At 38.0% G+C, this 63,072-nt stretch overlaps 2 protein-coding genes across 2 annotated transcripts; both read left to right on the top strand.

Annotated features, from left to right (window-relative positions):
• The first annotated feature begins 8,392 nt into the window (after positions 1–8,392).
• On the top strand, positions 8,393–10,326 carry LOC145625410 (uncharacterized). The gene is made up of 2 exons (XM_081678456.1): positions 8,393–9,314; positions 10,259–10,326. Exons 1-2 carry the CDS (start codon positions 8,393–8,395, stop codon positions 10,285–10,287), a joined length of 951 nt encoding a protein of 316 aa, XP_081534582.1. The 3' UTR covers positions 10,288–10,326.
• A 17,987-nt stretch (positions 10,327–28,313) lies between these two features.
• On the top strand, positions 28,314–44,908 carry LOC145625411 (uncharacterized). Its single transcript, XM_081678457.1, has 3 exons — positions 28,314–28,524; positions 28,672–29,152; positions 44,557–44,908. Exons 1-3 carry the CDS (start codon positions 28,314–28,316, stop codon positions 44,906–44,908), a joined length of 1,044 nt encoding a protein of 347 aa, XP_081534583.1.
• The last annotated feature ends 18,164 nt before the right edge of the window (positions 44,909–63,072 follow it).

Below are 63,072 nucleotides of genomic sequence, written 5' to 3' on the forward strand. Positions count from 1 at the left end.
GGGAGGAGATGAGGTCTTTGTGACTTGTTCCATCTGAGCCTTCTAAACCCTATAAATGACCCTCTTTATATAGAGTGTCGTAGAGTAAAAGATAATAATCTATGAGATTATAAAGATAAATATCTTATAATTTTTGATATTATCTCCTTATTTACATATACCTAACACCTAATAATTAATAAAATTTCGGTGTCAACAACACCATTGTATTGAAAAAAATCATCCGAAAGAAGCTCAACAAATGTCTTTTTTGGAGGATTCATAGCAGTTCAAGCAAAGTATTCTCTCGAGGAAAGACAGAAGATACTCAATGTACAATTGTGACTCTCTATTCGTACAGTTAGTTAATGAAAGGATACACAAGGTCCAATTGAATTGTGACTCTCTGTTCGTACAGTTAGTTAATGAAAGTTATATCGTATCATACCTTCCAACTTTAGTCCAATCCCTTAGTATACTGTTTTCATTTAAAAGTCCATCAACCACATTCATAATTTAGTACTAAACAGAAGTAGTCTTGTGTAGTATACATGTGTAGTATATTTCACAAGACAAGACAAGACAGGCTTAGCTAGGAGTTTATTTTACTAGCTACTCCAATATAGTACGAGTAGTAATTTAGTACACAATAAACACACATATACATAGTCATGCTTTTTCTTAGGAGCAAGTACCAGAGATACTACCACTGCATGACAAGCCTGGACAACATTTCCAAGTTAGACCGCACCCATCACCAACTCCTGGACACCATTCGCACCTGGTATAGATAAACTGGCAGCATACATAGTGTGGGCAGCAGTCGCTACTAGTTGAACAGTCTTCACCAGCTGGTATGCAACTCACCGTATTGTCGACAGCAGCTCCAGCTCCCTCTAGCATGATGTTTGAGAGCAAGGGCTGATGATGATGGTTATCGCGATTAGACAAACCATCATTGATTTCACGGCTGGCAGTACAAGTTGTGCTACTGCCTGCCATGACAATCATGCTAATAAGTAGCAAATAACCCCATTTCTTCATCTTTTCCATGGATGATTAAGTAATACTTTAATTTGTGTGTGTAGTTTTATTTTTAGCTTGTCCCTCGGTTTTTATAGGAAACACTACTACTCATCAGCTCTATCATTTGTTGCAACTGTATCCACACTGTGATATGATGAAATAATTAATTATAATTAACGTATGACTAGACCAATAATTTGATTTGATCGTGATTCATGATACTTATATTATGTGAACACAAATTGTCCAATTTTAAAGTTTGAAAAGTCCCAAAAAAATTCATGTTATTTTATGACACTTGGTACCTTCACGACTCGTTTGGTAGATGATAATCAATGACGGTGGACCTGAGTAGATTTAAGTGTAATTTTGTAAATATCATCCTAATTAATGTGCATAATTCATGTATTATTGAACATCACCCCTAAAGTGGTAAAAAAAAATGTTACAAAGTTTTATGAAGAAAAGGGTAATATTTTAGGGTGAATTATCATTAATATGGACAATAGCACAAGACTATCTTTACAAATTATTTCTCATTATCACCTAGCTACGGAACAGATTTCCAAGGTATTTATGAAAAAAAAGGAAAAATATTAAGCTAAAATTATAATTTGGGGAATTTAGATATAATTAGATATGAATTATTCCAAATTGGAACAGCATTATTGACCTTGGCACCATAGTAGAATAACCAAAATATAAGGTATCCAAATTGATAACTTTGGTTAGCATTAGAGCCTTGAGGAATCAGTTAATATACAAGCTTTACACTATATATATATATATATATATATATATATATATATATATATATATATATATATATATATATATATATATATATATATATATATATATATATATATATATAGTGTAAAGCTTGTATATACAATGAATTTTTTCAATTTTGTTATAAATTCATTGAATGGATATTTCTTGAAAGAAATACAATTTGAACATTTTGGGAAATCTTTTGACCTTTGAATATTAATGTTAAGGAATTGAGGAAAGGAAATGATAGATCTTTAAATCAAAGGAAAGGAATACACTTGCTATTCAATTTACTATACTCTGATTTCTAGACTAAAGTTGTTGAAAGAATTTACTTAGCTTGTTTACGAAGTATCACACACACAAAAAAAAATATACCAAAAGAAAAAAAAGGAATGAAGAAAGTATCACAAAAAAAAATGGCATCATCAATGGTTTTAGGCGGGAAAAAATTTCATAAGAAAGCAACACGTATACAACTTTGAAAAGAAATGATGTCAACATGTTTTATTTTATTCCTTTTTTATAGTTCCTTATGGACATTTTTCACAGGAATTAATAAACACAAATAAGAATAGTAAAAGTACATTGAAAAAGTAAATTGACATTGGATATGCAAAAAAGTAGAGAGATAAAGTAATAAAAGTACATGGGAAAACTAAATTTACATAAGGAAAATTAAATTTGCACAAATATTGTTGCAAATTGGAGGAAATTTTGGTAAAAAAATTAATATTAATTGTTGTTGGAAAAAACAAATGGGATGAACATTTTGGGACTAAAATTTGTCCATAAGGGACTATAAAAAGGGGACGGAAGAAGTATGTAGTATAAGTAATTCATGCCACAAAATTTTAGAAGGTAAACAAACAAGGACACAAGGTCCCATAGAGTGGCCAACTGGCCATAGCCCCATTGATAAAAACAAACTAGCCATGGTACGTGCTATGCATTTTGGTGAAGGCTGTAAATTTTGGGGGCCCTAGAAATCTAAAATTGAAAGACATATATATTTGCTGATTTAATACATGTTTCTTAAGCATTGTTAGTTACAGTCTTCTTTTTTCGTTTGTCTATCTTTTTAAACTTGAGCCATTTTCTTAGCTTATAGTAGTATTTAGCACAAGAGCAAGAAGCCTATAGCTCAGTGGAGCTAAGCTTCAGTTCCCGTGGTAGTGACCCAGGTTCGAGGCTCATATCCCCCCTCCCTAAGGGTAATACCCCCTTAATATTCCTGTGATAGGAAATTAAGGTGGGGCCCACCCCTTACCCCTAAAATATATATATTAAAAAAAAAGTAGTATTTAGCACAATTTCATAATCTCTCTTTACTTCATCGAGCTTATAGTGGTATGTTGTAGGAAATATGACTAATAACAATTAATAATAGAACAAACTTATCTAATTTAATGTCGTGGCGTGACATAGCATCACTGCCATAAAGTCGAATTTGTCCCGTACTCGTACACACGGACTCATAGCAAGCGACCTTCAGGGTTACACGACTCTAACTCTCCGGTGTACTTCAAAGAGCTAGATTGAGAACACAATGATCAATGCCCAAAACAAGAAATTATTTTGTGTAACATTTTGGAGTAAAGAAGAGAAGTATATCTTTTAATTGTGTATCTCCCTTGTAAAGTGGAGGATGCTTCAATTTATTGTGGAGTAGTATGTAATCTTTTCCGTGTATCCAAAAAGAAGTGGAGGAGCTTCATTTATATAGAAGTTTCACCAAGCTCAAGTCAAAAGAAGGGAGTTAATATTTCACCATGCATAAGAAATCAATCAAAAACCTTTTAACTATGCATGTTTACTAATTAATTAGTCTTCCATCTATGTATTACACGGCTAGAGAGGAGGAAATATATGATGATCAAAGTCAACTAATTGCCATAATCATGGTATCAATCAAGCAAATTTGAATTTTGATCTTTTGAAGCAAAATCAATGAACCTAGACTTGGAGTTGTACTATGGGAATAAGTGAATAACTCCAACATTCCCCCACATGATTCAAAAGAGCAAAGTAAAGAAATTTGGGCAAAGGATACTCGGTTTTGCAAGTATCAATGTCTTGTGGATTTGAATTGATACCCAGTACTTACAATTGTGTTATACAGTCATGTAGGGTGGACTTGGCCTTGAACCTTTCATGAAGTTATATAAACACAGTTGCGTACTAAACCTTTCTCAAATCAAAGATGTTAACGCGAAATTAAAAAAAAAATGCCCCACATATGCCTGGATTTTTCATGAATGCTCTAGAGGTCCTAGCCTTTGGAACCTCATAGGGGATTGGGCGTAACCCCCACATTCACATAGGTAAGTTCATCAAGTTTGTACTGCCATAAACCACATTTATATATTAAGGCTATGAACTTATTAAGAGTTCTTTAACTCAACCTCATACCATAGCAGTAAGAAGTACCAAATCTCTTTATTAATATGGAATGGTCGTGGTACTATAATTAAGCTCTTTTGTGACTTCGTTTGACCCATTGAACTTAGAAATTTCTAAGATGGGTATCAATCACAATTCACTCCTCATAGGCTTAGACCCATTCCCTTGTGCTGACTCTAGCACCAATTTTTCTATAAAGGCCTTTATTTAGGGAATCTCTAATATTCCTCTCACATCACGTGATCACACAAATCTATGATTAATATTCATGCCACTAGCATGTATATGTTCTTTTCCATTATAAGCTACCTCAATTGTAACTTATAATTCACAACACATGTATTTAATGGAGTTGGCTCCCCCCAGAATTGATATCTACTAATAGGTTTTGCAATAAGATTGCATAACGTTTTGAGCCAAACCTTCATAAAACTCATCATTGTTGGTTACTTTGTAAGCATTTTTAAACTTGCAAATTTAATTCTTATTTCACAGTACCATACAATGATCATTAGAGAGCACTTTCATAGTCTCCACCTGTACTATGATTAAGATCATGACAATATTCTCGTTACATAACAACATTAAGTTAGAAGCATATAATTCACAATCATGGTCAAATTAACAGATCACGAGAATAATCATGTGATGACTTCTCACACCATAGCTTTGGTGCTCAATTTAATATATAATAAACTTATTTACCTTGTATTATTTCTTATAAGGACACATACTTAGAAAAAATTCCTCCGCTTTTAATTTCATAACTAAGTTGTCATATTAGTTTGCAATATAAGCGTTCATTTTTTGAACCACTATCAAAACATTAAAGGATAATAATGCAAACAAGACAAATGAACGCACAAACTTAGTCATGATGAGAAATAACAAAGATAGTCAATCACCAAACCTTCAGTGAAGTTATATCAATTTCTTTACTTTCAACTGACTCATGAAAGTCAACATTACATCCAATGAATATATTATAGTTAGACAAAACTGACTTTCACAAACTTCGATAGATCACAAATAAGGGCTTATATTTAGCTTGTTTCTCTCCAAAATTAGCACACACAAGGACATGGTTTCTTCATATGGTTATGGATATTTATCCATCACTTTTTGAAGACACCCCACAACTTATTCTAATCCTCCATCCTTTCTAATTAAGAAAGACAATTAAACTTAACTAGTTTGGATCATAACTTTACTTCATGCTAGTTGATATATTCATCAACTTCACAAAAGAAAGGTAAAAGAGAAACATGAAGCAAATTAAATTACATGAATCAGATTGCAAATTATCATACCATTGCAATGATGAAATACGTTCTTAATGTGACACATATCATTAATAAATTCGAAGAATAACACAACTCAAGTCATTCTCAAATTAATATTATGTCAAACACAACGCTTTAAAACATAATGACATAATTCTAAAACCAATCAAATTAGCACAATCAACCTTGATCACATATTAGGTCCTTTAAATAGTATATTCAACATATTCAACAATCACAATATCATAGAGCCTCAAAAAATGACTACGAAGCACACCAAGCTAAAGAATATTTCACCTTAAATCGGTACCCTCACACAACAAGCATTTTATGTTATCACATAAATAATATGTTATTCAAGGGATACTTAGACAGACTCTCGTGAGATGGACCTTAGCTTTAGCCAGCATAGTGAGCTGAAAACATTAATAACCCTACATATAGGTTACATTACACAAAGCTAAACTACATGCTATATATTTAAAAGACCTTTTAAAAAAATTAGGCTTAATCCTCTTCCATTATGCGGATTTTTCATAATTCCAACCATTTACCATCCTAACTCCTTTAGAAATGATCAAAACAAAAAAACTTACAAGTAGAATAAAATTACATATAGAATTTTATTCTCCAAGTTTGATAAAGGAACTAAGTCATCATGAATTAACTCATATAGATGTCACATTTGCATAGGATGTGATAAACAATTGCCTTAACACAATTATCATATCTATTACACACGAGATCAAGATTAAAGACACACAATAAATAAAACTCTTATGGTCTCCTTCCTTGATGCACTCCACCAATTTGAGCAAACTAACGTACCCATTACACAAGAATTAATCAACATATACTTTTGCTTTGAAACTTGTATATATAAAAGACACTCGGTATGAATTATGTGTGAGAAAAACATGTACGAGAAGGTTATTGCTACTTGATTATAAAGCATGCACTTCATCAATATAGAATAAATTATTAGGAATTATATACACCATATATATTCCACTCACATTGATAATATCACATACGATTCTAAAACACAATATAAATTCCAAAATCCATGGCTTTAAACAAACAACAAATAATAGTCCTTTGTACCACAAACAAGTGTCACTATTATATTAGCCACAATAGAAATTAAGAATTTTGACTTTAGATTGTAGGAAATATGACTAATAGCAATTAATAATAATAGAACAAACTTATCTAATTTAATGTCGTGGCGTGACATAGCATCACTGCCCTAAAGTCGAATTTGCTCCGTACTCGTACACACGGACTCATAGCAATCGACCTCCGGGTTACACGACTCTAACTCTCCGGTGTACTTCAAAGAGCTAGATTGAGAACACAATGATCAATGCCCAAAACAAGAAATTATTTTGTGTAACATTTTGGAGTAAAGAAGAGAAGTATATATATATATTTTTTTAAGCAAAACGGGCAAGTTGTATTAATTATTCAAAGCAAGCTTATCCATCAATACATATGGTGCAATATCCGGGGGGCTATGATTAACCCAGATTTGCTCATCCCCAAAAGGGAAGAATCTAGCTAAATGATGTGCAACCATGTTGCCATCACGCTTAACATGAACAAAAGAAATGGAATTAAAGCTACAGCTAAGTGCTAGAATGTCTTCAAGAATGGCATCTATCTAGCTCGGTACAGTAGACCATTGATCTTCCCAGCTTGCTCACAATCGCTTCACAATCTGATTCAACCACCACATCTTGCAGCCCGTACCTGATTCCTAGTCTGAGAGCCATAACAATGCCCTTAGCTTCTGCAATCATGGGCTGCCACCATGCTCAATAACATCACCCTTGTGAAGTGGAGGATGCTTCAATTGTGTATCTTTTAATTGTGTATCTCCCTTGTGAAGTGGAGGATGCTTCAATTTATTGTGGAGTAGTATGTAATCTTTTCCGTGTATCCAAAAAGAAGTGGAGGAGCTTCATTTATATAGAAGTTTCACCAAGCTCAAGTCAAAAGAAGGGAGTTAATATTTCACGGCAACCATGCATAAGAAATCAATCAAAAACCCTTTAATTATGCATGTTTACTAATTAGCTTAGTCTTCCATCTATGTATTAAACGGCTAGAGAGGAGGAAATATATGATGATCAAAATCAACTAATTGCCATAATCATGGTATTAATCAAGCAAATTTGAATTTTGATCTTTTGAAGCAGTGGCGGACCCACCCTTGGTCCAGGTAGGTCACGTGACCTAGCAAAAAAAAAAAAAAAAATAAATTTTTTAAAAAACAAAAAAACACGGACATTACTGGAAGGGGAAAAGAAACAAAACAGAGACCAAATTCAAAATACACGCACTCTTATTCTCTCAAATCTCAATCTCTCTCTTCGCTCTTCGTGACTCACTCGCCGCCGTACCGCCTCGCCGGCCGCTCCATCCGCATACACACACACACTCAGCGCTCTTCGACTCTTCTTGCTGCTAGGTAAGTTTGTTTTTAAGTTTTTAAATTTAATTATACCCAAATTGTTGAATTCTAGGGTTGAGTACTTGAATTTGTGATTAATTGAGTTGATTATGTAATTTAATCTAGTCAATTAGTGTGTGTTCTATTGTTTTTTGAAATTGTTGATAATTTATCAATTTAGGGAGTTAGGGTTTTTGAATTTTTTTTTTTTTAGGAATTGAAATTGTTTCATGTAAATTGATAATTTGATATTATAAATTGTTTCCTGTAAATTGATATTATAAATTGACAGTAAAATTGATTAATTAATGATTTCATATTAGAACTTAGGGTTTCTGTTTTTTTTTTTTTTTTTTTTTTTTGGAATTGATTAGTTTGGATAATTGCATATGTGGATTGTAAATTGAAGCATTTGTGGTTTTCTTAATCTAATTGTTAATGCAACTTAATTTTCAGAATGAAAAGGAAAAAAATGTGTGATATCACAAGTTTCTTTGGTCCGAAAAATCCCCCTCCTCCACAAAGTCCTTCTCCTCCACAAAATCCTTCTCCTCCACCTCCTCCTCCTTTACAAGATCCACCTCCTTCACCACAAAATCCTTTTCCTCCACCTCCACCACCACAAAATCCTTTTCCTCCACCTCCTCCACCACAAAATCCTTTTCCTCCACCACAAAATCTTCTTCCTCCACCTCCTCAAAATCTTTCTCCTCATCAAGAAAGTGAACAACATTCTTCTCCATCACATAACTTTACTCTCAATGAAGATGGACAATTTATTCCTGAAGTTACTTCAAGTCCTAGAGCTTGGGTTGATGATGGAAGATTAAGTGAAGATGATATTGCTAATCTTCCACAAGACCCGAGACAAAGGAGAAAAATGAGTGATTTTCATCCTGATGATAGAGATTTAGTGAGGAGGACATACCTTCAAAGAAAGCCTTGCCAACCTCAAGATTTTGAATATCCTCAAACATTTTTCGGAACCAAGAGGCGTCGATTTAATGTCAAATGGTTTGATACTTGGGGCTCTTGGCTGGAATATAGTGTTTCCAAATATGCTGCTTTTTGCTTCATTTGCTATCTATTCAAGGATGATAACACTGTTGGAGGTGATGCTTTTGTTTGTGATGGTTTTCGTGGTTGGAATCGATTAAACACAATTCGAGATCATGCAAGCAAACACATGAGTGCTCACCATAAAGCTGTGACTGCCATGGAGTTATTCAAGCAACAAAAGGGTAGTATTATCACTGCTCTATCAAAGCAAACGACGGAAACTAGAAGTGCTTATCGTAAGCGATTGGAGGCTTCAATCACAACCATTAGGTGGCTTTTACTTCAGGGGCTACCTTTTCGTGGTCATGATGAAAAAGAAAGTTCATTGAATAGAGGTAATTTTATTTCTCTATTGACTCTTCTTTCTAAACATGATCTTGAATACTCCAAAGTTGTTTTTAAAATGGCACCCGGTAATTGTCAAATTACTTCTCCAACTATCCAAAAAGATATCATCCATGCTTGTGCAAAAGAAACAACTAAAGCAATACTTGAGGATCTTAATGGTGGTTTTTTTGCTATCCTTGCTGATGAGTCTGCCGATGTTTCCAATAAGGAACAATTGGCTCTTTGTTTGAGATATGTTGGTAAAAAGGGAGAAGTGTGTGAAAGATTTCTTGGTGTTGTGCATGTTGCTAATACTACTTCCTTGACTCTTAAAGCTGCTATTGAGTCATTACGCATGGAGTATTCTTTCACTTTCTCTCAAGTTCGGGGTCAGGGCTATGATGGGGCAAGTAATATGCAAGGTTCAATCAATGGTCTCAAAACTTTAGTATTGAATGAATGTAAACAAGCATACTTTGTACATTGCTTTGCTCATCAACTTCAATTGACACAAGTTGCCCTTGCTAAAAAAAATTCAGATTGTGCTTGGCTATTTGTTGATGTACTTGCACCTCTCTTGAACTTTGTGGGAGATTCACCTAAGAGGAAAGAATTTCTTCGAGAAAAACAAGTTGATCAAGTTGTTGAGGCATTATCCTTAGGTGAAGTTGAATCAGGAACTGGTTTGAATCAAGAACGTGGCTTAGGTAGACCTTGTGACACTCGTTGGGGGTCTCACTTTAAAACAATTTTGAATGTGCTTGATTTATATCCTACAATCTTGAAGTCGCTTGATTCCATTGCCGAAGTTTCTGATACAGTTGATTCAAATAAAGCACAATCTATCACACACTTGTTGATGTCATTTGATTTTATATTTGTGGCACATTTGATGGTTGCTATATTTGGGATTACAAATGAGTTGAATGTGGCTTTGCAAAAACATGATCAGGATATTGTAAATGCAATGGAAATGGTTGATGTAACCAAGTTTAATCTGCAAAAGTTGAGAGATGAAGGATGAGATTCTCATTTGGAGGAAGTTACTTCTTTTATGGATAAACATGGAATTGAGGTTCCTAATATGGAGGGGAGATATATCATGTTCCCGGGAGAAGAATGTATAGAGGTAATGGCCCACAAGTGACAAATCTTCATCATTTTCGGGTTGAAGTTTTTCTTAGTGTCATTGATCTTCAACTACAAGAATTGGAAAATAGATTCCCGAAGGTAAGTAAGGAACTACTTGTATGTATGTCTTACTTTAATCCACTAATCGTTTTGCTTCATTTGACAAAAGTAAATTGATTCAACTTGCCAAATTCTATCCTAATGAATTTCCAAGTAATGAATTGAAATTTTTTGGTTATTCTCTTGATAATTTCATCGTTGCTATGAGAAATGATGAGAGGTTTTGGAATTTGAAGATTCTTAGTGAGCTTTCCGTGAAACTTGTTGAGACGGGAAAGCATGAAACCCATGAACGAGTGTACTTGCTTTTGAAGTTGGTTCTAACTCTACCCGTTGCAACGGCAAGTGTAGAAAGGGTATTTTCAAGAATGACGCAAGTGAAAGATAAATTGCGTAATAGCATGGGAGATCAAATGTTGAATGATTTCTAGGTTACTTATATAAAGCGAGATATGTTTTTGAATGTTGACATAAATGAATGATATTATAGATCGATATCAAAACATGAAAACTCGTAGAGAGCAATTGTAATTTCCTTTATTTGGTTGTAATATGGATATTTATTACTTTTGAAATGTATTTTTTTTTTTTTAAATATTAGCTTTTTTTTTAATATTCTTGCATTAATTATTGATTAGTAGTCGGTGATGACCTAGCACCTGAAAAATCCTGGATCCGCCACTGTTTTGAAGCAAAATCAATGAACCTAGACTTGGAGTTGTACTATGGGAATAAGTGAATAACTCCAACATATGTACTACAAGAGGATTCGGGTGAACATTTTAGGACTAAAATTTGCCCATAAAGGACTATCATTTGGGGACGGATGGAGTAAGTTAATAGATTGGGGAAAATGTCCAGAATTGTCTACTTGACAATTCAGACATGAGTTTAATCATACGTACAATGTACAACACATTGCCCGGTATATCTCTCATTCTATTCCTAGAATTCTAAGATTGGACTATTTTCAGGTATGAAGGTGACAATAATAATCACAAGTACCAACCCAAATGGAAGAGGGGAAGGGTTACCCAACCAAGCAACAGTCATAAGTTCCTCTTTTGCAGCAGCATAATCAGGGAAGGTGAGTTAAATAAAAATCATCATCTGACAAAATTGCATATAAAGGCATCCATTGAGCAGCCGCACCATCTGACAGCCACCTCATATGAAAAAGTTCATCACATCTTATAATGCTGGCTTCCCATTTACAGATGATCGGCAAACCTGCTAAAATTAGCTTCGCTGGCTGTTCTCGGTGTGCCTGTAGATACATCAAAATCAATAAAATAAACTATACCAAAACATATTCAGATATGAAATGTTAGCATCCTGAGAAAAACCTGAAAGTGCCTCATGTGAAGAATTGGTTCGCATCCAACATCAGCTATTGATCTTCCATTCATGACTACAAAAGTTAAGGTCCTAGATCGGACACGGTTACGTACACTTGGCTAGTAAGAGTTGGCTTTCTTAGCTTACCTATTGATTTATGTCTTAAATGTGCAATTGATTGACCTCCTAATAACTTAACTTGACTCTAACGATAAATTAAAGTTTCATCTTTAATCATTTCCTCCATTAAGAATGAGGATGGGCTAGATTAAGTTAGGGCATGTTATGATTTATTGAACTAAATTAAGTTGAACTGAATTGTTTATAAGAGAAGAAAATTAAACACTGAACTGAACTGAAATTAAGCTGAAGAGAACAGGTCCTTAGTCTTTGATGAATTATATACTTTCACAGCTTGTTTAGTAGGTGGAAATCAACGGTCGTAATAATGTCACTATTTATGCGTACTTTTGGAAGAGAATAAACTTTGATATAAATGATCCCCAAAAATGTAACAACTTGGTTGACCTCAAACACCAAAGTAGAACGTACTACCAAAACATGAGGTACCTAATGTTTTAGAAGATATGTTTGAGTTAGAATTTTAGAGGAATTTGAGAGTCAAGGTTAGACAATCACTTTGTAATAATAGTTTTCCAAGTTCTTTTGGAGGTGAAGGTTTAGTACTTCTTAGTATGTTGTTTGTGCATGTCTTGGAAGGTGAGTTGGGTTTTATTGTCTTTATCCAATGGTAAATGAATCCATTGTTTTGAAAAAAAAAATCATCTTCATTCATCCAAAGGAAGCTTAACAAATGAATTTTTTGAGAGATCCATAGTAGTTTGACCAATAAAGTCTTCTTGAGAGGAAAGACATAAATTACTCACAGTCTAATTGTGACTCTATTAGTACAGTTACTCAGTTAGATAATGAAATTTACATGTTATTATACCTTTCATCTTTAGTCCAACCCCATATATAGTTGAGAACGTTTTCACTTAAAAGTCCATCTAGCACATTTATAGTAGGAAAATTTGTCAAGAATAAGCCAACCTTTGCCCGGTTCGCTTAAAATAAGTCAACCTTTCGATTAACTCAGAATAATCCAAGCTTTATAGGGTGTCCACTTTAAATGAGTCAAAACTTGTTGTAACCGGTTATTAAGGTCAATTGTGACACGTGTCAAAATGTGATTCATCATTTTTCTAATAATAGTTAATTAGGAATTATCATATGATTAATTATAAAAAAAAATCTAACAATTATAAATTTCAAAAAAAAAAAAAGGAAAAAAAAACCCCAACCCCCCTCCCCTGCCAGACCGCCGCCCACGATGCCCCCCACTTCTTCCCGTTCCCCTTTCCCACGTACCCCGACCCCCCTGCCAGAGTCGACCCCTCCCTCCCCTTCCCCACTGTCAATCGACACCCCAAAACACTTAAACCCTGATTCTGATTTTGTTAGGATTTCGTTAGGGTGGGTTTAAGGGTTTGGGGGTGGACTGACGGTGGGGAAGGGGAGGGAGGGGTCGACTTCGGCAGAGAGACGGGGGAGGGGGGTCGTTTCCGGCAGGGGGTGAAGGGGAGTGGTGTCGTGTCGGGGTGGGGAAAGGAATGGGGAAAGGGGAAAGGAATGTGGAAAGGGGAAGGGGTTGGGTGGGAGCGTCGTAGGTGGGGGGAGAGGCCGTCGGTGTCGGCGCCGGGGAATTTTGTGGTCGCCGGCCACCGGCGGCTTGGCAGGGGAGGGGGGTGAGCTGGCAGGGGAGGGTGAGGGGGGGTTGGGTTGGGTTTTTTTATTTTATTTTTATAATTAATAGATTTTTTTAATAATTAATCATATAATAATTCCTAATTAATTATTATTAGAAAAATGACGAACTACATTCTGACACGTGTCACAGTTAACATTAATAACCAGTTAATAACCGGTTGCAGGTCACTTGACTCATTTAAAGTGGATACCCTATAAAGGTTGGATTATTTTGGGTTAATTGAAAGGTTGACTTATTTTGAGCGAACCAGACAAAGGTTGGCTTATTCTTGACAAATTTTCCTTTATAGTATTATCTCCGTCCTGTAACAATTGCATAGCAATCTTAAATTCCTAAGGAAAAGTTAGAAAGTTTGTTTCAAAAGCATGCTCATCAAACGCGAGGTAAAACAAATTCAAAACTACAAAGACACGACATAATTCAGTACATAAAACAGAATTAGTCTTGTGTAGTATACATGTGTAGTATATTCCACAAGACAAGACAATCCAGGCTTATAAGCTAGGAGTTTATTTTACTACTCCAATATAGTACGAGTAGTAACTTAGTTCACAATAAACACATACATAGACACATAGTCATGCATTATTCTTAGGAACAAGTACCAAAAACAGCACCATTGCACGACAGTCCTGGACAACAACTCCAAGTTAGACCGCAAGAATCACCAACTCCTGGACACCATTCGCACTTGTTATAGATAAGGCGGCATGCTTGGTGTTCGCAGCACTCAGTACTACCACTACCAGCTGTACAGGATCCACCAGCCGGTGTGCAACTCAGTGTATTGTAGACAGCAGCTACAGCTACAGCTCCAGCTCCAGCTCCCTCTAGCATGATGTTTGAAACAAGTGAGAGCAAGGGCTGCTGATGGTTAGCATGATTGGACAAACCATCATTGATTTCACGACTGGCTGTTGTGCGACTGCATGCCGTGACAATCATGCTAATAAGTAGCAGATAACTTCATTTCATCTTTTCCATGGATGATTAAGTAATATTTCCTCCGTTCTGTTAATATTGCAACAAAGAGGAAATTACACATCCCAAAACACATTTTATATGCTAAATATCTATAATTGTGTAAGAGTAAAAATTATAAAAAGTTGATATTGTGAAAATATTATATGAGACGAATCCAACAAGATCCCACTTTACTATATATTGTTTAACGTATAACTCATATTATATGGTCAAACAAGAGTGATGAATAGTGCAAAAAGTCCATTGTTGCAATATTAATAGAACGGAGAAAGTAATTGTTTGAGTGTGTAGTTTTTAGCTTGTCCCTCAGTTTTTATAGGGACAGGGAGATAAGGAAACACTACTACTCCGCTCTATGATTTGTTGCAACTGTATCCACAGTGTGACGAGATAATTAATTATAATGAGTGTATGAGTGGTCCAATAATTTGATTTAATTGTGATTTATGATATTTATATTATGTGAACACAAACTGTTCAATTTTTAAGTTTGAAAAGTCCCAAAAAAAAAATCACGTTATTTAATGACATTTAGCACTATCACAACTCGTTTGGTAGATAATAATCAATGACGGTGGACCTGAGTAGATTTAAGTGTAATTTTGTAAATATCATCCTAATTCATGTATTATTGAACATCACCCCTAAAGTGGTAAAAATATGTTACAAAGTTTTATGAAGAAAAGGGTATATTTTAGGGTGAATTATCATTAATATGGACAATGGCACAAGACATCTTTACAAATTATTTCTCATTATCACCTAGTTACAGAACAAATTTGACAAAAGTGACTAAATTTGACAAAAGTGACACTAAATCTGACAAAAATGTACCCGATGTACAGTAAATTACTGAAAACCGGGTGTATACAAAAGTTTTCCTACAATTAAAGGGAGTGACGGTAAAACAATGAGAATTAATAACTCTAACCAAATCTAAAACACTAAGAATGACTTATTTTCTTTGTCAAAAAAAAAATAAAAATAAAAAATAATGACTTATTCCCAGGTATGGATGGAGAGATCCTTGATATACTTCCGTTTTACACCACTCGATGATACGACGGTACATACATTTGGAAGAATGGTTAGAGGGGAAGAAATAGACTAATTCACGAAGTAATGAGCTTATTAGAGTTACTATTTCATACTAGTCTGACAATTATACAAAGTGTATTTGTTATAAAGGAAGATCATTGATTTTTTTTTTTTTTTTTTTTTTTTTTTTTTTTTTTTTTTCTTTTTTTGAGGAAAAGGAAGATCATTGATTAACTTACATTTTCCGAGATCTTTAAGATATTATCACATGATTCTGTGTATTATCTTTATATTTACTAGTAAATAAATTTGACGGTATTAGACTATTAGCAGATTGTTACTCATAAAGTCATAATACATGTTTAAGGTAAAATAATCAGACTTAAGACTTTATTTAACAACATATATCGTACAAGATTACTACTCCCTCTATTCCTGTTTGTTAGTTACATTTAAAATTCATCTTATGAGAGAAATACGTGTTGGTAAAATACCTGTTGATTTCAACGACAAAATAGAGAAGATGAAAAGGAAAATACTTGATTGAAGATCTCAAACTCACAGTCGCGCCGTGGAACATAATCCACTGCCTTAGAAGCGAAATACGCCACCACCGGTACAGGTTTCCTGATGACGCACGCCCCCCAAGTTTAACGCAACTCTCCTTCGTAATTCGTATACCCGAACCCGAAGCGTGGAATTACTCAAGAACTGTTCAGATCTCAAAGGGTAGGTTTGTGTATATGTGTTTTGGGTTCCAGAGATAACAAAACTGTGTATATCTCAATTTGAGGGTTTAGGAGGCTATATATATATGTGTACAAAAGAAAGGATATAAACGAAGCAAACAAGGCCTCCACAATAAGCCCACGAGCGGCCGAGCTCTCGCTCTCATATGAGCGAGCTATCGCTCGGCCCTGCCGTAAGCAATAAACGTAGTGAGCTAGCACGCGAGCTATAGCTCGCATCTACCGCAAGCAACAAGTGCAGCGAGCTAGCATGCGAGCTATAGCTCGCACCTGCCATAAGCAGAGCGACCATACGAGCTACCATCCGAGCTATAGCTCGGACTTGCAGTAGCTCATATGCCATGTGAGCTATAGCTCTAACGCTAGCTCGACCTTGCGTAGTCTACTTGCCATGCCATCTATAGCTCTCTCGCTAGCTCCATTGCTAGCTCGGTCTCGCGCAACTCACTAACTTGCTTGACACACCACTCCATCATCAACTCCTTGCACACTCACTTGGTAAACCTCCGATTTGCATTACTAGAATTGTAAAAACTCCAACAATCCCCCACTAATGCAAAACGGACATGAGATCATGAAATCTGAACAGTAAAATGAAAGGTTAGGTACTTAAGAACTAGTATCCATAAGGTTTGAACTAACGCCTTAGTGACACAGGTATTCAACACTCTTCTGGTGAGTATCCAAAGGTTTGAACTCCCAGGAGTGAGGAAGGAACATGTATCACATACTTCACCTTTTGAACTTGAGCAACTCCGCCAATCTTGGCCTACACCTTGGGCTCTCATGAGTACTTCAGGAAAATTACACCACAATTTTCCCTTGAAGGAGGCCACCCCTCGTACTCACGTAGGTGTTCCGTCTGTGTATAAAATACACATTCCCAGCACATCTAGGGTCTTTCCATGCAGGCTTAAAACACATTCAAGCACCTTGCAAACCTAAGATTTTCTGTGCAATGGAATAAGAACATTAAGAACAAAAAGTTCAACCCTATCAACTCGACGGTGCATCTATCAATCCATTGCTCAATGAGCTCTTAGGCTAGATGCATTAAGGGATACTCCCAACCTCAGTCATTCGGTACCACTATCGTTCTCTACTCGAGAAGTATCAGGGCTAGTGATTCTAATTTATTTAAGAATCATTATCGTTCCCACCTCTCAAGCAACTGGGCTAGTGGTATTAAGAGCAAGTAATGCTCAACCTTCCACTTTCGGTGTCATTATCAATCCTACTCTAAGAGCCACTGGGCTAATGGTCTTAAATCCACTTAAGAACCATTATCAATCCCTGCTCAAAGAATAACTGGACAAATGACATTAAGAGACACGCTCAACCTTACTGAATCTAACTACCTGGTCAACAGACCATAAAAAGAGTTATAGATTCAATAAACATATATGGTGTAAATCCAACAATGAGTCAACCAAAACAAGGCTCCAGACCCATTCCGAACAAAAGTTCAATAAATTAAAATACTTCGGTGTGTCCATGTATGCTGTCTCAATTGACCACCCAATCTGGGTTATGGACATATTAAGAGCACTTAAAGCTCAACCTGCAACATCAAGCAACAAGTCTACCAAAGTATCTCATAACCATATAAATTAGAGGGTTATCAAGCCAGATCACTTCAGGACGTAGACTCAATTTTTAAACTTCGTCACTAGAATAATTTAAAATACCCCACAGGATCTTAAATATATTCTCTTAGACAATCAAGCACTTACCTGTGCTTCATCCTAGTATAAGGACCTGCTTGATTCTTCTTTGTTTTCACGTACTCTAACATGAGTATCATCTCCACAAGATCTGTCTAACTTTGTCACTACATCGGTAGTTCCTGGCAACATATATATACACTTGTGAAAAATAATGTAGAGAACATGAGGATCAACTTACCCCCACAATGGACAAACTTCCTGAGATTAATTTTTGCAACAATCATCTTCTTGACCATGTCATCCAATCTAATGAACCTTTGCTTCGTAATGGATAGTGTACAACAATTTGTTTTGTAGCTCACTCGAAACAGAGCACCACCCTTCATCATGTAAAACCTATACACTGAAGAGGTACAACCAATCATCGTTGTTCATTCAATCATTGTCTCTTAGAATTTACTGGATAGGTACTTGAGAAACTTTCTCACTTTAACCTTCATCCCTGTACTATCTGAAACTCAGAAAATAAATGAGTAATTCTCTCTTGACAAACAGAATGAACAATATAGTTCACTACAAAACCACTACACGTCAAGAATAGTTGGTTCATTATTTAGATTGCAAAACATTAGCACATTTGAATCAAACATCAAGGCCAAATCATGAAAAATAACTCTGGCTTAGACATGATAAATATAATTTACCAAACCACTTTCTCTACATCACAATAATGAGATTGATGCGTACCTTTGTTAGTTCATCGGCATACTGCCTAGAACCATTCTGCTTATCACATTATCTTGTACTTGTTTCTTGGCTTAGAGACACATATACATCTTTATCTCAATTAACAACATGCATGTGAAGTTAACAACTTATGATCATTCTAGCAAATGAACTCTATCAATGCGAACCATAGTAACATCACACATGCATCAAGAAGTTCAACTCACATGCCAAGAAAAACTTAACATAACAAGTTAGAGTACTCAAATCTAACCCCCACTCACCATACATATCACAAAGGATATAACATCATGAGCAAAAATACCTCATCTTCTAAGTTGTCACCTGTGCATGCGTTTTAAAATACACACCCTTGATTTACAATCAATCATGCTAGGAAGCTTAAGCAACCTTACTGCAAACCAGACAAACTTAGAACAAACCAGGTGAGTCATAAGAGTTGGTCAGCACCAAACTTACAGAATAAATCCTAACAACATAGTATCTTACCTTTAGCCCATTTCCAATCAACCACCTTTCAAATCACCTTGAAAGATACTTACAACTGATGGATTTTTAATAGCAAGGAAAGATATACTATTCTCAAACATATCAGACTCAAAGAGAGTGCACAACTCGCGTTAACATGCTTCTTTCCACAACTAGTCAATCAGGTTTATCCATATGGTTCAGGATTATTCCATTCACCACTACATGAATATATACCACACAAAAAACATCTACATACAACTTTCGAACAAGAAAGTAAAAAACCAAGATGATATAATACTAGTTTAAGCTTTAATCCAATACACCTTAGATGATGAACTCATCAACTTTACTGGCAGAATAAAGCTTAGGAAGCAAGAACAAATCGTATGAATGAGCAAAACTAACATGTCATGTTATAGGAAAACATATACTTCAGACATTTCAAGTATTTAACATATCAAGCTCGTACATGATAAACGTAGCAGATATTCAGCATACATATCACCCACAGTCCCACAAGCCTTCATGCTTTATGTGAAACATATATAGAAGTCAATTCTTCATTATTGGAAAAACCCCACATCACATATACCACATGAAAAAATCATGACTCGGGTAACAAATAGGGAGTATCCACCAAATTCTTGGGTGAACTACTTACTACACAAATAATCAACTGAAACATATCTGCAACCCCCACAATACTAACATTCACATAATATTAATAGATTGTAAAAACATATAAAATGTTAATTCCCATCCTTACCTCAGTGGGGCACTTACACTTCAAACTTGCACGAACATTCTAGCTTTGTTACTTCAAGCCTTTTTATTCTGCTAATAAGCACGGAAATCAACCCGGTCTCATCTAGACCATCAACAAGGAAAAATAATTGCTACACCTCTAGCCAATTAAATACATTTCAAGTTCGTGAACAAAGCTTATTAAGATCACAAGAATTAAAAGAAACAATAATTCTAAATCCCTTTTTAATCTAAAAAAGAGACACTTATAAGCTTATCACATACTCCGTGCTCAACAAAACATTGTCCATGATTAGGAAAAATAACAATAAAAACACTATCATAAGATAGAACATATTTATATATCATCCCTAATCTGCTAGGACAAATCACATTAAAGTCCATGAACATAAATAAATTACCATTGGACAGAACATACATTAGCAGAAATAAATTATTTGCAAACCAACAAGCAAATAGCCACAAGGTAAACGTCTCTTACAGAGACCTTCCTCCTCAAGACCACTCATCAACAGGAGTATAAGCAACTAACTTACTAGTTAGTCACAAACATCTAACTCAAAACACCCCCACATTGCTACACAATACATCATAATAATTAAATTATGCATACTTGGGGCATATATAATAATAAATACATATTGTGTATAGTTAGAAAAAAAATAAACACTATTATAGGAGAAGGAACTTCCCTGATTTTGTGCTTGTCTACCATCTTTGGTCATCTGTTGTAGAGCTCCTAGCTGAATTCCTAGTATCTGACTTCAATACTATAATACACAGCTTTCAAGTCCACAAACAACTATATCTCGTCACTAATGCACTTAGGTCATTGGTGACACTTCGATGACCTTTCCACCAAGTTGGAATACATCCCTTATTAATATTGGTGAGCTTTTACAGACAATTGACAAAGATTCCTTCACCTGCCACTACTTTATGGCAGAACATCATCATAGTGGATTTAATCCAAGTAGTTGCCAATTTAAGCTTGCTACAAACCCAAATCCAAATAATCGGATTCTACTATTTTAGTTAATCTGGCTGATGATATAATAATCCCGAAAATTAGGGTTCTTGAACATTGAATAATAATGGACGTTGACTTAACGATCCCAAATCAATTTCGAAAAAATATATTGATCATTCGAATCGTAATTCTCATCCCAATCATACTAGTTATAATTGAATAATCCAGGAATCAACAGTATAATAAATTAATACTATTTCGCTTCTAAATTGTTGGTAAAATACCTGTTGATTCCAACGACAAAATAGAGAAGATGAAAGGGAAAATACTTGATTGAAGATCTCAAACTCACAGTCGCGCCGTGGAACATAATCCACTGCCTTAGAAGCGAAATACGCCACCACCGGTACAGGTTTTCTGATGACGCACGCCCCCCAAGTTTAACGCAACTCTCCTTCGTAATTCGTGTACCCGAACCCGAAGCGTGGAATTACTCAAGAACTGTTCAGATCTCAAAGGGTAGGTTTGTGTATATGTGTTTTGGGTTCCAGAGATAACAAAACTGTGTATATCTCAATTTGAGGGTTTAGGAGGCTATATATATATGTGTACAAAAGAAAGGATATAAACGAAGCAAACAAGGCCTCCACAATAAGCCCACGAGCGGCCGAGCTCTCGCTCTCATATGAGCGAGCTATCGATCGGCCCTGCCGTAAGCAATAAACGTAGTGAGCTAGCACGCGAGCTATAGCTCGCATCTACCGCAAGCAACAAGCACAGCGAGCTAACATGCGAGCTATAGCTCGCACTTGCCATAAGCAGAGCGACCATACGAGCTACCATCCGAGCTATAGCTCGGACTTGCAGTAGCTCATATGCCATGTGAGCTATAGCTCTAACGCTAGCTCGACCTTGCGTAGTCTACTTGCCATGCCATCTATAGCTCTCTCGCTAGCTCCATTGCTAGCTCGGTCTCGCGCAACTCACTAACTTGCTTGACACACCACTCCATCATCAACTCCTTGCACACTCACTTGGTAAACCTCCGATTTGCATTACTAGAATTGTAAAAACTCCAACAATACGGTCAAAGCATAACCAATACAAAGGGACAGACGGAGTTATGGATTATAGACATAGCTCTATATTCATGCATATCTCTTAGGAGCATCCATTGGATCACCAGCTTTATCCTAGGCACCATTTGCACTGGTAAACTGGTTATAGATAAAGCGGCATGTGTTGTGTGCAACTCGGCGAATGGTGGACAGCAACACCAGCTCCAACTCCCTCGCTCTAGCACGATGTTTGGACGAACCATCATCGATTTCTCTGCCCTACTGCGTGCCTACCAAAGCAACCATGCTTATTATATGTATGTAGCAGATAACCCAATTTCTTCATTTCTTCTGTAGATAATCATTAAACCCATTCTTCCGTTTCTTTTTACTCGTAGCGCTTCTCACTTCACACTTGCAAATGCACTAATTTCAATCTATAATTATCAAGAAATAAAAATTATAAAAATATATGATATTAAGTAAGTATAAATTGAGCCTATTCCAACAAAATTCCACATGATTATATTTTTTTTCCTATAAATCTTCAAAACTAGTCAGAGTAGAGCATCTGATAGTGAAATAGTGCATAAATTAAAGGTTTGCACGTAAAAAAAATGAAGAAAGTTTAATAATTTGCGTGTGTTTTTAGTTTTTAGTTTAGGACTCGGCTTTTATAGAAATAAGAAGATAGGAAATTACATACAGTTTAACAACTGTTACAACAGTATTTTTGGGGGACAAACTGTTCCATATAAAGTAAGAAAAGAGTAAAACCCACAAAACTTCACTTAATATTAAATGAACTCATGAATCATGACTACAAAAGTTAAGGTCCTAGATCGGACACGGTTGTACACTTGGCTAGTAAGAGTTGGCTTTCTTAGCTTACCTATTAATTTATGTCTTAAATGTGCAAATGATTGACCTCCTAATAACTTGACTCTAACAATAAAGTTTCATCTTCAATCATTTCCTCCATTAAAAATGAGGACGGGCTTGATTAAGTTAGGACATGTTCTAATTTATTGAATTGATTGAGTTGAACTGAATTGTTTATGACAGAAGAAAATTAGAAACTAAACTGAAATTAAGTTGAAAATAACATGTCCTTGGTCTTTGATAAATAATATACTTTCACAGCTTGATTAGTAGATGGAAATCAACGATCGTAACGTGACTATTTATGCATACTTTTGTAAGAGAATAAACTTTGATACAAGTGATCCACAAAAATTTAACAACTTGGTTGACCTCGAACACCAAAGTAGAGCGTACTACCAAAACATGAGGTACCTAATGTTTTAGAAGATATGTTTGAGTTAGAATTTCAGAGGAATTTGAGACTCATCAAGGTTAGACAATCACTTTGTAATAATAGTTTGGAAAAATGGAAATTAAAAATCCAACCTGTGCGAGGTTTGACAATAAAAATCCAACCTTCGTTTAATCTCAGAAAAATCCAACCTTTATACCCCACCTTCATCTAAATATCCATTACCTGTTGATGACCGGTTTTTGTAAGTTATATGCCACGTGTCAGCTACTAATAGGTTGATTGTTTTTTTAATTATTAAAAAAATTAAAAGAAAAAAAAAATCAAATCCCCTTTTCCACCACCACCACCACCTTCCCCTGCAACCACTACCACCTTCCCCTGCCACCACTCCTCCCCCTCCCTCCCCGGCGTGCAACTCCCCTTCCCCTGCGCGCGCAACGCTAGCCACCCATCTCACCCACCGTCAAATGCCAATCGTCGGCGACCCTAAACCGACCCTAATCCCTACCCTATCCCGACCCTTTCTCCACCTCGACCCTAAACCGACCACCACCTGAAATCGCATCCCCTATTCCGCCAGAAAACCGTAACCCATCCGATCCCCTTTTGCTGAAACCCGTAACACCCATAATTAGCCATTTACATGGTTTTAATCCAATTTCAACAAAAATAAAATAAAAACTTTACACAAATTAATTCACGGGAGAGGGGGTGGTCGAATTTTGCAAGGAACGGGGAGGGATGGTCGGATTTTGTAGGGAAGGGGGTTAGGGTGGTCGATTTGGGGATTAGGGTGGTCGGGTTTTCATGGGAGAGGGGGTTAGGGTGGTCGGTTATCATGGGGGAGGGGTTAGGGTGGCTCGAATTTTGGGGGGGGGGGGGGAGGGGTTAGGGTGTGGGTTCTAGGTGGTCGTGGTTGGGTGGTTATGGTCGGTGACCGGAAATTATGGAGGAGAAGGAAAGAGAAAGGAAGAAGGAAGGAGGAAGAAAAAAAAGTGGGAAAAAAAATAACCTGTTTAACAGGTTTAAAGTCAAACGGATCTGTAAAGAAGGTGGGGTATAAAGGTTGGATTTTTATGAGATTAATTAAAGGTTGGATTTTTATTGTCAGATCGCCCAAAGGTTAGATTTTTCTTTTCCATTTTTCCTAATAGTTTTCCAAGTTCTTTTGAAGGTGAGGGTTTAATTGTCTTTATCCTATGGCAACTGAATCCATTGTTTTGAAAAAATTCATCTTTAACCAAAGGAAGCTCAATAAATAAATTTTTTGAGGGATCCGTAGTAGTTCAACCAAAGTCTTCTCTCGAGGGAAGACAAAAAAATACTCACGGTCCAATTGTGACTATTCGTACAGTTACTCAGTTAGATAATGAAATTTACATGTTAATATACCTTTTATCTTTAGTCCAACCCCATAGTTGAGAACGTTTTCACTTAAAAGTCCATCTAGCACATTTATAGTATTATCTCCGTCCTCCTAACAATTGCATTGCAACCTTAATTTCCTAAAGAAAAGTTAGAAAGTTTGTTTTGAAAGCATGTTCATCAAACACAAGGTAAAACAAATTCAAAACCACAAAGACACGGCATAATTTAGTACATAAAACAGAATTAGTCTTGTGTAGTATACATGTGTAGTATATTCCACAAGACAAGACAAGACAATCCAGGCTTATAAGCTAGGAGTTTATTTTACTACTCCAATATAGTACGAGTAGTAATTTAGTACACAATAAACACGTACATAGTCATGCATCATTCTTAGGAACAAATACCATAAAAAGCACCATTGCACGACAGTCCTGGACAACAACTCCAAGTTAGACCGCACTTATCACCAACTCCTGGACACCATTCGCACTTGTTATAGATAAGGCGGCATGCTTGGTGTTCGCAGCACTCAGTACTACCACTACCAGCTGTACAGGATCCACCAGCCGGTGTGCAACTCAGGGAATTCTCGACAGCAGCTCCAGCTCCCTCTAGCATGATGTTTGAAACAAGTGAGAGCAAGGACTGCTGATCACGATAATTGGACAAACCATCATTGATTTCACGGCTGGCAGTTGTGCTACTGCCTTCCATGACAATCATGCTAATAAGTAGCAGATAACTCCATTTCATCTTTTCCATGGATGTTTAAGTAATAGTTGTTTTTGTGTGTAGTTTTTAGCTTGTCCCTCATCAGTTTTTATAGGGACAGGGAGATAGGAAACACTACTACTCAGCTCTATGATTTGTTGCAACTATATCCAGTGTGACGAGATAATTAAATATAATGAGTGTATGAGTGGTCCAATAATTTGATTTAATTGTGATTCATGATATTTATATTATGTGAACACAAACTGTTCAATTTTTAAGTTTGAAAAGTCCCAAAAAAAAAATCACGTTATTTTATGACATTTAGCACCATCACAACTCGTTTGGTAGATAATAATCAATGACGGTGGACCTGAGTAGATTTAAGTGTAATTTTGTAAATATCATCCTAATTCATGTATTATTGAACATCACCCCTAATGTGGTTAGAAAATGTTACAAAATTTTATGAAGAAAAGGGTATATTTTAGGGTGAATTATCATTAATATGGACAATGGCACAAGACTATCATTACAAATTATTTTCTCATTATCATGATTCATGAAGGAGGTATTTATGAAAAAAAGAAAGGGACAAATATTAAGCTAAAATGCCTATTTGGGCAATTTGGATAAAATTAGATACGAATGATTCCATTATTCCAAAAAAAAAATAAAATAAAATAAAATAAAATAAAATAAATAAAAAGATACGATAGATTGATTCCAAATTGGAACAGTTCTATTGACCTCGGCACCATAGTAGATGAACCAAAACATAAGGTATCCAAAGAGAAAATTTCCCTGTTAAAATATACTATTGAGCGATAACTTTCCTTTGCATTAGAATCTTGAGAAATCATTTAGTTATTGGGGAAAATGCCCAGAATTGTGTATTTGATAATTCAGACATGAGTTTAATCATATGTACACCACATTAACCGGTATATCTCTCATTCTATTCCTAGAATTCTAAGATTGGACTATTTTAAGGTACGATGGTAACAAACTAACAATAATCAACACATTGCCCTGTATATCTCTCGGGTTTAAAAATGTTAGTCTTGTAAGCTAACTTCTGATGAAACATATCTAAAGTAAACTACCCCAGAAGAAAAAGAATTACAAAAAGGTCTTAGCCAAAATAATCACAAATTTTATCTAACACGGTTCAATCAATAAAAACCTTAATCCCATAAATGGAATCAGCTACATAAACCAAATTTGTAATATGCTAGTTGTGAGATTGTAATATGAAAGCACAGAGTTAAGTATAATGTTGGGTACTAACATTTTAATTTTTTCACCTTTTGGGTACTCCCACTTTTTTTTTCACCGTTTGGGTACTCAAGTGTACAATCCGGTGATAAAGTTAGTACCTTGGGTTAAAAAAGTTAGTACCTTGGGTTAAGAAATAAAATAAGCAAAAAATGTTAGCACCCTATTAATTGCGACTGACATATGATTGGATGGGGGCCTCTAGGGTAATTACACGTGTCCACGGGGAAGCGGGAATGTCTGCTGGCAGTGACTAAAATAAGTGGTCCAAATTCAATCCTTCCGTCTTTCTAAAATATTTATTTAAAAAAAAAAAAAAAACCCCAAACGTCGTCGTGTACTGGGTACTCATTACTCCATTTAGGCGCCATTTTATCACATTCACTCCCCTGCTCTGCATATTCTCTCTTCATCTTCTGAATATTCTTCCTCTTTGGTGGCCTCCTAATCTGGAAATTTACTAAGAAATTCGCAAGAATACTGAGGTAAGCATGATTCTCCTTTACTGTGCTATTTTTTTTTTCTTCAAAAATGTTAGTAATTTGAAGTTGGATGAAAAAGGGTTTAGGGTTTGTAAATTTGTTTTGTTTTCGTTGGTTGAATTATGCAAAATTTTGTTCAATTTAGATGTCGAATGTGTTGTTAGTTGTGTAAATTTAGGTTTTGTGAATGTTGATTGTTTCATTTGATTTTCCTTGGTCTTTATTTAGAGTTGTGGTTAGGGTTTACTTGAAAACAGAGTGTTAGTGTTAGAAATCTTGAAAATTGCTATGTTTGGTGTTTGTAGGAGTAAAATGGACGGACTTGAGAATGCTCACCCTTTGCTACACCTCGATGTCCTCCGTTTCCATGTTTTCACAAGACTAGACGCAGTGTCAACAGCCGCTGCCTCGAACACTTGTAGGCGTTGGAGGGAGATGATAAGGTTTGGTCTGGAGGATGCGAACCCTGTACTAGGTATGGAGCAGATTATGGTGATCAATGTAATCCCCAAACTAAGTTGGGAAGACCAACTGGAGGCTGGCAGGGTGTGTATGGCATGGCACAACATGGTCCATAGGCGTAGGATCGTGGCGTACCGTCATTTTAACAATTTCAATGCACAAAGGGGCTGGGAAGCTAATGACATAGTGGACAATGGAGGGAAGGACTTCTGGGCACATATGAATGGGGACTGGACAGCCTACTGTGACGCCTTCCCATGTTTGTTTGGGGATGAATAGTGTTTGATGTGGGTAGGTACTTAGGATGGGAGGTTAGGGTTACCATTTTGGGGTTTATGCTTAGTGGTTGTAGGTAACAGTCTTGGGGCTCAAATAGTTTTTGCTTTGTTGAAGTGCAGTAGTAGTTATAACAATCTGACTTAGGTATTTTGGTTGTCAATGCTTGGGTGACAAAGTGAGGTTGGTTTTTGTAACACCTTGTCACAGCTTTGACAATATTCATGTATGTATTTCACTGATTGGAAAGAATGAATGAATGAATGAATATTTTGTGAAATTATTGTCCCGTATTTTGTATGCTGATTTGTTTATGATAATGAGTACTACATTGTTTTGTTTGGTTAATTTTATGCATTGAATGTTTACTAAAAATCCTAAAATGCATTTTGTGTAGAAATGGCTGATGAAATTGAACCGTGTATCATTTTGCATCATGGTGGGCATTGGCAAATGAACCCCATCCCAGACTATGTAGGTGGACAAGTCAAGGATTTCAATGACTTGGGAGATGTATTTGAGAGGGTTTATGTCTGCTTCTCTGCCTTAAAAAAAGGGTTTCTAGCTGGGTGTAGACCATTTTTTGGGTTGGATGGATGTTTCTTGAAAGGTCCATTTGGTGGGCAGCTACTGGTTGCAGTGGGGAGGGATGGAAACAACCAAATGTTTCCAGTGGCTTAGGCTTGTGTGGAGGTTGAGAACACTGACACATGGACCTGGTTTCTGCAATTATTAGCTGATGATTTGGGTACTGTAGATGGTGGAGGCTACACCATTATGTCTGATCAACAAAAGGGATTACTCAAGGCTGTGTCTGATATTTGGCCTTCTGCTGATACAAGAGTCTGTGCCAGACATGTCTACTGTAATTTCAGACAAGTTTTTGGAGGGAGTTTACAGTACAGACTAGGCTTTTGGAGAATAGCTAAGTCAACAACTGAGAACAGATTCAACAGGAATATGGAAGAGTTCAGTAAGATTTCAGCTGCTGCAGGGCTAGACTTGCTTAAGAGAAATTACATGAAATGGGTGAAGGCATTCTTCACACCCCAGTCCACTTGTGACACCATTGATAACAACATGAATGAAGTTTTCAATGCTTACATTCTGTCTAGTAGGCATAAGCCTATTATAAGCATGCTGGAGGACATAAGGGAAAGCTTGATGGAGAGGCTGCACAAAAAAAGGGATTTCATTGCCAAAAAAGAGATCAATATTTGCCCTAGAATCCAAACAAGGTTAGAGAAGTCAAAAATCAATGCTAGGGGTTGGTCTGCATTTTGGGATGGTACTGTTATGGAGTGAGAGAGGGAGCTACTGTAATACCCCGTATTTTTATGTATTTTTATAAAGTATTTAAGTATTAATAAAATGTATTGTCAAGGGATCAAGTATTTTAATTAAATATTTTAAAGGGTTAAAGTATTTTAAATATAAAGTTTTATGAAAGTAAAATATGTTTTGGGCCAAACGTTTATTAATTATTGGGCAATGTAAATTATTCCTACATACTCTTATTGGAATAACCCATTCCAAAACCCATAACTTAAGCTCTATCCCATAACTCAAGCCCACATTTTTATAAGCCCGAATTTAACCCTACACTTTCTACTCTATAAATACCCCATGAATCCCCAAAAATTTCCCACACAAAGAGGTTAGTCTTATTTTCTCTCTCTTTTATTTTAGGAAAATTTGAATTTTGGTACATCGAATATAGGGGTAATTGAATTTTAGTACCCATCTAAAATTTTATTTTAAATTAATACCTCCAAAAGTGTAACTTTATAGGTTTTGGTACCTCCGTCCATGTTCTGTTAAGTTTTCCGTTAGTGGGGTCCATTATCTAATAATTTAATAATTTAAATTATTAAAAAAAAAAAAAGAAAAAACATTTTTAAAATAAAAAAAAAAAACTAATAAAAAAAAAAAAAAACCCACGAACCCACCACCAAGCCACGGCAGCTGCCGCCGCGGCCGGGCACGAAGCCCAGCCTCGGCAGCTGCCGCCGTGGCCAGGCTCGAAGCCCAGCCACAGCTGCTGCCGCCGCGGCCAGACACGAAGCCCAGCCACAGCAGCTGCGCCGCGGCCAGGCATGAACCCCGAACCCAGAAACCCAAGAACCCCAAGAACCCACCACCCACGAACCCTGAAACCCACCACACCCCACCACCGACGAACCCCCAAAACCCACAACCCGACCACCCACGAACCCCTAAACCCACCACCCACAACCCACGAACCCAGAAACCCACCACCCTACCACCCACGAACCCCGTAACCCGCCACCCACAAACCGAAAAATTTAACCCTAAAACCCTAAAAATTGATTTGGGGGAAAGGGAGAAGGGGTGATGTGGTGGTTTTTGGGAACCTCGAGGCAGCCAAGAGTGAGAAAGAGGAGGGAAATCGGCGACGGTGAAAGGGAGGGGGTTTTCAATGTGGTGGTTTTCAGGTGGGTTGGGGGTGGTGTCGTCGCGGGGAGGCAAGGCTGGTTAGGGGGTGGCGTTGTCGCGGGGAGGCAGGCTGGGTGGGGGGGGTGGCGTCGGCGCAGGGAGGCAGGGCTGGGTGGGGGGGTGGCGTCGGCGCGGGAGGCACGGTGGGTGGCGGGGAGGCAGGGGTGGGTGGCGGGGAGGCAGGGCTGGGCTTTATTTTTTTATTTTTTAAGTTTTTTTTATTTTTTTAAGTTTTTTTATTTTTTTATTTTTAAGTTTTTTTTAATTATTTTTTAAGTTTTTTTTTAATTAAATGTTTTTTCTTTTTTTTTTAATAAATTAAATTATTAAAGAATTAGATAATGGGACCCACTAACGGCAAAGTTGACAGAATGCTAACGGAGGTACTGATATCTATAGTTTAGTCATTTTTGAGGTATTAATTTAAAATAAAATTTTAGAAGGGTACTAAAATTCAATTACCCCCATTTTCGAGGTACCAAAATCCAAATTTTCCTTTGTTTTATTAATTTGTGTAATTATAATTATTGATTTATGGGTTTTGATTTTATTGTTTGAAATTAATTTAATTAGTATCAAATTGTATTTTGATGATTAAACTTTATAATTTTCAGATTTTATAAATTTTATAACCTAGGGTTGTTAATTATTGAAAATCATGATTTTAGGGTTTTTATGAATAATTGATTTAGGGCTTTTATAGTAATGATGTTTTGAAATTTTGGTGATTATAACTACTAATTAGTTTAACTTAATTCCAGATTTATTTTGAATACGCAAATTCATGTTTTAATAATTAGATTTCCGTTCGTTAATATTAATCTCGTTTTAATCCCGATCAGGTTCTAAACTCCTCCGATTTGGATAAAACAAATAGTGTTTTTCGAGTGGAAACAACGTTTTAAGAAAGATTCACTACCTTTGGTAGTGAGCACCACCCTCTCGTGGCCAAATTCAGCCTTTAAATATGATTTTCGGGCAGTTTTTGATTTTTAACGAAGTTTTTGTTTATGGTTTAAATTTTATCCTTGAGTTTAAAAGGGGTAAGAGATAATTTAATGTTTCTATGGATAATTTAAGTATAAAGATTTATTTTGATGAAGTTTTAAAGGATTTTTGATTAGTTTAAAATGTTGGAATTTTATTTAAAGTAGTATAATTGTGATTTTTAATAAAAGTGAGTGATTTTCCATTAAAAAGGAGTTTAATTAGGGGTTTTTAAATAATTTTCAGGTTATTATAAGTTATTTAAAGTGAGTTTAAGTTGCTGGAAATTGTGTATACAAGGGTAATTAATATAGTATTATTGTCCCTTTATGTAGGAGACTTGGTTCGGGAATTGTTGTAGTGTAATCGGCTACTTTAAGGGCTTATTTGAGGTACGTTCGCGTACTTAGCATATTTTGATGACGTAGAATCATGCTAGGTTTGATTTCAATCAATTATAAGTAGTATCATGCTAAGGTTTATGTATGGAATTGTGAATTTATGATGTTTGTGATTGAATTGGGAAGCATGAATTATTTGTGATGGTTATAGATTGGAAGATTATATTTTGGGCATGTTGTGTTTGAACCACATTTTTATTTATGGCATGTTAGAAGGCATGATTAATTAAACTACATGTTTAATTATGTTTTGAATATTGAAAAGGAATTTTATTATGGTTCAAATAATTTTTATTGATGATTTAAGCATGAGGAATGAGCTATATAAGTGTCTATGTACACGAGGAATAAATTGTGTGTTGGGGCCTTTGTGCACTTAAGGTGTTTTTAACACCGAGGGGTAGGATTTTTGGCGCATTATGCGTTTAAGGTGTCTTTGACACTGAGGTAGAATTAAAAAGGGTTCAACAATAAATAGTATGTGGTCACTAATTATTCAAGAATTAAATTGGTATGTTTGTTTGATTGAATAATTATTGTTGATTGACTTATTATGCTTTGAGAGTCATCACCAAGTCTAATAATATGTAAATAACGTAAAGTGAAAGAGATTACGCACCAAAACTCTTGGAATGTATATACCTTGTGTTTTGGGTGTTTTAGTCCCTCGTGAGAGTTACAACACGAAGACTGATCCGACGTGAGCTGTACCTGCAAAACAAACGGAGACTCCGGGTGGTTGGAGCTCCGCCTCCGACGGTCAAGTTAGTAACTTGAAAAGGAATAAAGAGAACAGAAATTTAAGTGGGTATCTGCTCGGATTCCAAGCTCAGTTCTTTCTCTGATGTGAGAGAATACTCGTGTAATAAATGGTAAAACGTCCCTTCAAAAAGAGGGACATCTCCCTATTTATAGGGTCTTTTGGAATTGTGCCTCTGATTAGGTCACTGACCTAATCATTGGTGGGTTGCCCCGCTTTGCGGCTTTCTCGGGATTTGGGCCTGAAGGCCGCCCTTTTTTCCCTTAATTTCTGGAATGACACGTGTCAGGCATTGATTGGTCCACTTTGGGCCAACCTGAAGCTGACACATGTCGTCCTCTGGTTGGAACACGTGGCGGGGTAAATTACCCTAAAAATTTGCCCCTCTCAGAACGTGGCATCTGTGACATGTGTCACTCTCCGATTGGCGGTAATTTTACCATAAAGAAGTAACCGTTCACCTTCCGAGTAAATTACGGAACTGCCCCCGTATTTACCCTCTTTATATAGCCGTTTACCCTCATAATTTTGTACGCTTTACAAAAATTTTTTTAGAGAGAGAACTTTGAGAGAGCAGAAGTCATCCGTTTGAGTCAGGCGCAAGCAAGGAAGCTCGTACTCCATCAACCCAGCCGGACCCGTCCGTTTTCAGATATCAAATCCAAATGTACCGCCTCTGCCTCTCTCAGCTCTTTTTCTTGTTTCACCGCTTGTACATATTTCTTGCAATAAATGGATGCATCACCAACACACACGGCACAACCTAGGTTAGAGTCCAGCCGGTCACCTGGGACGGCTGAGTCTAGGACTGGGAGTGCCGTCTCGGGGTGTTGGGACCACCCTTTGCCTTGGATTCCGACCATTTATGTGTCTGTGCAGGACACAATGGCTCGGACTATGCAGACGGCAACTGATCCAAATTACAGAAGCGAAGGCTCAGGTGGCCAAACGCCTGAGGGAGAAACGTCTGGTCAGGGAGACCAGACGACTCTAGAGAGATCCCCTCCGCGCGCCCCTTCAACTCCTGCTGATTCCTTTTTGGAAGAGTGCGACCAAGGCGGCGATGAGGCCGTCTCAGCCCCTTTGACCCAAAATGAGGAGGAGACGGAGAGCGACAGCTCCGCCTCTACCTCTGAGAGCAGCAACGATTTACCCCCGCTTGAGGATAGCGAGGAGGAAGAAAGGAAGAAGTGGAACGAGAAGGACGATCCCTTCAACATCCACGTCTCCTCCAAGGACCGGATCCAAATGGAGGAGAACTTAAAGAATTTTACGCAAATGCACCCGTTAGGAGACGGGTATAGAATCCGGGTGCCGCCTGAGGATGGCACCATCGCCTGGGAGGATGATCAAGAGAACGCCAACAACTATTTCGGATGTTATGAGGCGGCGTTCAAGGCTGGTCTTCGCTTCCCCCTTCACCAGGCGGTGAAGGCAATATTGAGAGGCTACGGCCTCGGAGTCTGGCAACTTACCCCCAACTCTTAGACAAACATTCTGGGGTATGTTGCCGCCTGCGAGTTTCAGGGGCTTAACCCCGACTTGGAGGCTTTTGCTTGTATGCATTATCTTAGCAGAAGCCCAGGCGGCTGGAGGGCGTGGTACACTCTAACCACGCATCCCCAATACATGATGACCTTGGATAAGGTCTCGAAATTCGACGCTTGGAAGCACAGGTTCTACCTGATGTCAGCTCCCAGCAGACGGGAGAATTATGAATTCCGTCAGTACAATAAGAAGCCCGACTTGATGGGCCGGAAGTGCGCTCTTCCCCGGATCCCAGAGGAAGATTTTGACAAGATCATTGAGCCAGACTTTTTCGGCCTCACAAACGCGACCTTGTCAACCGGGGAAACAATAAAAGTCCCCAAGAACTGGATCCCCAAGAGCGCCTGGTTCAGGGACGAGTGTTTCCTAGCCGCCTGCGGGTTAGGACACATGTTTACCAAACGTATGCGCCTGAGTTTATTTCCGTCTGTAGTGTTTTCTTATTCAGAATTGATTTATGATATTGACCAATCTCTTTTTTGCAGAAGAAGCATTAAACATGCTGCAGACGAAGAAGACTCCCAAGCGGTCCTCTACAGTCATCCGCAAGGAGCTTGCGGAGAAAGCTGCGGCCGAACTCAAGGCCAAGGTAGAAACGCATGACCCTTTCTTAGATTGATCTCAACGATTATTTTCCCCGGATGCTAACTTTAACTTCGTTATTTTCGCAGAGGGGAGAGGTTGGAAAGACGTTTGAGAAAAATCTCAAACGGGCTAGGGAGGAAACCCCCACCGTCCTCAACAAAACCAAAAAATCCACCTCCGCCTCAACTCCTGGCGCCTCAGCTGGGAATCAACAAATACGGATAGCGGGGCGAATCGAGAGGATAGGCGGCAGCCTGGGCCTCGACCTCGTCAACCCTGTAACAGCGACCGGGGGGTTCACCACGCCAGCAAGCGGTTCCCGCTTGGTTGGCTCTGAAGGTAAGAACCCTTTTGAATCCCCGCTTGAGCTGGGGTGGCCTTTGCGGGTGAAATCCCACTCTCAACAGACGTCATCTTCAGACGGTCGGCAACAAATAGGTGCTGCCTTAGTTTCGCACTCATCACGTATTGATTATGGTGCAGATTAACCTCCCCGTTGGCCAGACGTCCAGAAGCATGTCAAGGCCATGCTTGACGCCGTCCGGAAGAGGGATAAGGACAACATCCCTGGGATAGAGACGTTCAATCTAGAACGCATTCTATCCCTTCTGGCTGAGGTAAGAGACTTGACAATTTTATTTTTTCCAAGTGCTCTATCCCGCCTGCAATACTCATACCGTTTGCTTTTTTGCAGGCCATGCTGCGGGTAGACGGGCTCAAGCGTCCTTATTCCCGCAAACGGGAAGAGGTAAAAAGGGACAAGAAGTCCTCCACAGACGCTGATAATGTTGCTTTATACTCAACTATCGTAAATGAACTTGAAACTAAAGCAATCATAATGACACATGCGTAAAAAATCCAGCAGCTGGAGACGGATCTGAAGACGGCCAACCAACGAGCGGGCAATGCTGAGACGGCCTAGAAGAAGGCGGATGAGAGCCTCAAGAAGGCTAATGAGGAGCTCAAGAAGGCCCAGGCGGACCTTGGCACACTTCAAGGTGTTTCTGAAGAGAACACCAAAATTAAGACCAAGTTTGAGAGGCTGGAGGAGGCTGCTCAGGCTCAGAAAAACTTTGCAGCAACCCTGGAGGCGGAGCAAAACCGCCTGGTTGCTGAGAGTGGCGCTGACAATGACGCCCATATGAAGATCGCCTGGGCTGCCTTGTACCCAGACGCGGATTATGGCATCTGGGCACTAGCTCACAGGTACGCCGAAGCCGTGGTGTACTTGAGAGAGAAGGGTGAGCCAGAGCTTGAGTCCTTCGACGCCTGGGTTAACGCCAACAATGAGCCCCCCGCGCCTGAGCTACCTGGTCCAGGTGTAGCACAAGAGATTCCCTCAGATGATGAGGAAGAGGACCAGGAGGAGCCGCCTGTAGGCCATAAGTGATTTTTCAGCGGCAGTATGCCAATCTCTGTTTTTTATTTTTTCTTTTCTACGGCAGTATGCCAAAACTTACTCTTCCGGCCTCCGTGCCGAGTATGTTTGTATTTACCGGCTGTGGAGCTGGGTTAATTAACAATTTCTCTTTTCTCCCGGACGGGGTCCGGTTTACATTTGATCCATTACAACCGTTTGGTTGGGTGGACTTTTATGGAATGCATCGACTGAGTCGGTTTTGATCATTTTGCGTTTGCGTCTGATTTTCAATTTTTGCGAATTTTAATTTTTCATTTTTGCCTAACTTATCAAAAGCATGCGGCGATTTTTTTCCTAACTAATCAATAGACTGGCTGTCCTTGCCCCTGGACGGCTGTGTGATTGGTTTCAAGTGGAGTTGGTTGATTGACTTGGAAACGTCTGATGCTGCAAAGAGCATGATATGTTTGTAAGTCAATCAATCACAGTAGTGATTGCCCCAAACCAAGTGCACAGCCGTACACCAACAGGCGTTCCAGTCACTACCCAGACGGCGTTTGTCCGTCTTGGTAGAGATTTCATAGCCATTGAACAACTCTTTTGCCCCAATTGGGATAGAAAGTGCAATTTTGGAATAAATAACCTAAGTGAGAACTTCAGCCGGTGACCGACTGATGCCCCAGGGCATCTGGTATTTGGTAACTTGATCGTTCTTCACAGATCATTCTGGTCAAACGGCTATGAGTTGACCAATTCGGTTGTTCAATTTTTGCCGTCTGCATGGGTACGTAAAACCGACAAATAGTTTGTTCTCTGCGACGATTGCACCCGGAGGGGTGTCGCCGGACGCCTTTGTCCATGTTGGGACAGGAGATTTTATAAAATGAGCAACCATCCGGCCATTTTAGCCTTTGGTCTTGTTTAGGACCGGTTGTATAGCCACTAAGCGTTTTTGTGCTTAGTTTTTAATCGGAGCATTGGCCGATCGTTATTACTACATTGAATTTACACTAAGTGTCGAACTTAGTTGTTTAAACAAACGAGCCTGTCTGGGTATTACCCAGACGGACATGCAATTATTAAATCATACCAAGTATCAAACTTAATTAAATAAACAAAGGATCCCTCTGAGTATTACCCAGGCGGTCAAACAAAAGTAACCTTTACTAAGTATCAAACTTAGTTAGGTAAATGAAGAATCCGTCTGAGTATTACCCAGGCGGATAATAAAAAAACAACAAATCAATTTTGCAAACAAAGTCTGAATCTTCATTAATTGACTCACTGTTTACAAAAAACTTACATTCTTAGAAGTAGTACTTTTTCAGATTGTCTACATTCCAAATTCTAGGCAGGCGCCTGCCGTCTAGAGTTTCCAGGTGGTAGGTGCCGTCCCTTACTTCTTCATAGATCCGGTAGGGGCCTTCCCAATTTGGAGTTAGCTTCCCCAGCTCATTGGCCCTACCGGTTGCCTCCATTTTTCGTAACACTAAGTCGTCAACTTTCAAGGGACGCTTGTGTACTTTTTTGTTGTAGGCTCTAGTCATTCTCAGACGGTAAATCTCATGACGCAAGGCGGCATTGCCCCTGTGTTCTAGGAGTGAATCCAATGCCAGGCGCATTGCTTCCCAGTTTGCCTCTTCATCATATAGCATGACTCTGAGAGTCGGCTCGTAATGTTCGATGGGCAAGACGGCTTCAGCACCGTAAACCATGAAAAATGGGGTTTCACCGGTTGCCCCCTTTGCTGTTGTCCGGATGGCCCATAGGACATGGATTAACTCTTCTGCCCATAAACCACCGGCTCTTTCTATTTTCTTCTTAATGCCGTCTGAGATGAGTTTGTTGAAGGCTTCAACTTGGCCGTTTGCTTGGGGTCGGCCGACAGATGCAAAATAGTTTGAGATCCCCTGATCTCCCAACCAAGTTTTTAGCTGAGGCGTCTCAAACTGAAGACCATTATCAAACACCATAGACATAGGTACCCCATACCGGGTGATAATGTTTTTCCAGATAAAGGAAATCACGTCTGAGGTCTTGATGTTTTTAACCGCCTCAGCCTCCACCCACTTGGTGAAATAATCCACAGCCACCAAGATGTAGCGCTTTCCGCCTGGAGCAGGCGTGTAAGGACTTAGAATGTCCATGCCCCATTTTGCAAACGGGATAGGGCTGTGGATGGCCGTCAGATCAGTAGCCGGACGGTGAATAAGTCTGCCAAATTTTTGGCACTTGTCACACTTCTTTACCAACTCCTTGGCGTCTGCCTCAAGAGTAGGCCAAAAATAATGTCGTCTGGCTCTGACGGTTAGAGACCTGCCGCCTATGTGGGAGGCGCAGAATCCCGAGTGCAGGTCTTCGAGAAATTCCTTCCCCTTTTCAGGGGTGACACACTTCAACATGAGCTTAAGAAACCCTGCCTTGAAGAGTTCTCCATTTTTTAACTCGAAGCTTGCAGCTCGCTTCTTCAGGACGGCTGCCTCCTGTGGCGAATCAGGAAGTGTACCGTCTGAGAGGTAAGCCCGGATGCCATCCATCCAGGTAGAGCTTCGGTCCAGAATTCCAATGGGATCTTCATAGATGCTTCTCTTTTCAAGAACTTCCCAAAAGACTGACCGGGGCGTATCATGGCAGGCGGAAGACGCCAGTTTTGACAATGCATCCGCCTGGTTGTTTTCCGACCTAGGCACTTGATTCAGCCGGAATTCCTCAAGTGCCCCGGCCTCTTCTTTGATTGCCTGAAGATATTTGATCATAGCCGGATGAGTAGCCTCATAGCTTCCCTCATACTGGCTAACAACCAATTGGGAATCAAAGTAGGCATCAATTTTCATGGCCCATGCCGCCCTACACATGCGAATGCAGGCTAGCAGGGCTTCATATTCCGCCTCATTGTTAGAGGCCTGAAACTTGAAGCGTAGTGCATACTCAAATATGTCCCCTTCAGGAGACTCGTAGATTACGCCTGCACCACAGCCGTTCTTTGTAGAGCTCCCGTCTACGTTCACTTTCCAAACCTGATCAAGATTATCCGGAGCCACCGGACGGGTCATTTCAACAATGAAGTCGGCAAACGCCTGACCTTTCACTGCCTTTCTTGGTTCGTAAGTGATTTCAAGACTTTGCATTTCAATAGCCCATTTCAACATTCTCCCGGATGACTCCAAGGTAGACATTGGCCGCTTGAGTGGCTGGTCGGTGTAAATCACCACCAGATGTGCCAAAAAGTAAGGCTTCAGCTTTTTGAATGCCATATACAAAGCAAGGCCAAATTTTTCAACCATGGGGTACCGGAGTTCAACATTTTTGAGAACATGGCTAATGAAGTAAACCGGGAGTTGCACGCCGTCTCGCTCAGCAAGGAGAACGGCACTGAGGGCATGATCTGAGACGGCTAAATACATGTACAACGTCTCCCTAGGCAAAGGGCTGACCAACCTAGGTAGAGAATGTAAATGTTCTTTCAACCTCTAGAATGCCGCCTCAGCATCATCCCCCCATTCAAACCTGGTCTTCTTCCTGATTGCTTGGAAGAAGTAGAGGCATTTGTCGCCTGACCGCGCTGAGGAATCTCCCCAAGGCGGCCAGGCAACCGGTGAGTCTCTGAACTTCCTTAACAGAACGGGGTGAATTCATGTCAATCACCGCCTGTATCTTTTCGGGGTTAGCCTCTATTTCCCTTTGATCAATCAGGAATCCGAGAAACTTCCCAGACTCAACACCGAAGACGCATTTCTTTGGATTTAACATGACCTTATGCCGCCTGAGGGTGGTGAATGTTTCTCGGAGATCAGCAAGGTGATCCGTCTGTAGCTTGGATTTGACTATCATGTCATCAATGTACGCCTCCACATTCCTCCCAATTTGATTAATGAAGACCGTATTAATCATCCGTTGGAAAGTGGCAGGCGCATTTTTCAAGCCAAACGACATCACGGTATAACAGAATAACCCCTGATCTGTGACAAAGGCCGTCTTCTCTTGATCTTTTTTCCACAAGGGTATCTGATGGAAGCCGGAGTAGGCATCCATAAAGCTCATCAAGGCGTGACCGGCTGTAGAATCGACCAGACTGTCGATCTTTGGAAGCGGGTAATTGTCCTTTGGACACGCCTTGTTGAGGTCTGTGTAATCAAAGCACATGCGTCAGGTCCCATTCGGTTTCTTAACAAGAACCACATTGGCCACCCGGTCGGGGAAGTTACAAGGCCGAATGAACTTGGCGTCTAGCAGCTTTTTGACTTCGGCAGCTGCCGCCTGACTTCTTTCCTCAACGTGGTTTCTTTTCTTTTGCCGGATGGGCTTCTTTTTGGGGTCCACGGCGAGTTTGTGGACAGCGAGATCCGGGCTAACGCCGACATCTCTTCCACTTCAAAGGCAAACATGTCTTTGAATTCCTTCAACAGAAGGTGCAAGCTTGCACCCAAGGTAGCATGAGCAACCGTCCCCACCTTTACAGTACGTTCTGGACGGCTGTCATCCAGAACGAGATCAATGTTTTCACCAGCCGGTTGGGGACGGAACTCATCTGACCGTTCACCGGTCAGTGATTGCTATATCTTCTCTTTCTTCACCTCCACCAGCAGAGGTGCCTTTATTTTCTTCCCGGCTGCTGGTGGGGCAGGCGCTGGGTTGGCATCCTTGACATTGTCAAGGTCTATTGGTTCCTGGCCGCCTGGGGCCACAGTGTCTCTGACGGCTGAGAGATAGCACTCTCGGGCCGTCTTCTGATCCCCATTCAGGGAACCAACATTGCCGTCATCCCTTTCATACTTGATGAGCATGAGAGACGGGATGATTACTGCCTTGGCTACGTTGAGGGTTGGCCGGCCAAGGATAATGTTGTAGGCGGTCAACTCCTCAACGACCAAGAATCTGACGACAATATGTCGTCCCTGGCCCTTCTCTCCCAGCCGGATGGGTAAGTCAATTCTTCCGGCTGGGTAGACCATCCCACTCCCAAAACCAACCAAGGGATGGGTGACCGGATGCATGCTGCTGACGTTGTATTTCAACTTTTGCAAGCACCGGAGGCTGATGATGTTTGATGAGCTGCCGGTGTCAATAAGGATTCTTCCAACCAGCTGGTTGGAAACCTTACATTCAATGACGACCGGGTCATCATGCGGACGACGGACGCTGCCCCTGTCCTTCTCAGTGATCAAGACGTCTGGGAAGGAGGTGCTTGCAGACGCCTGCTCATCATCATCCTTGTCCATCTTTCGAAGATGGCTCTTGGTGCCCCGGATGGTAGGGCCACCACAGGAGAACCCGCCTGCTATTGTGTAGACCGGCTCCTTGTCGGTATCCGAGCTACTAGCAGGCTGGAGGATAGTCTTGGATGACTGACCCTTGTTTTTCTTTTTTGCCCCGGCTGGGGACTTAGAAATGTAGGACTTCAACAGCCCTTTGTCAGCCAGACGGTCCAACGCCCGTTGTAGGCTGAAGCAGTCGTTGGTGTCATGGCCAACCTCCTCATGGTATTGGCAGAACTTGCTCTTGTTCCTTGACTAAATGGAACTTTTCATTGGATTCGGCTTCTCTAGGGACAGCCGGTCCTTGATTTCCATGAGGATGGAGTTGCAGTCTTTGTTAAACTCGTACTTAGGAACGTACGGTTTAAACTCTTTCTTTTTGTTCTGGGACGGCTGGTCAGAGTCATTAACCGCCCAAATTTCTTTTCTTTTCTTGCTCTCTTCCTTATTTTTGGCCGGCTGAGAAGACCAGCTGTCTTTCTGTTTGTCGGACTTCTTGGAGTCCGACTGGTTACCAGGCGAGCAGAGGTCGGTAGCCTGAATGTAGCTTTCCGCCTCCCTTAGGGCCGCCTGTAAGGTGAAAGCCCCTTTTCCGACTAGGTCGAACTTAAAGGTCGACCCGTCTCTCAGACCCTTGAAGAAGTCTGTAAAAGCTACCTCGTCAGACAGTCCTTGAATCTGAATTCTGATCAGATTGAACCGCCTGACATATGAGCGCAACCCTTCTCTCTCTCCCTGCTTAACAGTGCTCAAGTCAAGGCTTGTTTTCTTAGCAGGGATGTTCATTGAGAAGTTGGAAGCAAAGAGGAAGGCAAGCTTTCTAAAATTGTCAATGGACCCGGCTGGCAAGTTGCCAAACCATTGTTGGGCAATGCCCTTCAATGTAGCCGGGAAGCATCGACACCAAGTGGCATCATCCAACCCCTGTAAATACATGAGGTTGGTGTATGCCATAAGGTGATCTTCCGGGTTGGTAGTACCATCATAGGTACCCACTAACACATTCTTAACCTTGGTCGGCTGTGCCGCCTCGGTTATCTCCCGGGTGAACGCAGAAGGTTGTTCACCCAGGCGTAGAAGACGGAGCTGCCAGTCCAGCTGGACATTTTGATATGCCGTCTGACCCCCGAAGAGGGCCGGTTGCATGAAGTAAGGAGGATACTGACCGTAAACCTGAGAAGGTACATACGGCACAGTTCCAATCATCTGAGGACCATAATGGACGGTATTACCACCTGTCTGGCTCTCATGCAGGGAGAGAGCATTCCCTGCAGAAGAATTGTTGAAGCTGTCAGGGAAGTTCGACGTTGAAGCAGACTCAGACAGCTGTTGATTTCTCTTCCGGTTGATTATTTCCCGGGCATCAAGAGATGACTTTTTACTTCCCCCCGGCTGCTGAGTCCGGCGGGTATTATTGTTATTCCTCTTAGGAAGAAGGATCTTGGACCAATCAATGGTCCCGGCTGCCTTCTCCTTTGGGTGAGGAGTTGGCTGCTGATCTTTGACTGACTTCCCCTTTTCCAGAGAAGCCTTCTTGGCCGACTGACCTCTGCTTGGGCCAGCCCGGCTCTGGGTGATCAGTTCTTTAATCTCACCCTTGAAACTTGTCATGAACCTCATGAGTTCGTCTCGGATGACAGGTGCTGATCCAGCGGCCGTATGGGTTTCCCCTTCCGGCTGCCCAGGGGGTCGACTTGTACCCGCCTGGGTGGCACCCCGCTCCAGAGTATCTCTGGGCCGGATGCACTTGATTCTGAGAGAGCCATCATCGCCTGTAAAGGTTTCAACCTGAGGATCTTCATCCTCATGGTCTGTAAAGACTTCTGGGTCATCGCCCAAACGGTTATGCGGTGGTACAGACTCTTTAACCATCTTCGAGGTACTCTCCCCACAGACGACGCCAAATATTTTGGGTGTTTTAGTCCCTCGGGAGAGTTACAACACGAAGACTGATTCGACGTGAGCTGTACCTGCAAAACAAACGGAGACTCCGGGTGGTTGGAGCTCCGCCTCCGACGGTCAAGTTAGTAACTTAAAAAGGAATAAAGAGAACGGAAATTTAGGTGGGTATCTGCTCGGATTCCAAGCTCAGGTCTTTCTCTAATGTGAAAGAATACTCGTGTAATAAATGGTAAAACGTCCCTTCAAAAAGAGGGACATCTCCCTATTTATAGCGTCTTTTAGAATTGTGCCCCTGATTAGGTCACTGACCTAATCATTGGTGGGTTGCGCCGCTTTGCGGCTTTCTCGGGATTTGGGCCTGAAGGCCGCCCTTTTTTCCCTTAATTTCTGGAATGACACGTGTCAGGCATTGATTGGTCCACTTTGGGCCAACCTGAAGCTGACACATGTCGTCCTCTGGTTGGACCACGTGGCGGGGTAAAATTACCCTAAACACCTTGATTATGAACAATGGGGGGAGTTATGGGGTTTTATATTTAACCATAACTTCCAATGGAGTACAGGACGCTGTATATTCCTTTTTTATTATTTATTATTATGCGCAGGAATTCCGCCACCTTTGTGTGGTTTTGTCACTGGCACGGTTAGCTCCTGTGCCAGTTAACCTCAAATTTATTTGGGGGAGGTTAATAGGTGGAAACCCGTTCGATGCGTAATCAATGCAAAATGAATTAGTTAGTGTCTAGTCATTGTGTCTTGTTGATTGGTGTGTATGCTTGTGAACAGGTGCAATGAGGTAAGTGTGTGTTGATAGGTGAAAGCATGTTAGTATGTTTAATTACTCTTATGTACTCAGCTTTGCTGATTGTGTGTGTTTGTGTGTTTTGGCCTTGTCTTTACTTTGGCCTTACGAAGACCCATTTTCTAATGGCGAGTAGTGGGGACAAGTAGGGAGGAGGTTTTCAGGTGATGAAGCATATTCATGATGGGCATGAGTGAAGAGCAAATCATGCTTAGTTTCCATAGGACTATGATGTGATTTATTGCTTTATTGATTATGTTATTATTGTGCTTGTGAGACTAATGCAGAGGTTTTCACGTTTCATTTGGTTTTGTTAAAGGCCTACAATGGTTCCAAGTTGTAGGTTGTTTTTGTTTGACTTTACTTTCGTTTGGTTTGGTTTGTTTTGGATGGTTTTAAGGATAGTCTTCCGCTGTGTATCTTTGATAATTGCCTTAGCCGTTTTCACGGTGGCGGTAATATCTTAGATATTCCTATTTAGATTTTTAAACAGGGCAAAACATGTATTTTAAAAGAAAGGAATTTCTAGGGTGTTACAGCTACACAAACAAGATATGTTGTTAGCTTATTAGACAAAACTTGTAGCTGCAATGCATGGCAACTAAGTGGTGTGCCATGCCATCATGATGTGGCAGCTACATGGAAGGCAGTGGAGCATCCTGAGCACTATGTGTCTGAGTGGTTCAGCAAAGAGACCTATCTAAAGGCATATCAGTACCCTTTAGAGCCATTGAATGGTCCTCAACAATGGCCTGAATCACCTTATGCACCAATTGTAGCACCACAAGTCAAAAAGGTACAACATAGGCCAACTACTAAAAGGAAGCCTTCACTTGGTGAGGTTGAAGGTATTAAGCTGTCCAAAAAGGGGGAAGCTCACAAATGCAGCAACTGCAGGGAGCCAGGGCATAACAGAACCAAATGCCCCTACCACTGAAACAGCCTGCCCCTCCAAAATATGCTAGGAATGCATCACAGACAGGAGAGTGATCAGTTGCAGGGGCTAAGAAGAGAAAACAGAACCCACAACAACCTGATCAACCTATTCCAAGCACCCAGCAAAGTTAAGTTAACTTGCTTATGCATCACATGGGTGTATGTAACACCCCCGATTTACTAGCTAATAATAAACAATAAATAAATGAAAAATAGACAACATTTAAATAAAATTGCTATGAAAAGAATGAAAACACCATAAAATAGCATAATATAGGGCAAAAAGCGTGAAATTATACGCATTCTACCCCCCTTAAAGAACAAGAGTTACGCCCTCGTAACTCACCTCATTAAATAACTTAGGTTATCTCTTATGTATCTTGGTGCATCTCACAAACTCACTAGTAGGAAAACTAATAAGTAAGTCAATCGAATTTGGTTCAACTAGTCCAACTGGTTTCACTACAACAGAACTAGAAATAAAAGAATATGTACGGTGGCTCTAGAATCAAACAAAGCTTTAGCAGAAATAGAATGAATAGAAAAGTTACCAGTGTCAAAAGACCTTTCAGCTTCCGTTTTGCTCATCACAAACAAACGACCTGGAGTGACATTCTTTCCTTGATTCTCCGAGTTGTTGTTGCCAACATTTCCGTTCTTTCCATTCCCATTATGGCCATTCAAATTCCCTCCTTGGTTGCTTGTTTAAGTTAACTTGTTCCCATTCCCTTGTTGCTTTAATTTGGAGAAACACTCAAACTCCCTATGGCCCTTCTTGTTACAGAATCTACACACAACCAAGTTCCCATCACAATCCTTTCCAGGATGATCCTTGCCACGACATCTCTTGCAGTTGTAATGCCTCTCAGCTTCGCCATTAGTTCTAGATAACCCTCCATTGTTCTGAACATTCCTATTCTGAAAATTCTCGCTCCTTGGCTTCTTGGAGTTACCTTGGTCACTCAAATTCCCAAAATCCTTACGCTTTTCTCCAACACTTCCACTCTCAGGTGCACTCCTGGCATTCAGACCGTACAAGTGCGCTGCTCTCCCATAAACCTTATCTAGAGTCTTAAATGTCTTTCCAGCCAAGTCCTTCTGCAATTGTTTAGTCAAACCTTGCTCAAATCTTTGAGCCTTCAACTCCTCAGTAGGCACTACCTCAGGAGCAAACCTCGCCAAGTTCATAAACTTGTTATAATACTCAGTAATCGACATATTGTTCATTTGCAGATTGATGAACTCTTGAGCCTTTTGTTTCCTTAAGAATGGTGGATAGAATTTTTCCCTAAGTTTGGTTCTGAAAACCTCCCAACCAAAATTAGCCTCAGCACGAAGCACATCTCCATTATCCCTCCACCAAATATCTGCCTCTTCCTTCAAATACATGGCAGCTTGATCTACTCTCATATTCTCAGGGCAATTCAAAGCAGCAAAAATCTTATCAAACTCCCTAATCCAATTCTCTAGAAAAGTTGGGTCTCCACCTCCCTCAAAGTATGGTGGCTTGACTTGAGCAAGTTTCTTAAACATCTCACCCGCAGGATCAGGATTATCATTGCGGTTTTGGTTCAAGTTCTCAGCTAGTAGCCTAATAGCAGCAGCTAAAGCATCGTTGTTAGCCATCCTCCTTCTCTGCCTAGAAATGTAATACACTCTTAGGCCGACATCAACACGAAAGAACTCCACTTGCTTAATAAGTCACATTCTTAATCATCAAATATATATATTAAGGTAGAAAGGTGGGCAAGGCCACACGATCGCCCCTAATAAGTCACTTTTAAAGGAAATGATTATTTAATTTTAATCATTCCTACGCACGCGAAAAATAAAATAAAATAAAATAAAAATAATTCCCTTGATTTAACTCCCCCCAAAATCGAAGCATTAAGCAATTAAACAAACACCTAATAACAGGCACATAATTACATGTTTCACATAAACAAATCATTTAAACATTTCACATTGCACAAAGAATCTCATTCCATTCCATATTACATGCTTTAATCCTTAAATATGATACTAAGTGATAACTCAAGTTTGCACCATTACATAAAACATACATAAATTAAATAACTTGCATGATCACTTCATACATGAATAAAAGCATAAAGTAATTAATTACAATGCATACAGAAATAAATAATATATTCTATACGCCCTTCCTAATTCTACCCAAATCTCGCAGATAAATAAAATAAGAACACGAATTAAGAATAAGATAAATAATTAAATTCATTTTATTTCAAAATAACTAAATAATTCAAAATAAATCAAACAATATTTTTTTTAAAATGCCGAAATAAATATAATAGAATAGAATAATTTTTGAAAACCTAAGTTAACTTTAAATAAGTTAGTTAAAAAAACTCATTAGATTTAAAACATTAGGCGCCTAAAAACTTTAAATTAAATTTAGTGGTAATTAAATCGAACCTAAGCTCCCAGATACCATTTTGTAACACCCCCGATTTACTAGCTAATAATAAACAATAAATAAATGAAAAATAGACAACATTTAAATAAAATTGCTATGAAAAGCATGAAAACACCATATAATAGCATAATATAGGGCAAAAAGCGCGAAATTATTTGTTTACGCATCTAGTGAAGTGCGTAAATTGGGATGGTAATAAGATATTAGTGTCGATATTGTGACACAATTGGAATTCCAGCAACATAATTTTGAAAAGGTTTTATGCAAATGTTTTGCAATTTAAGGGATTTCGTACTAAGTTTCGGGACGAAACTTCTTTTAAGAGGGGTAGATTATAATCCCCCGTATTTAAAAAAAATATTATAAATGAATTTTTATTTTATTTATAATATTTATGTGTGTTTTTCCGAGATTTAAGTTTTAAAGTTCCAAATTATTTTTGGGTTGATGATTGATTTTGTTCTAAAAATGATTTTTAATTGTCCATTCTACAATTTATGCCATACATATTAAACAAAGCTAGCTCATTTCATTTACCTAATTGGCCCATTAATTTTATGAGGCCCAATCTTAAAACTAACCCTACACCACTCTCTCTCCTATAAATACCCCATACATCCCCAAAATTTTCCCCACACAAAAGGTTAGTCTTATTTTTCTTCCACTTTATTTTCTTTATTTTATTTTTCCTTTATTTTCTTTTTCTTTTTCCTTTTTCTTTTTTTCCTTTCTTTTCCTTTTTTTTTTCTTTCTTTTCTTTTTTTCTCCTCCTTCCTACGTGAGCCATGCTCACAACTTACCCCTGCTGCCGCCACCTGCTGGCTGCCGCCGCCGCCAGCGACCCTGCCGGCCCACCAGCCCAGCAGCTGGCCCACGTGGCCTTTACTTCTTCTTCCTCCTTTTTATTTTTATTATTTTGTATAATTTTATATGTAATTGTTTTGGGTTTTGTTTTTGTAGTATAAAGATTATATTTTTAGTATCAAAATCATATTTTTAATAGTTTAAACTTATAATTTTTAGATTATAATGTTGATTTAATTTTCAGATTTTATAATTTTAAAACCTAGGGTTTTAATTTAATCAAATTGGGATTTTAGGGTTCTAATGAGCAATTAATTTGGGGCTTTTGTTCCTCGTCAATTTCTATTGATTAATTAACCATAAAAACATGTTTTAATGGAAGTTTTAAGGACTTTTAATGTAGATAATTGCTGGAAATTTTTGTAAGTATTAATTTGTGATTATTGGTTATTTTCTAGGAGGTAATTTTTCTCTAGGAGACCTTTAATTAATTAAAAGTGGCGCAAAGGATTGTTTATACGAGGTACGTACATGTCTACTTCGTTGCAAGTAGTATCATGTTTAGGTACCAAAAGGAAAGAACTTAGTTTCATGATTAGAGAACACTTGGATGAAAATTGTTTGGTTATATATTTAATTAATTCATGTATTTATGTTTATGAGGCATGTTTTGGTGAATTAATTATGCTTGTATGGAATTATGGATGCAAGTATGTGGAATTATATTGGATTAATTGTTTGTATGGAATGTTGATACAAACATATTTTATTGGATTGGTTTGTTAACCACATTTGGATTATTAAAGGATTGGAATTGAATGGTTTAAGTGGAATGAATTTATTAATTATTCCACAAGGTTATTATTATTTATTTATTACTCAATCATAACTTGTTAGTATGTTGAGTAAAGGTGGATTAAGCCGAAATGGCTAGGTGGGTTGACTATGTTCAACAATTTTGAATAATTTGGAAGTTTAATTGGAATTAAAGGTCAATTTGTGATGTGATCACCATTGTCCTAAATAAGATTAAAAATGAATTGATGTATGATTGTTATGTATGATCTTCTTGATTGAGTCGGCTATTAATTAAAATTGTAATCACGTAAAGTGAAACATGGATGAGCAATAAAACTCTGGAAAGCGTGCACTTCTAGAGTATTGACAATTATGGGTTGGGGTACACGGTGGTAGCCTGTGGCTTTCCGAGGCTTGTTTGATCAACATGTCTTATTCTCTTTTGGTATTTACATTTTTATTTTATAATGAAAGTTAGATGGGATCCTAGGCTAACTTTGTGAGAATGGAGTCGCGCCCATTCTTGCATCGCGCTAAACTTTTATTTCAAATGGTCATTTGGGACCAAAATGATTTGGTGGATTGGACAACCTCATCTATTGCTTACTCCAAACTAAATAAATTAAATTAATTAAATTATATATAAAGAGTCAAGTGTTTGGAATTAGTTCATAAGTATGTTGAGTCAATTGAATTGTTTAAGTGTGGAGTCTTGATTATTGAATTCACATTGTATGTTATTTACTTTAATTAGTTGAGCATGTTAGGTTTTGTGCGTTGTAGCTTGTATGTACTCAGCTTTGCTGATTGCGTGCTTTTGTGTGTGTTTTCTTTGGTCATGGCCTTCGCCTTTTAATGACCCTGTGATGATCCAATTATTACACTTGTATTATTGGGGAGCAGTATTGCACAGGTTAGCTTGATGATGTGAAGTTCGAGATTTGACAATCGCATTGTCAAGGGATGGTGTGATTGAGTGTATTCGTTCTTTGTGTCGAACTTATTTATGCTTGGCTATTTTAATTATGTTTTGGGATTTTGAATATTGGTTTGGTTTTAAATAAGGGCCTTATATGGTTCCAATTTGTAAGCTTTGATTTATTGATTTTCTAAACTATGTTATTTTAAAGACTTAAGTTTGATTTTCCGCTGCGATACTTTGATAAAGCCTTAACGTTTTAACGCGTGGCGGTAACATGTCAATGGTTCTCCACTATTTTATTTAAAGTAAGTGGTTTGAAAAAGGGAGAATTATTGGTGTGTTACAGTGTAGGTGTGTATACTTACCCAAATGGGTACAGTAGACCTGCAATGGTAAGCTAAAACCCCCCATTTGTATTTACTGTAACTAACTACAAACAACAACCACTGATCAACTAAATAATTAAGCTTTTATTGATAATTGTTGCAGCCAATTCATACATCATAGCCAAGTCAGCCACAATCCAACCAAGGATCAACTACTACAACAGTGCGCATGTCGTTCTAACCAGGTTTTTTTCCCTTAAAAATCACTAATTCAATTGCACATATACATTACAGCAATAACAATATGAATTTCCTTGCAGAGACAGAAGAACTATTTTGAAGAAATGAAGGCTTGCTGATGGCTTCCTGTGGCAGCTGAATTTTTTGTTTTTATTTTTAAATTCAACGGCTAGTTGAATATATGAAGCAGCCTCATCAATTTTTGGAAATTAAGTATTTTTGTTTAAAATATTTGGAATACATTTATATGCTTAAATTAATCAAGGTACTCACTTATTTGTAACGTTTTTCAAGGAGGGGACTAACTTTTTTTGCCAAATAAATTAATGAGGGGACTGACTTTTTTCCGGTGAGTTTATATATGTTGAGTTAATTGGCCGGAAACTTAACTAGAGTACCCAAAAGGTGAAAAAAAAAGTGGGAGTACCCAAAAGGTGAAAAAATTAAAATGTTATTACCCAACATTATACTTAACTCTGAAAGCACATAAAGACGTACTTAAGAAAATTATGTTTAAAAAAAAAAAAATTGATGACAACTCATAAAAAAGAGATATTTTGTCAAAAAATACATTCTTTAAATGGAAATAGACATGTAGCTTAGTTTTGAAACCCCCCAAAAGGAAAGTAGACATGTAGATAAGGAACGGAAGGAGTACATTGTATCATACCTTTCTTCTTTAGTCCAATCCCATAGTTTACACTTTACAATGTTTTCATGTAAAAGTCCATCAACCACATTTATAGAATTATCTCCGTTACAATCGTAATTGCCTAAGGACAATTTAGAAAGTTTGTTTCGAATGCATGCTTAAACGCGAGGTAAAACAAATTCAAATAAAACACAAAGACACGGCATAACTCATTAATTTAGTACATTAATAAGTAGTCTTGTGTAGTATATTTGAGTTAAGGTCTTTTGGGACCTAACCTTTTTTTTTTTTCACCGTTTGGGACCTGTGGTTAAATTTCAAGCCATTTAACCCATCTGAAAAATTTACTAACCAACTTGAGCATTAATTGGAGTTATATATATTTTTTTTACAAAAAAAGGGAAATTCTCTTTGGTAACATTAAACTTTTTAATTTTCTAAATGGTGAACAACAAAAATTCTTATTATCTTTGGTAACCTAAACTATTTATACTTATTATTTATAACATTAATGGTCAGTTTTTTTTATTAACTTTTAACTAATCCCTCAAAAAAAAAAAAAAAAAAAAAAAAAAAAAAAAAAAAAAAAAAAAAAAAACTTTTAACTATAGTTAGGTTAGTTTTTTTTTTTTTTTATTTTACAATTGATTTATATTATTTTTTAAAAATAAATTATACCCACCACTACCATCAGCCCTATGCCGGCAGCCCCCTCCCCTCTGCCCCGCCGGCGATAGGCCCACTCTCCCCCTCCAGTCGCCGACTCCTCCCTGCCGATCAAATATCGACACCCTACAATCCCAACCCTACCTGCTTGTTCGAATCGACCCCAAAACCCGCCCCCACACACGTTGTCGTCATCGCCCAACTCCATCCCTCGCCGGACCGTCGGCCTCCCCCACCCACCCCTGCGCCTCTCCCCCTACCCCCGAACCACTACTCCCCTTTCCCGAAGACGATGCTGGCGATGTCTGACAGTCCACCAAAGTTTCCAGAAGAATACCTCAATTTTGAGGACGCCAAATTCCTCAATTTTCTCCCGTAACTTGACACCATTTCCACCAAAAAAAACTACTCAAACCAAACACCACAAATAACCGAAATAACATGAAGAATGATGATTAATTATCTAAAAATTGATGGAGAAAATAGAATAATTTAAAGAGTAGTTTAATGGTTATGGTTTCGAGGGTGGGGGGATGGGCGGCTGGGTTCGGGGGAACGGTGGATGTGGTGGCTGATTGCCGACGTCGGGGAAGAGAGTTTGGGTGCTTGCTGGGGACGTAGTGACACCGGTGAGGTGTTGGGCTTTCTTTTTTATTTTAATTTTTTTAAAATAAATTTAATTATTAAAATAATAATAAAACTAACCATGGTTAACTATTTTAATTAAAATAGTTATTATCATTGGTAATCTAAAATACAAGGTTACCAAAGATAATAAAAAATTTTGCAATTCACCACTTAGAAAATTAAAAAGTTTAGTGTTACCAAAGAGAATTTCCCAAAAAAAATAATAATTCCAAACCAAATAAACATGGTGAGGTATTGGGTTGTGAGCATTATCCTTTTCGCAGGGATACATCAAAATTCCAAAAGTTATGTTCTATTTCTCATTAGTTAGTATGGTTATTGGTTCGGTAACTAAAACACTGCATCAATGTACAATCATTTGATTTAGTTTGAAACGGTTAACTATTTCTTCAACTGATCGTCTAATCCATGAATTATATAATTAAAATTATTAAATATGAGAATGTAGTAAACTAGTTGCCTAACTTTTAACCTTTCGTATCAAAACTATATACTTGGTAATTCTACTAGTGGTGTGGATGTTATCTTGCCAAACTATATAATTGATAATTTTACTAGTACCATGTTCGAGAATTGCATAGCATAAATTTGACTAGGCATAAATTGACCCCAAACTGTAATTATATATTCTCAAATACAAGAACAAACAAATAAATTCAACACTATAGCAACACTAATCGTCAATTTTAACATCAAAATTCATGAATACCCATAATTTTATTTTTTTACAAAAAATCCCTAAACCCAGCGATAACTTATAAGAAAAAAGATTGAAGTAAAAAATTTGTACAAGATTAGACAACTTACTTGTGTTAAGATGCTTAATATACCGCTAATTATTTGCACTAAAATCAGCTTCAAAGCTTCAATTTTTTTTCAAAGGGAGGTTGATGATGAAGGAGTACTCTAATGAACAATGAGAGTTGAAAAGACACCTTTTTTTATTTTTATTTTTTGGGTAAACACCGTTACTTTTTTTTTATTTTGGAGAAACCAATAAAAAATTCTCTTTGCAAATAAATTAAACCTAAAATAATTAGTGGGTCCCAATACTTAACCATAGTTAATTTATTTGTTTAAAATTCTTTCTTAGATCCCAAACGGTGAAGGAAAAAAGTTCGGGTCCCAAAAGGTGAAAAGTATAAAACTTTAGTCCCCAATTATTACCTTAACTCAGTATATTCCACAAGATAATACGGGCTTAGCTAGGAGTTTATTTTACTACTCAAATATAGTAAGATTGGACAAACCATCACCGATTTCACGGCTGGCAGTTGTGCTACTGCCTGCCATGACAATCACGCTAATAAGTAGCAGATAACTCCATTTCATCTTTTCCATGTATGATTAAGTAATAGTTGTTTGTGTGTGTAGTTTTTAGCTTGTCCCTCATCAGTTTTTATAGAGATAGGGAGATAAGAAACACTACTACTCAGCTTTATGATTTCTTGCAACTGTATCCACAGTGTGATGAAATAATTCATTATAATTAGTGTATGACTAGACCAATAATTTAATTTAATCGTGATTCATGATATTATATTATTATTTGAACACAAACTATTCAATTTCTAAGTTTGAAAAGTCCCAAAAAAAAAAAACATGTTATTTTATGACATTTAGCACCATCACAACTCGTTTGGTAGATAATAATCAATGACGGTGGACCTGAGTAAATTTAAGTGTAATTTTGTAAATATCATCCTAATTCATGTATTATTGAACGTCACCCCTAAAGTGGTAAAAACATGTTACAAAGTTTTATGAAGAAAAGAGTATATTTTAGGGTGAATTATCATTCATATGGACAATGGCACAAGACTATCTTTACAAATTATTTCTCATTATCACCTAGTTACCGAACAAATTGCCAAGGTACTAAATTTGACAAAAGTGACACTAAATTTGACAAAAGTCACACTAAATCTGACAAAAATGTACCCGATGTACAGTAAATTACTGAAAACAGGTTGTATACAAAAGTTTTCCTACAATTAAAGGGAGTGACGGTAAAACAATGAAAATTAATAACTCTAACCAAATCTAAAACACGAAAGGGCCGTTTGGTTCACCCGGGGTTAACGGAATGGAATGAACAAAGGGAATGGAAGAGAATGGAATGAAAATACCCAATTTTTTCTATATTGTTTGTTTTCAAAACCAAGGGAAACAAACCCACCATCCCACCACCACACAACCACCTAATACATTCCCTTTCCACCTTTTCTAGCCACCATCCGTCCACCAAAACACCAGCCGCACCTACACCGTCGGTCACCTCACCTTCGCCACCCTTCGCAGCACCGTCGCCGACCTCGCGCAGTGATCTCTTCCCCAAAAACCAACCCAGAAAAGCTAGTAACATTCCAGCCCCTAGAAATCCCTCCATCTCCCCGAAAACCATCGTCCGACCCCCCCCCACCCTCGAAGCCCTAGCAACTAGGGTTTCGAGGGCGGGGGAGGGTCGGACGGTGGTTTTTCGAGGAGAGGGAAGGATTTCTAGGGGTTGGGGATGTTTTTGCATGAGGAGGAAAGAGTTTTACGAGGAGGGGGAGAATCGTCGGAGGGGCGGCAAATCGTGGGTAGTGCGGTGGTTTGGTTTTCTCGGTGGTGTGTGGAGGTAGGAAGGTGGTGATGTGGTGGTGGCTAGGGAATGGAATGGAAAAGTCTAGGGGGGGTGGGGAATGAACTTAGAGGGATTTGGGGTAATGAAGAGGGGAAATGGAATGAAAGAAAGTGCAAAACAAACATCAACAAAGGGAATCGGGCCAGTTGATTCCCATTCCCTTTCCTGATGATTACCCTCAACCAAACGGCCCCTAAGAATGACTTATTCCTAGGTATGGATGGAGAGATCCTTGATATACTTCCTTTTTACACCACTCGATGATACGATGGTACATACATTTGGAAGAATGGTTAGAGGGGAAGAAATAGACTAATTCACGAAGTAATGAGCTTATTAGAGTTATTATTTCATACTAGTCTGACAATTATACAAATTATTGTGGTGCGGTGCGGTTTGCAATTTAACCGTATTTTATAAAAATTGTATTTATTCTTCTTAAAACAAAACTTTTATTTTATATTATAATTATTATTTGATAATTTAAATATTAAACTCTTTTTATTAACCTTTAATTAACTAATAGTAAAAAATTAGCTCATATATTTTAGTTCTTTTATATAATTTTAATGAAAATATAGTAAAAAAATCGCAAACCGCATTAAAGTGCGATTTGGTCTCAAAAATTTTGGAAACTGCACCAAACCGCAAATCGCGGTTTGGTCATTTTAAAAAACCGCACCGCAATTTTCAAACCGCAAACCGCAAAATTGCGGTTTGGTTTGCGGTTTGGTGCGGTCTAAACCGCACTCTGTACAGCCCTAAAGGTCGTAGATCGGACACGGTTACGTACACTTGGCTAGTAAGAGTTGGATTTCTTAGCTTACCTATTGATTTATGTCTTAAGTGTGCAAATGATTGACCTCCTAATTAATAACTTGACTCTAGCTAACAATAAAGTTTCATCTTTAATCATTTCCTCCATTAAGAATGAGGATGGGCTAGATTAAGTTAGGGCATGTTTTGATTTACTGGACTGAATTGAGCTGAACTGAATTGTTTATAAGAGAAGAAAATTAAAAACTGAACTGAATTGAAATTAAGCTAAAGAGAACATATCCTTAGTCTTTGATGAGTTATACTTTCACAACTTGTTTAGTAGAAGGAAATCAACGATCGTAACGTGCTATTAATGCATACTTTTGTAAGAGAATAAACTTTGATATAAATGATCCCCAAAAATGTAACAACTTGGTTGACCTCAAACACCACAGTAGAACGTACTACCAAAACATGAGGTACCTAATGTTTTAGAAGATATGTTTGAGTTAGAATTTCAAAGGAATTTGAGACTCATCAAGGTTAGACAATCACTTTGTAATAATAATTTTCCAAGTTCTTTTGAAGGTGAAGTTTAATTGTCTTTATCCTATGGCAAATGAATCCATTGTTTTGAAAAAATTCATCTTTAACCAAAGGAAGCTCAATAAATAATTTTTTTGAGGGATCCGTAGTAGTTCAACCAAAGTCTTCTCTCGAGGGAAGACAAAAAAAATACTCACGGTCCAATTGTGACTATTCGTACAGTTACTCAGTTAGATAATGAAATTTACATATTACTATACCTTTTTATCTTTAGTCCAACCCCATAGTTGAGAACGTTTTAACTTAAAAGTCCATCTAGCACATTTATAGTATTATCTCCGTCCTCTTAAGAATTGCATTGCAATCTTAATTTCCTAAAGAAAAGTTAGAAAGTTTGTTTCGAAAGCATGTTCATCAAACACAAGGTAAAACAAATTCAAAACCACAAAAACACGGCATAATTTAGTACATAAAACAGAATTAGTCTTGTGTAGTATACATGTGTAGTATATTCCACAAGACAAGACAAGACAATCCAGGCTTATAAGCTAGGAGTTTATTTTACTACTCCAATATAGTACGAGTAGTAATTTAGTTCACAATAAACACATACATAGACACATAGTCATGCATTATTCTTAGGAACAAGTACCAAAAACAGCACCATTGCACGACAGTCCTGGACAACAACTCCAAGTTAGACCGCACTTATCACCAACTCCTGGACACCATTCGCACTTGTTATAGATAAGGCGGCATGCTTGGTGTTCGCAGCACTCAGTACTACCACTACCAGCTGTACAGGATCCACCATCCGGTGTGCAACTCAGGGAATTCTCGACAGCAGCTCCAGCTCCCTCTAGCATGATGTTTGAAATAAGTGAGAGCAAGGGCTGCTGATGATGGTTAGCGTGATTGGACAAACCATCATTGATGTCACGGCTGGCAGTTGTGCTACTGCCTGCCATGACAATCATGCTAATAAGTAGCAGATAACTCCATTTCATCTTTTCCATGGATGATTAAGTAATATTTGTTTGTGTGTAGTTTTTAGCTTGTACCTCATCAGTTTTTATAGGGATAGGGAGATAAGAACACTACTACTCAGCTCTATGATTTCTTGCAACTGTATCCACAGTGTGATGAAATAATTAATTATAATTAGTGCATGACTAGACCAATAATTTGATTTAATCGCGATTCATGATATTTATATTATGTGAACACAAACTGCCCAATTTTAAAGTTTGAAAAGTCCCAAAATATATCATGTTTGTTTATGATATTTAGCACCATCACAACTCGTTTGGTAGATAATAATCAATGACGGTGGACCTGAGTAGATTTAAGTGTAATTTTGTAAATATTATCCTAATTCATGTATTATTGAACATCACCCCTAAAGTGGTAAAAAAAATAAAGGGTATATTTTAGGGTGAACTATCATTAATATGGACAATGGCACAAGACTATCTTTACAAATTATTTTCTCATTATCATGATTCATGATGGAGGTATTTATGAAAAAAAGAAAGGGAAAAATATTAAGCTAAAATGACAATTTGGGCAATTTGGATAAAATTAGATACGAATGATTCCATTATTCCAAAAAAAAAAAAAAAAAAATAAAATAAATAAAATAAAATAAAATAAAAAATAAAAAGATACGATAGATTGATTCCAAATTGGAACAGTTCTATTGACCTCGGCACCATAGTAGATGAACCAAATTATAAGGTATCCAAAGAGAAAATTTTCCTGTTAAAATATACTATTGAGCGATAACTTTCCTTTGCATTAGAATGTTGAGAAATCATTTAGTTATTGGGGAAAGTGCCCAGAATTGTGTATTTGATAATTTAGACATGAGTTTAATCATATGTACACCACATTAACCGGTATATCTCTCATTCTACTCCTAGAATTCTAAGATTGGACTATTTTAAGGTATGATGGTAACAAACTAACAATAATCAACACATTGCCCTGTATATCTCTCGGGTTTAAAAATGTTAGTCTTGTAAGCTAAGGCCTTGTTTGATTCACCTTAAAAAAATAATATTAAGTAAAAATAATTTTAGTTCAGTAAAATTAATTTCAGTTCAGTAAAAATAATTTCAGTTCAGTAAAAATAAGTTCAGTTCAGTAAAATTCAGTTTTCTTAAAGAATAATTATAATAGAAAATCAGTAAAAATAATTTCAGTTCAGTAAAAATAATTTCAGTTCAGTAAACTTAAGTTCAGTTCAGTAAAAACAATTTCAGTTCAGCAAAATTAAGGTGAATCAAACAGGGCCTAACTTCTGATGAAACATATCTAAAGTAAACTACCCCAAAAGAAAAAGAATTACAAAAAGGTCTAAGCCAAAATAATCACAAATTTTATCTAACACAGTTCAATCAATAAAAACCTTAATCCCATAAATGGAATCAACTACATAAACCAAATTTGTAATATGCTAGTTGTGAGATTGTAATATGAAAGCACATAAAAACTTAAGAAAATTATGTTTAAAAAAAAAAAATAAGTAAAATAAAAAAAAATAAAAATAAAATAAAAATTGATGACAACTCATAAAAAAGAGATATTTTGTCAAAAAATACATTCTTTAAATCGAAATAGACATGTAGCTTAGTTTTGAAACCCCCCAAAAGGAAAGTAGGCATGTAGCTAAGGAACGGAAGGAGTACATTGTATCATACCTTTCTTCTTTAGTCCAATCCCATAGTTTACACTTTACAATGTTTTCATGTAAAAGTCCATCAACCACATTCATAGAATTATCTCCGTTACAATCGTAATTGCCTAAGGACAATTTAGAAAGTTTGTTTCGAATGCATGCTTAAACGTGAGGTAAAATAAATTCAAATTCAAAATGTTGATGTCAAAAAAAAAAAAAAAAAAAAAAAAAAAACAAAAAAAAAACAAATTTAAATAAAACACAAAGACACGGCATAACTCATTAATTTAGTACATTAATAAGTAGTCTTGTGTAGTATATTCCACAAGATAATACGGGCTTAGCTAGGAGTTTATTTTACTACTCCAATATAGTACAATTGGACAAACCATCATCGATTTCACGGCTAGCAGTTGTGCTACTGCCTGCCATGACAATCACGCTAATAAGTAGCAGATAACTCCATTTCATCTTTTCCATGGATGATTAAGTAATAGTTGTTTGTGTGTGTAGTTTTTAGCTTGTCCCTCATCAGTTTTTATAGGGATAGGGAGATAAGAAACACTACTACTCAGTTCTATGATTTCTTGCAACTGTATCCACAGTGTGATGAAAAAATTAGTGTATGACTAGACCAATAATTTGATTTAATCGTGATTCGTGATATTATATTATTATTTGAACACAAACTATTCAATTTCTAAGTTTGAAAGTCCAAAAAAAAAAAAATGTTATTTTATGACATTTAGCACCATCACAACTCGTTTGGTAGATAATAATCAATGACAGTGGACCTGAGTAAATTTAAGTGTAATTTTGTAAATATCATCCTAATTCATGTATTATTGAACATCACCCATAAAGTGGTAAAAACATGTTACAAAGTTTTATGAAGAAAAGGGTATATTTTAGGGTGAATTATCATTAATATGGACAATGGCACAAGACTATCTTTACAAATTATTTCTCATTATCACCTAGTTACTAAACAAATTGAATTGTCAAGGTACTAAATTTGACAAAAGTGACACTAAATTTGACAAAAGTGACACTAAATTTGACAAAAATGACACTAAATCTGACAAAAATATACCCGATGTACAGTAAATTACTGAAAAACAGGTGTATACAAAAGTTTTCCTACAATTAAAGGGAGTGACGGTAAAACAATGAGAATTAATAACTCTAACCAAATCTAAAACACTAAGGGGTCGTTTGGTTCACCCGGGGTTAATGGAATGGAATGAACAAAGGGAATGGAAGAGAATGGAATGAAAATAACCAATTTTCTTTACGTTGTTTGTTTTCAATACCAAGGGAAACAACCCCATCAACCCACCACCTCACAACCACCTAATACATTCCCTTTCCACCTTTTCTAGCCACCATCCGTCCACCAAAACACCAGCCGCACCTACACTGTCGGTCGCCTCACCTTCGCCGCCCTTCGCAGCACCTTCGCCGACCTCGCGCAATGATCTCTCCCCCAAAAACCAACCCAAAAAAGCTAGTAACATTTCAGCCCTTAGAAATCCCTCCATCTCCCCGAAAAACCACCGTCCGACCCTCCCCCACCCTCGAAACCCTAGCAACTAGGGTTTCGAGGGCGGGGGAGGGTCGGACGGTGGTTTTTCGAGGAGAGGGGGGGATTTCTAGGGGTTGGGGATGTTTTTGCGTGAGGAGAAAAGAGTTTTACGGGGAGGGGGAGAATCGTCGGAGGTCGTCGGAGGGGCGGCAAATCGTGGGTAGTGCGGTGGTTTGGTTTTCTCGATGGTGTGTGGAGGTAGGAAGGTGGTGATGTGGTGGTGGCTAGGGAATGGAATGGAAAAGTCTAGGGGGGTGGGGAATGAACTTAAATTAGAGGGATTTGGGGTAATGAAGAGGGGAAAGGGAATGAAAGAAAGTGCAAAAGAAACATCAACAAAGGGAATCGGGCCAGTTGATTCCCATTCCCTTTCCTGATGATTACCCCCAACCAAACGGCCCCTAAGAATGACTTATTCCTAGGTATGGATGGAGAGATCCTTGATATACTTCCTTTTTACACCACTCCATGATACGATGGTACATACATTTGGAAGAATGGTTAGAGGGAAAGAAATAGACTAATTCACGAAGTAATGAGCTTATTAGAGTTATTATTTCATACTAGTCTGACAATTATACAAATTATTGTGGTGCGGTGCGGTGCGGTTTGCAGTTTAACCGTATTTTATAAAAATTGTATTTATTCTTCTTAAAACAAAACTTTTATTTTATATTATAATTATTATTTGATAATTTAAATATTAAACTCTTTTTATTAACCTTTAATTAACTAATAGTCAAAAATTAGCTCATATATTTTAGTTCTTTTATATAATTTTAATGAAAATATAGTAAAAAAATCGCAAACCGCATTAAAGTGCGGTTTGGTCTCAAAAATTTTGGAAACTGCACCAAACCGCAAATCGCGGTTTGGTCATTTTAAAAAACCGCACCGCAATTTTCAAACCGCAAACCGCAAAATTGCGGTTTGGTTTGCGGTTTGGTGCGGTCTAAACCGCACTCTGTACAGCCCTAAAGGTCGTAGATCGGACACGGTTACGTACACTTGGCTAGTAAGAGTTGGATTTCTTAGCTTACCTATTGATTTATGTCTTAAGTGTGCAAATGATTAACCTCCTAATTAATAACTTGACTCTAGCTAACAATAAAGTTTCATCTTTAATCATTTCCTCCATTAAGAATGAGGATGGGCTAGATTAATTAAGTTAGGGCATGTTTTGATTTACTGGACTGAATTGAGCTGAAATGAATTGTTTATAAGAGAAAAAAATTAAAAACTTTACTGAATTGAAATTAAGCTAAAGAGAACATATCCTTAGTCTTTGATGAGTTATACTTTCACAACTTGTTTAGTAGAAGGAAATCAACGATCGTAACGTGCTATTAATGCATACTTTTGTAAGAGAATAAACTTTGATATAAATGATCCCCAAAAATGTAACAACTTGGTTGACCTCAAACACCACAGTAGAACGTACTACCAAAACATGAGGTACCTAATGTTTTAGAAGATATGTTTGAGTTAGAATTTCAAAGGAATTTGAGACTCATCAAGGTTAGACAATCACTTTGTAATAATAGTTTTCCAAGTTCTTTTGAAGGTGAAGGTTTAATTGTCTTTATCCTATGGCAAATGTTTCGGGGGTTTTTGTCACTTGGGAGAGTTACAACACTGAGACTAGATTCAGCAAAGGGCGCCTGTACCTGCAAAGCAAACGGACCGCCGGATGGTCGGTGGTGATTTGGGTATTTTTACCCGGCCAGGTGGCCCAATCATAAACTGCCATGTGTCATTAGTAAAGGTGTCATTTGGACCTATGAGATGATGACACGTGGTGGGCGAACATCCTTCTATCCTAAAAAGATTGATGATCCAGCATGGACCATTCAGATGGCGACGCGTGTCACCCTAAATGATTCCCAAAAGCCTTGTGGGCTCAGTGACAAGTGTCACTCAGACATTGCCTCTGGAATGGCGGCCTTCAAGGGCCCAAACCTTGAGGCGCCATTTTTCGACGTGACCTAATCCCTAGGTCACCAGATCCTAGGGAGGGCACACTTTCCAAAAGGACCCTATAAATAGGGACAGTTCCTAAATTTATGAAAGAATATTTACACGTAATACGAGAAACCACGTCACTTTCTCATTTATTACAGAGCTGTCGTTTTTAAGGAACAGACAGCACTTTACCTGAGCTTGGAATCCGAGCAGATAACTTTATTTCCGCACGTTTTACTACCGAATACTTACTAACTTAATCTTCGGAGGCGGACCACCGACCATCTGGCGGTCCGTTTGCTTTGCAGGTACAGGCGTCCTTTGCTGAATCCAGTCACTACTAGAAAACAGGTAAATAGCGACGGACTGCTTCCGACGGACACATTTTTCCGTCGGAAAAGGCGAAAATTCCGACGGATTTCTATTCCGTCGGATATTTCCGACGAATTTAAGAATTCCGTCGGAAATCCGTCGGAAATTTGCGACGGAAAATAATTCCGTCGGAATACATGTA

Source organism: Chenopodium album, chromosome 3 (genome assembly GCF_948465745.1).
Source record: "Chenopodium album chromosome 3, dcCheAlbu1.1, whole genome shotgun sequence".
NCBI lineage: Eukaryota > Viridiplantae > Streptophyta > Magnoliopsida > Caryophyllales > Amaranthaceae > Chenopodium > Chenopodium album.

Bases quoted from the DNA above. Each gene is read 5' to 3' on its own strand.
- LOC145625411 (XM_081678457.1), top strand. From the start codon at position 28,314: ATGGCTGATGAAATTGAACCGTGTATCATTTTGCATCATGGTGGGCAT. The intron at 28,525-28,671 runs GTCCATTTGGTG...TGGGTACTGTAG, and splicing joins GGATGGATGTTTCTTGAAAG to ATGGTGGAGGCTACACCATT. The intron at 29,153-44,556 runs GTTAGAGAAGTC...CAAAACTTGTAG, and splicing joins TGCCCTAGAATCCAAACAAG to CTGCAATGCATGGCAACTAA.
- LOC145625410 (XM_081678456.1), top strand. From the start codon at position 8,393: ATGTGTGATATCACAAGTTTCTTTGGTCCGAAAAATCCCCCTCCTCCA. The intron at 9,315-10,258 runs GTAATTTTATTT...AAACATGATCAG, and splicing joins AGAAAGTTCATTGAATAGAG to GATATTGTAAATGCAATGGA.